This window comes from Dama dama, chromosome 21, assembly GCF_033118175.1.
Source record: "Dama dama isolate Ldn47 chromosome 21, ASM3311817v1, whole genome shotgun sequence".
Taxonomy (NCBI): Eukaryota; Metazoa; Chordata; class Mammalia; order Artiodactyla; family Cervidae; genus Dama; species Dama dama.
The window spans coordinates 67,088,821-67,160,909 of NC_083701.1; the positions used below are offsets into that span (position 1 = coordinate 67,088,821).

At 40.8% G+C, this 72,089-nt stretch overlaps 2 protein-coding genes, 1 non-coding gene and 1 pseudogene across 7 annotated transcripts; 2 read left to right on the forward strand and 2 right to left on the reverse strand.

Moving 5' to 3' along the window:
- Nucleotides 1–20,462: 20,462 nt before the first annotated feature.
- NDUFAF6 (NADH:ubiquinone oxidoreductase complex assembly factor 6) lies at nt 20,463–59,640 on the reverse strand. Of its 5 annotated transcripts, XM_061123735.1 has the most exons (10): nt 59,430–59,640; nt 50,386–50,485; nt 40,384–40,506; nt 34,318–34,374; nt 31,124–31,226; nt 29,257–29,390; nt 28,567–28,668; nt 25,170–25,226; nt 24,980–25,042; nt 20,463–20,596 (listed from the first exon to the last, which is right to left on the reverse strand). In XM_061123735.1, the coding sequence occupies exons 1-9, from the start codon at nt 59,624–59,626 to the stop codon at nt 25,028–25,030; spliced, it is 888 nt and encodes a 295-aa protein (XP_060979718.1). In that variant the 5' UTR covers nt 59,627–59,640; the 3' UTR covers nt 20,463–20,596; nt 24,980–25,027. The 5 variants fall into 5 exon arrangements, with proteins under 5 accessions (XP_060979718.1, XP_060979717.1, XP_060979721.1 ...); XM_061123734.1 differs by lacking the exon at nt 24,980–25,042; XM_061123738.1 differs by lacking the exon at nt 24,980–25,042 and having other exon boundaries at nt 59,405–59,579.
- On the reverse strand, nt 27,827–27,961 carry LOC133042912 (small nucleolar RNA SNORA14). The gene has a single exon (XR_009689615.1). It is a non-coding gene; the product is annotated as a small nucleolar RNA SNORA14 (small nucleolar RNA).
- Nucleotides 38,116–40,130, forward strand: LOC133042363 (protein FAM151A-like; annotated as a pseudogene).
- On the forward strand, nt 50,755–53,748 carry LOC133042875 (DNA endonuclease RBBP8-like). Its single transcript, XM_061123892.1, is given in 3 exon segments — nt 50,755–52,516; nt 52,519–52,639; nt 52,641–53,748. Coding segments are annotated over 3 exon segments (2,094 nt in total). The 3' UTR covers nt 52,852–53,748.
- Nucleotides 59,641–72,089: the final 12,449 nt, after the last annotated feature.

Consider the following 72,089-nt stretch of genomic DNA (forward strand, 5'->3'; position numbering starts at 1 on the left):
TGACCCACTTGAACAGGATCTTCATGACCTTAGATTCTGTTGATTGTCCAAGTCCAGGTGTTGTTGACCTACCAACAATGGATGAAAGATGTGTTTGCTTAGCAATTGAGAAATAATATTTTCCACATTAGACTCTGTTTGAGGTGTGAGGTCTTTTTTGCTATGTGCCTGATAATCATCATTCCAAACTTCTTTGCATGGAACTATCTTGAGATTGGGAGGGCAGGAAATTAGAGTTTGTAAAGTCCAGATCATGCTATCCTCTCTTAGGCTGCGACTTAATACAAGTCTTAATGGCCTCTCTAATGGTTGGTGGCAGGGAGAAATGTCTGGAAGGAGAACAGGAATGGTAGGAAATGGGCAAGGAAGTCACATAAAGGGGGAAACCACAACTGGCATTGGACGAAAGCTACGGGAGTGGAGAGAAGAGACGAGTCTGGGAAACACTGTGAGAGAAGAACGTATAGAGCTTGGTGACTAAGCGGATTTACAGAGAGAAGAGGAAGGGAGGGAGTCAGAGACAGCCAGATGCCTTTCATCCGTGATCGAGGCAAAGGAAATGCTCAACCGGTAACAGAAAAGGAGAAGTTGGGGGTGAGAGCCTGGTGCTGGACAGTTTCAGACATACTGAGATCAGACAAGACAGGAAACCGCCTCCCTTCTAGTTAATATTCAGGAGGGGAAGTGCAGAGAGGTGGAAACCCCAGGCCCAGTGAGGGGTCAGGGGGCGCCGAGGGGGCACTCACCGACAGAAAGGCTCACCAGGTGCTCTTCACATTCCTGTCTGTGGCCCTCAAAGTGCGGAGACGAAGCGGCTGGGATAGACCCACTTTTTCTTTCCTCTTTTGTTTAACTTCTTATTACAGAACATTTTGAAAATAAACAAAAGTAGAAATAACATGACGAATTCCAGTGTTCCTGTCACCTAGCCTCAACACTGATCAGATTGTGGTTAACCTTGTTTCATCTCAACCCTCACCCATTTCTCCCTGTGTTATTTTGAAGCAAGTTCCAGACCTCATAGCTTTCCCAATAAATATTTCAGAAGATAAGGACTTTCAAATTTCAAATGGACTCAAAAAAAAAAAAAAAAAAAAGCACAATACCATTATCATGCCTTAAAAATTAACAATAATTTTTTAAAATCAAATACCAAGTCAGGTTCAAATTTTCATTTTTTATAAAACAATTTCTTTGAATTAGGATTCACCTTAGACCACAGATTGGGATCGATGATAGACTCTTTTAAGTCTCTTTCACTCTGTGGATTCTCTCCGTCCACCCCCTCTCTGATCTCCACTCCATACTCCTCTTTCTATTTATCTTTGAAGAAGCAAATCTGTTTGCCCAGAGAATTTCCCACACTCTGGGTCTTGCTGGTTGCATTCCCCTGGTATCGGCATGTTCGTCCTCCTGTATATGTTCTGCAACCTTGAAGCCCTGATGAGATTTAGACCCAGCTTCATTTTTGAATGTTATGCAAAAAGATGTCCAGTGAAGGGTGTTGTAGGGAGTCAGGGCAGCAGATGCAATCAGCGGGGAAACAGTGTGAACTGAGAGGGGTCTGAGGCCCCTGAGGCCCCTTAGGAAGAGCGACATTTGAGGGGCAGGTAGAAAAAGACACCTGGGAACCAGGGACAGAGGTGTGGGCCAGGCCAAGGCTGAAGCTCAGACCAGGTGGTGGGGCACACAGGTGTCTTCAGTCCAGCGGTGGCAGAGTTGCTTACCCTGAATTACCTGCAGTAGAAAGCAAAGGTTCTTCTGCAGGGGTATTCAGGTGGCCCTGGGGAGAAAACAGGCGCAAACACTGCCAGATGTGTGCGCGTTGCAAGAACCAAGCTGAGAACCAAATAAGCACAGCTCCCGGCAGCTTTGCTCTAGTGTTCCCTTGGTGGAAGGGGCAGCCGGGCTTGATGCCTGAGACCCCGCCACATGATGGGGCCAGACGGGGTCCTCCCGGGCCTGTGTGCCCACCTCTTGCAATAGTCCCTGCAGCTGCATTTGCAATTACACCCTCACCACCTGCCCGCCCAGTGCCCTCCTTCCTACACAAGGGGTGTTCTTTTCTGGCTGTTGCCAAGCTCCTCCTTCAGGTGTTGGAGAGATCCAGGGATGCCTGCTTTCCCTCACTGCTCAGGGGCCCTTGTGTTGTTCAATCGCTCAGTCACGTCCGACTCTTTGTGACCTCATGGACTGTAGCCCGCCAGGCTGCTCTGTCCATGGAATTCTCCAGGCCAGAACACTGGAGTGGGTTGCCATTCCCTTCTCCAGGGATCTTCTGAACCAGGGACTGAACCCAAGTCTCCTGCACTGAAGGCAGATTCTTTATCGACTGAGCTACCAGGGAAGCCCCTGGCTCCGAGTAAATGGCCAGGACTGGGGAGGCGGAGAGGCAGGAGAGGCAATGTAGCATCTTATTGAACATGGAGACAGGAGTGATGCTGGTGCTGATACACAAGCAAAGACTAACTTCTGGGCACAGGAGTGTTAAAAACTACTGAGGTGGAGACAGGCAATTTTTGTTTTTCCTCTCCCCGTAAGGTAAAGCCAGTCTATGTAGAGTGAAAGAAGTCTTCAAAGAAAACGGATGCCTGCCGCAGGAAACCTCCTCTGCCTTGCACTGAACCCCTGCCAACACAGCTCATGTCCTCACCAAAAGCCCCCTAAGAGGATCTCAGCCTCAAACGAGGCCCAGGGCGGAGGGCGGGCCCTGTGGACACGGCTGGTCCAGAGGTGCCCGGTGTTGCTGGAGCTGAGCCCTGGGTCAGGAATGACTTCAGCCCCAGGCTCTCAAGACTCCCGCAGGCCCCTCGGCCCCCGCCTCTGAAAGGAGGGACACGTCTTCCCATCCAAAGGCATCTCTGAAGGAATTCTGCCAGAAACCACTTAACCAGCCAACGGAGCCACCAAGCAAGGTATCTCCAGGACATGAACCCTTCTCCCCATGCCCACTGAACAGAATGCAAGTTCCCTGAAGCCCTCACAGAGAAGCTTCAAAGGTCACAGGGTCAGGCCTGGTAAGTGGCCAATGTCTTAAATACCCCTGCAGGCCCGCAGCCCCCAGGACAGACCTGGGCCGTATGCACGCTTGCAAAGCGGACTGGTTAATGGGCCTCTGCGCTGTAGAAGTCAGCCTTCGGCTCTCAGATAACCCACCATATGGTACTAACAGATGCAATGCTCGTTGGTTTGACTGGGCAAGGAGGGTAGGTTTAACTTCTGGGTGATTTGGATTTTCACCAGTATTGTTTCCCTGTTAATAAAGACATTGCTTTTTACGGCTTGTTGCTTTTCTAAAAATTATTTTCTCCCTCTGACTTGGGACAAATAGTAAAGGGAAGGTGATTAGAGGGGAAAGAATATGGGAAGGAATCATGGGAGATATGCTTTAAAACCACAAACCTGAGGAAAAGGAGACATGAGGGTTTTTCTGTTTTAATTGCAGTTAAATTGCACAGCACAGTGCTGTAGAAGTGAATTGTGATGCCAGACATTCTCTGCCCAGCTCCTGGCTGTTGATACATTTTAATTCTTGTATGTGTCATTAACAGTTGTAGTGTATATTAATTATCTGCCATCTGCCCTCTTTTAAATATAGCTCTGAATTAAGGGATTTTATGCGCTTTTTGTTTATATAACAAAATTTTGGGTTTTTTGTTCATACTTCAAAGTGGAAAGAAACCAAGTATTCATTTTTAGAAGCTCATTCTCTAAAGTTGAAAGAGATTTTTTTTTAATGTATGTCTTCTCTTAAGGTTGTTTGATAATCTGAATTCATTAAAGCATTCAAAATGTAGAAGTCCAAGTTTCATACCTTAATGGCAGTAAGAGTCCAACAGCTAAAATCCAGTGACCTGGTTTTCTCTTAAAGAGACAGAACTATGTGTATAAATAGATTAAAATAGCAAATACTCATTAATGTAGCCCTTATTAAATACCAGGCACTGTTCTAACTACTTTCATAGTTATTAACTTATTTCATCAATATAAAAATTCTAGACTAGGCACTATCATTATCCCATTTTATGGATGAAAAAATTGAGGTGCTGAGAGGTTAGATAAACTTGCTAAGAGATAAACCTTAGGAAGCAGAGGAACCAGCACATAAAACCAAGTTGCCTGGTCCCAGAGCCACATTCTTGTCCGATTGCTATGATTTTCAAAACTAAAAAAGATCTTCCCCTTAGGACACAGCAGTCCTTCAGGGGAACTGCTTTGAACTCGTGAGTTGAGTCCTGGTCTGGACATGAGGTTCATAAGTTGAGGGGCTCCTGGAGGCAAGAATAATGAAGGTGCAGAGAGGCTGAGTAACTTGTTCCAGACTGTGTGGCTGGTATGTGGCTGGACAGGTTTCAGAGTCATTGTGTAACATCAAGAATACATTAAATTGCCTTGAGATGTTTGCAAATGAAGTCTCCTTAGAAAAAAATTAATCATCAGCAATATTTTTAAATCAACAGACTTTTAAGGTCACCAACTATGGGAATTTCCTTGGTGGCCCAGTGGCTAAGACTCCATGCTCCCAACGCAGGGGGCCAGGGTTCAAACCCTGGTCAGAGAACTAGATCCCACATGCTACAACTAAGAGTTCACACGCCGCAACTGAAGATTCAGCATGAGGCAACAAAGACCCAACACAGCTAAATAAATGAATAAAAATATTTAAAAATCACCAATTATGTGAAAGCACAACTTTAAAGTAGACCTCATGCATAAAAATAAGGTGGAAGCATTAGCTTCATGGAAAAACAAAATTCTTATTTTTAATAATTTCAGAATTAATAGATAATTGAGATTATGTACATGAAAGGTTAGAAGTTTGATTAATACTGTTGAAATGTTATAAGGCTCCAAAACCAACTGATTTTGTTGTTGTTGTTTGCTGTGTCTTCTACTGGAATAAGGACATTGTTCATCTTGTTCCCTGCTATAGGACAACGCCTGGTACACAGCAGGTGCTCATTAAATGAACACTGACTGAATGAATGAGTGTATTTACCAGACTTACTGAATAAGCTGAGAACAAGACTATGGACAATGACAGGAAAGGAAGAATCTTGAGGAAGTGCACCAGTCAGAGGATGGGAGTGAAAAGAGAAGTCAAAAAATAATCAGTGGGATGGAGGCAAATCAAGAAAGTGAAGGATCCTGAAAGTCAAGAGTAGGGAGAAATCTGGGAAGTGGTGAGTAGCATTAGGAGACACTGCAAATAAATGGGAAAGCTCTATTGCATTTGGTTTTGGGGGGAGGGGGCGCTGAAAAAAATGCAGCTGCGTAAGAGAAACTGGAGTGGAACCCCATTTGCACAGGAATCAAGGAGTGATTAGGACACTAGGCAGGAAGCCCGGCATTGAACAGAAGAGTTGACAGCATCGGGCAATTGCTAGTAGAATGCAAGGACATTGTTAACTCAGTAGAAAAGCGTTCTGTTGCCACTCTGTTATTGTCTCAAGTGGGGGCTCCCTCTCACCCATCCTTTGTCCTGAAGGAACAAAAGGGGCCTTGAATTTCATGAGTGCCCCAGTGATGCGTCTGAGAGCTCAGGAATCAGACAGTCCAAATTCAGATCGTGCAGAGAGATATTCCACTGTCTAACTTCTGAGTATAATAAATTTATTAAATTTCTCACCAGCATTATATTTAATTACACTGATTTTTTAACTGCACTCTTTACTTGACCCAACTGTGTTGGGTGTTTGAAGAAGAAATTACTTGGGAAGTTACCAGTTGAAGAAGAAATTACTTAAGTGCTTAAGTTTTCTCACTGAAACAGAGATTCAGTCACTGAATATTTTTAAGTTCCTACCATGTGCCAGAAACAGTTCTAGTGGGGGAGTCAACACACCAGCAATAAACAAATCTCTGTACAATTTCAAAAACATGAAGCCAACTATTTTATAAAATATTTCATTTCATATTTTATATCTTGACTTCTGTTACCAGGAAGATGGAGTAGATGTAATTTTCCCTTTTGCCCCCATTCAGTTCAGTTCAGTCGCTCAGTCATGTCGACTCTTTGCGACCCCATGGACTGCAGCACACCAGGCTTCCCTTCCTTCACCAACTCCTGGAGCTTACTCAAACTTATGTCCATTAAGTCAGTGATGTCATCCAACCACCTCATCCTCTCTTGTCCCCTTCTCTTCCAGCTTTCAATCATTCCCAGCATCAGGGTCTTTCCTAATGAGTCAGTTCTTTGCATCAGGTGGCCAAAGTATTGGAGTTTCAGCTTCAGCATCAGTCCTTCCAATGAATATTCAGGACTGATTTCCTTTAGGATGGACTGGTTGGATCTCCTTGCAGTCCAAGAGACTCTCAAGAGTCTTCTCCAATACCACAGTTCAAAAGCATCAGTTCTTCAGTGCTCAGCTTTCTTTAAGTTGTATTTAATGTTGCCCCCATTAAATACAACTTAAAACCCCAGAAGTGGTCAAACAGGAGACGGCAAGAGTGAACATCAACATTTTAGAACATCGACATTTAAATCAGCAAACTAAAATGGACCAGAATGGGCAAATTTAATTCAAATGACCATTATATTTACTACTGTGGGTGAGAATCCCTTAGAAGAAATGGAGTAGCCCTTATAGTCAACAAAAGAGTCCAAAATGCAGTACTTGGATACAATCTCAAACATGACAGAATGATCTCAGTTCATTTCCAAGGCAAACCATTCAACATGAAAGTAACACAAGTCTATATCCCAACAACTAATGCCGAAGAAGATGGAAGTTGAATGGTTCTATGAAGACCTACAAGACCTTCTAGAACTTTCACCAAAAAAAGATGTCCTTTTCATCATAGGGGACTGGAATGCAAACGTAGGAAGTTAAGAGATACCTATAGTAACAGGAAAGTTTGGCCTTGGAGTACAAAATGAAGCAGGGCAAAGGCCAACAGAGTTTTGCCAACAGAACACACTGGTCATACCAAACACTCTCTTCTACACATGGACATCACCAGATGATCAATACTGGAATCAGATTGCTCTTTATTGCAAAATTCAGGCTTAAATTGAAGAAAGTAGGGAAAACCACTAGGTCATTCAGATATGACCTAAATCAAATCCTTTATGATTGTATAGTGGAAGTGACAAATAGATTCAAGGGATTAGATCTAATAGAGTGCCTGAAGAACTACGGATGGATGTTTGAAACACTGTATAGGAGGTGATGACCAAAACCATCCCCAAGAAAAAGAAATGCAAGAAGGCAAAATGGTTCTCTGAGGAGGCCTTACAAGTAGCTGAGAAAAGAAGAGTGCAAAAGGCAAGGGAAAAAAGGAAAGATATACCCATCTGAATGCAGAGTTCCAAAGAACAGATAAGAAATTCCAAAGAATAGCAAGAAGAGATAAAGTCTTCTTAAGTGAACAATGCAAAGAAATAGAGGAAAACAATAGAATGGGAAAGACTAGAGATCTCAAGAAACTTAGAGATGCCAAGGAACATTTCATGCAAAGATGGGCACAATAAAGGACAGAAACAGCATGGACCTAACAGAAGCAGAAGAGATTAAGAAGAGGTGGCAAAACTACACACAACTGTACGAAAAAGGTCTTGCTGACCCAAATAACCACGATGGTGTGGTCACATTTTGAGCCAGACATGCTGGAGTATGAAGTCAAGCGGAACTTAGGAAGCATTATTACAAACGAAGCTAGTGGAGGTGATGGAATTCCAGTTGAGCTAAAAGATGATGCTGTGAAAGTGCCACATTCAATATGCCAGCAAATTTGGAAAACTTGGCAATGGCCACGAGACTGGAAAAGGTCTGCTTTCATTCCAATCCCAAGGAAGGGCAATGCCAAAGAATGTTCAAACTACTGCACAACTGCATTCATTTCACATGCTAGCAAGGTAATGCTTAAAATCCTTCAAACTAGGCTTCAACAGTATGTGCACTGAGAACTTCCTGATGTACAAGCTGGATTCAGAAAAGGTAGAGGAACCAGAGATCAAGGTTCAAAAAGCAAGGGAATTCCAGAAAAACATCTGCTTTATTGACTACGCCAAAGCCTTTGACTGTGTGGATCACAACAAACTGTGGAAAATTCTTCAAGAGATGGGACTAACAGGCCATCTGACCTGCCTCCTGAGAAATCTGTATGCAGGTCAAGAAGCAACCGTTAGAACCGGACGTGGAACAACGAATTGGTTCAAAATTGGGAAAGGAGTATGTCAAGGCTGTATATTGTCTCCCTAATTATTTAACTTATATGCAGAGTACATCATGCGAAATGCTGGGCTGGATGAAGCACAAGCTGGAATCGAGGTTGCTGGAAGAAATATCAAGAAAATCAGATATGCAGATGACACCACCCTTATGGCAGAAAGTGAAAGGAACTAGAGAGCCTCTTGATGAAGGTGAAAGAGGAGAGTGAAAGAGCTGGCTTAAAACTAAACATTCAAAAAACTTAGATCATGGCATCTGGTCCCATCACTTCATGGCAAATAGATGAGGAAAAAATGGAAACAGTGACAGACTTTATTTGTTGTTGTTGTTGTTGTTCTATTCCTTTTTTTTCTTTTAGTTTTTTTTTTTTTTTTTTCTTTCGTTTTCAGACTTTATTTTCTTGGGCTCTTTCTATGGTTTTTCCAGTAGTCATGTACAGATGTGAGAGCTGGACCATAAAGAAGGCTGAGCGATGAAGAATTGATGCTTTCAAATTGTGGTGCTGGAGAAGATTCTTGAGGGTCCCTTGGACAGCAAGGAGACCCAACCAGTCCATCCTAAAGGAAATCAGTCCTTCATATTCATCTGAAAGACTGATACTGAAGCTGAAGCTCCAATACTTTGGCCACCTGATGTGAAGAGCCGACTCATTAGAAATGACTCTGATGCTGAGAAAGATTGAGGGCGTGATGAGAAGGGGGCAACAGAGGATGAGATGGTTGGATGGCATCATCGACTCAATGGACATGAATTTGAGCAAACTCTGGAAGGTAGGGGAGGACAGGGAGGCCTGGTGTGCTGCAGTCCATGGGGTCACAAAGAGTCAGACACGACTAAGCAACTGAACAACAACAAAAACCCTAGACATTATATATAAGACATGAGAGGAAATCTAAAAGATGGAGAGAAAAATGCAGACAGACTAGGGACTTTGGGATCTGAGGCACAATCTGGTGATGAGTTGCCTGTGTTTTCTTTCAGCTTCATGGTTCCCAGACCTGGAGCTGAAGAAGCTGGCATCCTAGAAATGTCAAAAGGAGCAAACAAACAAACAAAAAGTCCCCAACACAAGTTAAAATAACAGGAAAGGGGAAGTCTAACAAGAGTAAGAACTTTTAACCAACTTACTCCAGCCAAAAACCACAGATAAAAATGGTGACTCCATTCCCACCCACACCATCAAAGGGAGATTGGAAGCCTAGACTTTCTGCTAGTGGGGTATCAAAGGACCCCAACTGTATCCCCACCCCCACCCCCACTGAGATGGTATCAGAGATGTCTGCAGGGAGCCAGACTTTCATCCCCACCAGACAGTAATGGGCCCTGCCCCTGTGGTGTCAGTAGACCACTTGGGGCATCTAAACTCCATCTACAACAGTAATAAGGCACCCCTCTCCATCCCAGCTGGGGTGGCGTCAAAGGAGTCAGAGTGGAGTCAGGATTTTCACCACTGCCCAGAGATAACGAGGCTGATCATTTACTTTCTTATGGTCAGCAGTGGCCCCATGGGGAACAATAACAAGGAATTCCTACCCCTCTCAGCCAGGGTAATAGGTATTGATGGCTGGATCATGGGATGCAAACCTCCCACCCCTGCCAAGCAGTTCCTAGCAGCCCCTTTCCTCTCCAGTGTCAGCAGAGGTCAAGTGGTGAACTGGACTTCTACCCCTACCTGGAAGGAACAAGGCAGTGCCCTTCCCTTCCTCTGCCAGGAATTAGAAGAACCAGTTATAACAGAAAGTTTAAGTAAGATCCAGAGTCTCATAATGCAATACCCAAAATGTCCAGGTTTCAACTGAAAATTACACATCACACCAAGAATCAGGAAAATCTAAACTTGAAAGAAAAAAGAACATCAACGGATGCCAACTCTAAAATGACTATTACAATTAACTGAGAAAGATTCTAAAGCAGCCACCTCAACGCTTCAACAAGCAATTATGAACATGCTTGAAACAGGAAAAAATAGAAAGCCTGAACAAATAAATGGGAACTCTCAGAAAGAGATGATATAAAAAAGAAAAAAGTGGAAATTTAAGAACTGAAAAATATAAAGTTGAAGATTAAGTGGATGGGCTCAACAGTGGAATGGAGGGGTCAAAGCGGGGGGTGGGGGGAATCTGTGAACTGGAAAATAAAGCAATAGTAATTGCCCAATTTGCACAATACAGAGAAAACAGAATGGGGTGGGGTGGGGGAATGAACAGAGCCTCAGTGATTTATGGACTCACGGCAAAAATCTAACTTTATATTGTCTGAATCCCAGTAGAAGAGGAGAAAGAGAGCAGGCTGAAAAATTATTTGAATAAATAATGGCTGAAAACTTTCCAAATTTGGCAAAAAAACATAAGCCTATAGATTAAGTAAATCATGACAAGTAAGTAAATCACAAACAGGATAAGCCTAAAGAAACCCCATACCAAGTTAAACTTTACAAAACTAAACACAGTATTCTTCTTATATTTACTTAAGTGTAATTTTATGCTGTTGAATATAATAAAAAATTTGAACAACAACAAACCAACCCTAAAAACAAAGGATCTTGAAAGTTGAGAGAAGCAACACCTTATATAAAGAAGAAAAACAGCTTGAATAATAGCAGATTTCTCATCACAAATCACAGACGCAAGAAGGGGGTGGCAAAACATTTGTGAAGCGCTGAAATAACTGTCAACCTATAATTCTATATCCAGTGAAACTACCCTTCAAGAATGAAAGAAAATCAAGACATCAGCTAAAGAAAAACTAAGAAAGTTCAGTTTATCATCATCAGAATTATCTTAAGAAAATGGCTAAAGGAAGTTCTCTAAACAGAAAGGAAACGGAAAAGGAAGGAATCTAGGAATATGAAAAAGGAAGAAAGCACTTAAAGAGTAAAAACTGTGAGTAAATACACTTCCTTCCCCTAAGTTTCTAAATTATTTGATGATTGAAACATAGATTATCACACTGCATGATATAGTTATAAATATGAGTAGAGGAAATTTAAGACAATTATAACCAGGGGAAGGCAAAGAGCTGTAAAGGTAGGCAAGGTTTCTACACCTGACTTGAACTGATAAAACACTGACACCATCCGACTGTAATAAATTGTACATATGTAAAGTAATACCTGGAGCAATTACTAAGAAAACTACAAAGACACACACTCAGAAACACTCCAGCCATAGAAGAATCTACACAATAATATAAATTAAAACTGTATAGATAAATAAAAATAGAATTCAAAAAAAATGTTCAAGTGATCCATAAAAAGGCAAGAAAAATAAAACAGAAGCATAAGGACTAGAGCAGAAAACAATAAAATGGTAGGTTTAAGTTCCAACATCAATAATTACATCAAACATAAGTGACCTAAATACACCAACTGAGAAAATAAATAAATACACATCCCAACTGAAAGACAGAGATTGGCAAAATGGGCTAGGAAATACGACCCAACTGAATGCTCCCTATAAGAAACTCACTTAAATATGACTTTATAGGTAGGTTGCAAATAAAAGGATGGAAGAAGACGTATCATCCAAACATTCATTAACCAAAAGAAAGTAAAGTAATTGTAAAGAAAATGGCAACCCACTCCAGTATTCTTGTCTGGAGAATCCCATGGACAGAGGAGCCTGGCGGGCTACAGTCCAAGGGATGCCAAAGAGTCGGACACAGCTGAAGCAACTGAGCATGCACAAAGAAATGGATATTACTTATTATTTCTTTAGAGCAAAGAAACTTACCAGAGATTCAGAGGGACATGACATAACAACAAACTCACTTAAGCAAAAGGGAATAATTTCCTAGAAGACTCATAAAACCAAACTGTTAGCTGGACAAGGGGTTAGTGGAAATCAAAGACATGGAACCATGAATTAGATGTCTTCCATTCTCTTTATTTCTACTTCTCAATAGGAATTTCACTTCTCAGATTTCCATGAGACTGAAAACATGGCCACCAGTGGTTATTGAGACTCATGCCTCTTGCCATCTGTGTGTCCCCAGCTCCAGCTCAAATAATTTCAGGAATGAGAGTGATGCTGGTTCATAAAACAGCAGGTGGTAGATCTGCTAGTCACACGGTTCTATCACAAACACCTCTTCAAATCCTCATCCTCCTGATGAATGCCTACTTTCCATTACAGGTTCCATTTAAGCATAATTTCTGTAAGAATTCTTTTCTAGTATGTTCTCACAACAGAGTTTAACACTGTTCTTTGGACCCTCTTCACATATCCTCTATATACCTGTATCATGGATCTGATGATGCTTAATTTTGCTTATTTGTTTACATCTCTCTGCATGCATAAGTTGCTTCTGTCATGTCCAACTCTGCGACCCCATGGACTGTAGCCTGCCAGGCTCCTCTGTCCATGGGACCCTTCAGGCAAGAACACTGGAGTAGGCTGCCATGCTCTTCTCCAGGAGATCTTCCCCATCCAGGGATCAAACTCATGTCTCTTAACTCTCCTGCATTGGCCGGCAAGTTCTTTACTACTAGCACCACCTGGGAAGCAGCTCTCTTTCTACTAGACCCTAGTTTCATAGACATCTTTACTTCCCCATCTCCTAGCAGGGTAGTCAGGTTGCTAAGGATTCTAAAACTCATTGGCAACTCATTCCAGGAGTAGACATTGAGCAGTTGTAATCAACGTGCTCACTAATGTGCTTAAAGGAGTGACCACGGTAGCAGAAGAAATTGCCAATGTTTGCCAGGAAGAATGAAGAGGTCTGCCCCAGGACAGGGTCACACTCACCATTTCATTGTATTCTCAACTCCCTAGGGCGGCTTCCTTGGTTTGGGACAGAGGAAACTCCAAACAGGAAGTGGCATGTCAACCTACATAGTGATGTAAATCACTACTGAATAACTGAGGAGTTATATCCCAGTAATGCCACTGAGAGACAATTCCCATCTGGGGAGTTGGTATTAAATTTAAAAATGTAAAAACCAAGACACACACAAAGCGAAAAGGGCCCTTCCAAGTTCTCTGTCGAACAAAGAGGGGAAAAGATGAAGAGCTAAGGGGCTTTTTAATAGTGGGAGAAAACGTACCAGTGACAAGATGCCCTCTGTCCCAGATGACAGGTCCAAACACCGCCGTGCTCCGGGCAGCTGCAGACCCAAGCTCAGGCCTCTCCGAGAGGCCTACGAAACGCTCCATGGAGAGAACAGGAGAGTGGCCTGTCAGCCAAGTGGTCATCCCTCAGAGCACGCCTGCCAATTTCCTTCCCTCCTGTTTCTCATCCTGCTCAATGTCTTTTCTGGGAACCGTTCTCTGAGCCAGGACCAGGACATCTGCGCTGGATATTGTTCGCAGTAGTAAATCTTCTCTGGTGAGAGCAAAATATGTATCTCTGACCTCCAGTTTCTCACCAGAACCCAGCTGGATTGGCCTAGCAGAGCCCATACACCCTGAGGCACACACTGGTTTAATTTTTCCTCTGACACTCAGGTGACACAACGTAATTACATCTATTGCTCATCCATCGTCTCACTCACCAGCACAGACATGAAAAAGTTAGGGAGAAAAGCTAACTCCCCAGAGCAAGTTTACAAGGCGATCTGTGTGCGGCACCAGTGCATACAGGACACGAAACGTCACTAGAATGAACTCAAAAATACGTTTCATGAACTCAGGTGCCACAAACAACTCCTCACATAACCAGTAGACATGAACTAGTCCCACATCCACAGAAGTAGGGAAAATAGTCCTTACCAGCACCAGCTCCATCCACACTAAATGAATTTTGAAAATTTATTTAAATGAATATTAGTTTGGATGGGCTAAATTACTAGTCTGCTTCATATTCCTTGGTTGAGTACAGTGCCCATTTCTCTTGTTTATTATGTTTCATATCTGAGCTAACCAATCATAAAACAAAATGGAAATCTTTTAGAGTCAAGATGATTTAGAACTGTGTTTCGAGTTTTTGCTCAGAGACATGCTAACGAGCAGTGTGGTTCACTGGCTTCTGGTTTATTCTCCTCCTCTCTTCTCTTACCTTTCCACTATTTGAGGAGGGGAAAAGCAAAGGGAGAAAAAGGAAACCAAGGTGGTTGAAAGAGAAAGCTGATGGGGTGGACTAAAATTTGACTGATAATTTACTAATTAGAAATAGTAATTTAAATAGTAATTTAAAAAAAGAAAAATTATGAAAAGTGACCAAGTGTGACCACTCACTTCTCAGTCTTTTATTTTTAATGAAAAGGAGTTATGAGAACATGTCTTCAAAAAGTGACCTCCTCTAACATTTAAAATGACACTTCAGATTCAAACACAGATAGAAATTGAGCATATGCTCAAGACGGCTGATGGCATCAGTTCACTTGGATCTGTTCCTCACATCCTGCTTCCAAGTCATTCCATGTGGACCTAAATGCGAGGCTTCCCAGGTGGCTCAGTGTAAAGAATCCTCCCACCAATGCAGGAGAGGCAGGAGACATGAGACATGGGTTTGATCCCTGGGTCAGGATGATCCCCTGGAGTAGGATATGGCAACCCACTCCAGTATTCTTGTCTAGAATATTCCATGGACAGAGGAGCCTTGCAGGCTACAGTCCATGGGGTGGCAAAGAGTCAGACATGACTGACCAACTGAGCACACACTTGGACCTAAGTGTAAGAAATCAAAACACAAAAAATACTAAAAAAAGTCATGGGAGAAAAATATTTTATAATCAAATAGGCAAAAACTATAAAAAATTAAAGAATTATCAAATGGTTTTTACATATATGCAAAGATGTTCAAACTCATCCGTAATTAAACAAAGGCAAATGAAGCTGTTCCAAGAAGTACGTACATAAAATCCAGTGTTCTGTTCTACCCAGGAAAACCTTATAAATATTGGAAAAGGTTATTATGCTGGCTTTTCACAGAACATTACATGGAATGGTGGCTTAAACTTTGATTTTTAAAGGAAAGTTTGACTTCAGAGGCCTTAGATACATTTGGACTACAATTGCAAAATAAGAGAGAGAACATATTACCATTGAATTAAAATGTTCTACTGAATAAAAAGAATATTGCTATTTCAAACTGTATTTCTCAGCTAAAATGCAGACTAAAATACACTATACACAACACACCAATGTTGTATGTCATATATATGCCAAGGAAAAAACTGGAAGGACATAAACACTATCTTAACGGTTTATCTTTTACCTGGTATAATTAGAATTGATTTATTTTATTTTTGGCTGTGCTGGATCTTCATTGCCGCTTGAGCTTTCTCTAGTTGCAGGGTGCGGGCTTCTCATTGTGGTAGCTTTTCTTGTTTCAAAGCACTGACTCTAGAGCGCACAGGCTTCAACATTTCTGGCATATGGGCTCAGTAGTTGTGGTATGCCAGTTTCGTTCCTCTGCAGAATGTGGGATCTTCCCAGATCAGGGATCGTACCCTTTTCTCCTGCATCAGCAGGTGGACTTTTTACCACTGAGTCACCAAGGAAGCCCTCAATTTGATTTTAAAAATGTTTTTCCTTTATGCTTTTGCATTATTTTCCTCCCCAAGATTTCTGTAATGAACCCATGTAGGTTACTTGCGTAAAAAGAAAATGCATTAATTTAGAAAATGATCACTCAGTAAAGAGAATATTACACACTCCTCCAAACCAAGATTCAAGCAAATCTAACAACTACATTGAACAGCTTACAAGAAAGGAGTAGAGCAGGTGTCTGTATGTTAAATGAGAACTTTCTCAGCTTATTAGTCCACTTACAAGATTAACGCAGGATAGAAACCACTGCAACAAGCAACAAATGTAAAATATATGAAATAGCTTCTCAAATCATTAATGTTGAGCTCCAAAAGAATCTTTGTAGCACCCGTAAAAGAGATCTTGTGGTTTTAAAAAGCTCTTGAACTTGTTCTCTGAGAAATTCAATCTGTAGGCCTGTGTTTAAACACACTGGATATTATTATATAACTAAGCAGCTGTGAAGATTAATCGTGATTAAAAAGGGAAAACACACAGAACACCAAGGCAGGACTGTTCAACGAGAGAAGGGTGACTCAAAGGAAAACAGTATCTATACTGGGTAATAAAAAGTCAACCCACAGACTTATCAAGTAAGAAAAAAGATAATCTATTTCAAATCTGACTCAAAAGGTATGCTTGTTAAATATGATTATACTAGAATGCAAATAATACTCATAAGCATATATACAAAATACATGTATTATGGACCATTTGGAATGGCCCAGTATTTCCAAATTTCATGCCATTTTTCAAACCCTTAATGTGTCCATAATTTATCTTTCCAATTTTACCCCACAGTCCAGACGCTTGAATGCCATATACACTGTCCACTCACCACCTTCTGCCATGAACTCCCAGTTCATCCCTTACTTATAAGCCCCAATCCATTATACTGTGGCATGTTCATCCAGACCATAAAGATTTATGGAGCAGCAACAGGATCTATGATAGGTTCTGGGGATACAGAGATGAACAGAACATGGTCTTGCACTCAAGAACTTTGGATGAGCAAGGGACAGACTGGTAAACAATAGTTAAAATGCAGTCTGCTTGCAGAGAGAACTCATGGCTACGCTTAGTGGACCCAGCCTCCAGTTATTTGTAATCACTTGTTATTAACCCATCATTCGCAAATTCTCCTAAACCACGGTTTGCAAACTCAAGTCTTACAGAGCAAGCAGGTAACATGAATTTATCAGGCTGGGAGTGAGATAATAGCTCACGCTGATAACTGTCTGATCTAAAGGTATTAAATTTCTTTTTTAAATGCCATGCCTGAAAATCAAAGTGTGCCGGTCTTCTATATACTAAGGTTAACAACATCATTTAGTGTTTACTCCGTGTAGGCCCCTCTTCTAGGCCTTTTACATGTTGAAGCCGATACTGTGATTCTTCCCATTTTACAAGTGGAACAATCGAGGCACTGGAGGGTTCTCATAACTTGCTGAGGTTACACGGTTGTTAGGGTGGTGAGACTGGAGTTTGAACCCAGTCAGGCTCCTTCAGAGCAGTACTTCACAGCTTTCAAAATTCCTTTATTCAGTGTATACTATATAATGAGTTACATATTTAACAATGCCCCAAGTATCACTCCTTTTTGTTGTTGAACAAACTCTTAATCGGTATATACAGACTTGATGCAAAAAAAAAAATCTGTCCATCTGCGCACTGTTTCATAAATTTCATCACATTCCTTGCTTACAATCATTTTTCTCATTTGAAGGTTCTAGAAAGAACTTTGCAGTTTTACCCCAAGACATACATGTTCAGTATAGAAGAAAGCAGGGAGAGTGAAGCGTTGAGATATTCACGGTATTCTCACAACCACGCCCCCTCCTTCCCGCTCCTTCCAGTCTGCTCCAACACCCTTCCCAGTTCTGGACGCATGTGGTTCGCCATCAGCCCCCCAACCAGCAGGATGACATTTGGTCTTCCGTAACTGTCAGCACGATGTTGACACCTCTGTGGATCTTTCCGGACAAGGCAATCCATCAGGCCAGTGCCCTCAGAAAAGTCCTATTAATACCAGCTAAAACAAACCCAAGGACACCGAGGCATCTGGTGCAACAGGCAAGATATAAACTCCCAAGTCAGTGATCTTAATTCAAAACGTTTCACTGGTTTAGGAGATGTAGTCAGTTTTTAGTCACGAACTTTCCTAAGAACTCTGAACATTATATTCTTTTCACTTAAGTAAGCTGAAGCCAAAAACTCAAGATTCTTGCTAGAGGCTGTATCAGTTCTGCCTCCTGGCCTTTGTTCCTACTGCTTCCTCAGTGGGGACCTCCCCACACCACCTGCACCCCCTTCCCAAAGCCTGCCTCCTACCCCAGCTTCCTGACATTCCTCACGTGTCCCCTCCTCTGGGAAACCTTTGACCTCCAAAGTGGTTATGTGTCCCTCCTGTCTACACCCAGTGACCAGCACGTAGTATCAATTTCAATTGCCTGTTTACTTCTCTAATCTGTAGTTAGAATATATGTAGATATACTTTTTAGCCCAATCTGTACCTAAAATTTATGCAGTAATACTTATTTCTAAAAAAAAGAAAGAAAAAAAAAAAAAAGTCGTGCCCTTGAGCTTTAAACTTGGCTGTTTATTTTACAATCTCAAGAATGGCAAAAAATATATGGGCTGTGAGCTTTGGCATCGAACTAATGTGGGTTTGGCATCCAACTCTAGTTCTAATGGCCGTGTGACCTTGAACTGAGGCAGTTTTATCCTTCGGAAAATAAAGACCTACTTCACTGTCAAGAGTAAAGCAAAGGGGCGCAGAGCACATCACCTGTGCAAGTCTGCGCTAAGTGTTAACTGCTGCTTTATTTCTCAGGAGACATTTAACTTTCATCAAAAGGAGAAATTTAACCAAAAGGACAGAAAAAATAATGCTAGCTGATTGGGGAACTACTCAAATGTATTTTATGATAAGCAACGTTACCTACATTGAGATTAATACTTAACATTTGTTATCTGTTGCTCTCCACCTATTCAGTATCAAAATGTGTCTTACATGGTTTGAAGCTGTATCTGACTCTTTTAAATGCTCTAATAAAAAACAGATCTGAAAAATAAAAAGCACTGTTGGCACCATCTAACGGAGTATCTTTAATGCCAGGAAATTAATAGTACAGTAAACATCAATGAATAATAACCTATCTCAGTCTCTAGGAGACTGGAAACTTCATCCAAATCTCTAAGCATCAAATTTAAAAGGACTTAGAAAGCATTTTGAAATTATTTGCTTAACAGTAAATTGGCTTCTGAGCCAGTGAAAAATCCAGTAATCCAGTTGAGTGTTTAAACCCTTCTTTTTAACCCTTCTTAGACAGGAAATAAGATGCTTAGTTGCCAACTGCTGCCAAGTTTAACCTGATAAGATCCAAAGACAATGCTTACTAATAAAGACCATCTTTAACGAACTTTTCAACTCTGGACCATTCAGAATTCCAACAGGAAATGTGTCCCGTTTCTGTGGGTTTTGCTTCTTTCACCATCAGTATAAACCAAAAGTACACTAACATAAACAACTGCACTGTATGCTCATTCATTTATACATTTATTAACCTCCACTTGCTCTAAATCAGAAGCCATACTAAGAACTGGGGGATCCCAAGAAGAATAAAACAACGCATTTCTGCTCTTAAGCAGCTCTCAGTGTTGAGTTTTATTTGCGAAACATGTAATATTTTAAGCCATCATTAATTCACAACTGAAGCAGGCACTTATTCATAGCTGAAACCAAAGACTTGAGATGGGACAGAGAAATGGTACAACAGAGGAGGGAGTGGGCAGGAGACAAGACCACTAAAAAGACAGGAAAAGAAAACTAGGGTGTAATTCTGGTGCTGAGAGCTAGAGACTCATTCAGAATCCAGATCTGCCAACTACGAGACGCAAACAATTGTTTTTTGCAATGAGTATGTATTTTATAATTAAAACTTTTTAATTACCAAAAATGTTTCTTCTTTCATAGTTTTGAAGATCAGGCAAGAACACTGGTCAAAGTACATGGCACAGAGCTTTTTACCGGGAAGCTCAACTAGTATACTTGTCTTTAAAAATGGAGTATCCCCTTAATGAATTTTTGACACAATTTTGTTAATTTAATTTACATTAACACACATTTTGTTAAGAAGAATTTTGTTCATGATGATAATGCTCGATGACAGAGAGTGAAGCAGAAAGGTAAACAAAAGAGTAAAAGCCTCCAAGTCAGCCAAGACCTAAAATCACATTAGGACTGGAGCTCTTGACAGCTTGCCGCCTTACCCTGAAGAAGTTATTTTATCATCATGGACAGATTTTCACAGGGTGGGAAAGAATAACTGTTAGAGATATAAAGGACCTCAAAATAGCGACTGACACTCCTCAAATACTGCTGTTCACTTCACTCTTCGTGATCCTTAAATAAATGCATTTCCCAGCTGTACTAGATGCCTGGGGTCTGGCTGCTCAGCATACAGACCCAGTCCTACTTCAGCCCGTTCCCGGTTCCTCTGCAATGGTGAGAGAGGGAGGTGAGGAGCCATCTCCCTGCCCTCTGGCGGCAGAAGCATGGCCTGCAGCCTCAGCACAGCTGGAACTGGGCTCCCCACTGGGGCTCCGCTCCCCGGGATGGTCTCCGCTGCTGGCGACAAGGGCCGGGCCTGGGGCAGAATCCTGGCCCCCTGGCCCCACAGCAACTTCTCATCCATTCTGTGACCTACACGCTCACCCGATAAATTCATTTTCTCCTTAAGTAGTTCCTGTTGTGTGTCAACAAGAACCCTAAACTAAGGACACTTTTGTAAAACTAATAAATATCAGTGCCATGAAATTATTTTAGTATCTTTTTCTCCATGACTGAATATACAAAAATAATGGAAGCAAAGTATTCTTCCGCTGTAAAGATGGGTGGAATAGATCAAAATCCACTTGTTGAATTTTCTTTAAATAGTCCTCCAGAGCAACCTGGAAAAAGAGAATAATGGTCACCAGATCATACAGATTAAGTCTTTTAAAGAAACAAAAATAAAACCAGCAGGTATTAAGGCTACTTTAGTCTTCCTGAGATGGTCTTCTGCATGCTAAGACTGTAAACGAGAATTTTTAAGAGAGAGAAAATAAAGACATCTTCTAAGAAGTTTGGAAGTTATGAAGCTAGTAAAACTGTATCACAGAGCTAGGACTAGAAATATCAAGCCAATTCTGATCATAATTTATAGTGTTCTGGTCAAAATGTAAAAAAAAGGAATGATTTACTACTAGATTCTGTAGAATACAAAAGGGGTGTTTCAATTAAGGAAAAGGAACACACACACCCCACCCCCCACAGAAATGCACTGTGCCATGAGTGGGAGCCCAAGTTGTTTAAAACAGTATTTTGTGAAAAAGTTCAGAGTCTCCATGTTCTTGTTAGAAGAAAATCTGCAACCAGGGAGAACAACCACAGGTCCCTTAAAGGTCATGCCATGCTCCCCCATCACACACAACTTGGCAAAGTTTTCCCTGGGGTTGGGGGGGGGGGGGGCACAGGTTGGAAAACACTGTCGACGGGCAGTGCTCTTCATGGTTTTCAATGTTACTAATCTGTAAATTTTCATCGTGTTGCAGCAACTTCCTTATTACACAGAGAAGCTCCGAGTTTGGCACTGCACAGTGCGAGCAGTCCCACCGCCCTCTCACCCATGTGCACGGCGCCCCCTGGAGTTCTGCGCACGACCTGGGTGTCCCACACAGCCGGTCTACAAGGACTGCGCTTTCTCCCGGGATTTTCTTCCATACACCATCAACGAGCGAGTTTACATATAAATTCAGTCTCTACTTCTGAAACTCTCAACTTATATACACGCATCAGATATGTGCATGAATGCATGCAGCTGGAAAAAACCTGGAAACAGTCCAGAAGTTCTTTGACAGAAACAATAAAATGTTCACATGATGAAATATTAAGCTGCAGTGAAATTAAAATGTATTTAGATGGAATAATATGGATAAATCGTAGCAACATTATGTGTGCGTGTGTGTGTAACCTAGAAGAAATAAACAGAAAATGACCGTTTTTTTTTTTTTTTTTTTTTAAATGATCCATTTTTACAAAGCTCAAAAACAAAACTAAGCAACATACTGGTTAGGAATATAGAAAATGGGAAAAGCATTTTTAGGATAATAAATACCAAGCTCAGGACAGCTACCTGGAGGAGGAAGGCAGAAGTAAGGGGATGAGATGGGGAAACACATGAGCGCAATGAAACAGCAACATTCTAGTTCGTGGATGAAGCAGTGAGTTCATGCGTATTCACTATGTTATGCTTCACAATACACGCATACATATATGGATATATTCATCTGTAGATATCAAATAAAAAACACTTTAAAAGAGAATAAAAGAAAAACCTTTGAAGGTATTTTAGTGGACTCTCACATGTTCTCTTTGTTTTTTGGGGGAAAAAAGCTCATATTATTCATAATGTTCTGTAACTTTTTTGGCTGTGAGAGATCGTTACTGTGGCATGCAGGCTTCTCTAGTTCTGGTGACGGGCTTAGCTGCCCTGTGGCATGTTGAATCTTCCTAGACTAGGGATCAAAAGTGCACGACCCCTGAATTGAAAGGACCCTCAACCACTGGACTCTACTGTAACCTGCTTTTTTGAATCACTCAATATATTGTGATTAACTTTTCATCTCTAAGAATTTTATTATGTACATTTTAATAGTTTTATAATATCCAATTATAGGAATAGTTACTGAAATTAAGATGCAAGCACATAATAAAGAATTATACAGCCATTAAATATTAATAAATATTTTAAATGATGTGGTTAAATGCTTGACAAATAGGACACTACCATATAAAGTGTGATTTTAAAGACACACAGAAATTCATTAAAAAAAAAAAAAACCAGAGTGAATAGCTTTTGTCTCTGCGTCCAGGAACTGTGCTATTTATGGTATGGTAATTATTTTCTTTTAACATTCTTTTTATATTGTCCAAATCTCTATTATGAGGACATATTGCTTTTATAATCAGGAGAAGATTTCATTGAAATACAGATGAAACAGACCTCAAAATTCAGAGCTCAAAAAAAAAAAAAGAAAAAAAAAAAAAATTCAGAGCTCAACTGAGCCTGGGAGGCTGCCGTCTATGGGGTTGCACAGAGTCGGACACGACTGAAGCGACATAGCAGCAGCAAGTATTCACAAATCAGGATTTGGTTCAAAGTCTGAGTGAGTGAGTGAGTGAGTGAGTGACTCAGTCGTGTCTGACTCTTTGTGACCCCATGGACTACAGCCCACCAGGCACCTCCGTCCATGGGATTCTCCAGGCAAGAATACTGGAGTGGGCTGCCATTTCCTTCTCCAAGCAAAGTCTGGCTAATGGCAAATAAATTGTTCAATGTAACAAATTCATTGTGAAGTTTTCAAAGATCTTATAATTTCTTAATATAGCTTCTGAAAACCATGGGCTTCTCTGGTAGCTCAGCTGGTAAAGAATCCGCCTGCAATGCAGGACACCCTAGTTCGATTCCTGGGTTGGAAAGATGTGCTGGAGAAGGGATAGGCTTACCCACTCCAGTATTCTTGGGCTTCCCTTGTGGCTCAGATGGTAAAGAATCTGCCTGCAAAGCGGGAGACCTGGGTTTGATCCCTGGGTTGGGAAGATCCCCTGGAGAAGGGAAAGGCTACCCACTCCAGTATTCTAGTCTGGAGAATTCCATACAGTCCATGGGGTCACAAAGGGTTAGATACGACTAAGTGACTTTCACTAGCACTTCACTTTTCTGAAAACCTCATCTATAGAGAACAACATATGCTACCCCGGACGAGTCATTTTCAAACAGCAGAACCTTTTCTTCGAAGAAAGTAATGAACAGATGCCCCACACACGGGGTGAGACGTGCCCTGGCTGGAATGAGGAGCAGGACAGCAGCAGCTCCCCAGAACTGTCATGCAGTCCCGCCACTTTCTCCTCGCACAGTTTGGAAACTGAGAACTGGGCTCCAACCCCAGGAGTCTCTGATCCATTAGGTCTGCGGAAGACCCCCAAATCTGCATTTCCAACAGGACCCCAGGCGGATACTGCCGGCCCAGGGACCATGCCACCAGCCCAAGAGACTGGTTCTTGGCCTAGATGCACTTCACGATTTCTGGGGGAACTTGTAAGTGGTATCAATGCCTAGATCCCACCTCTTAGATACTATGATTTAGTTGGTTTAGAGATAAGTCCAACATTGTTTTGTTTTAAAAGTTCCCCCAAGTGATCCTGACAGACAACCAGAGTTGAGAACAACTTTTTTTTCCACAAATGTGAACAAAACAGTCTTTAATCTTCTTGGGGCTTATAAATCAAAACAGGTGATGGTACATCACCAAATGATCAAATAAATAACAATTAAAAATGGTGATTTAGAACGTGTTGACATAGAAAGAGAGGCTTGACATCTCATTTATACCAAAAACACATATATAATTATATGAATATAAAAAGTCCAAAAAGATAAACAGACATTATCTCTGGAAAGGATGGAATTGAGAAAATATTCCAATTTCTTCTTTTGCCTCTTGTTATGTGAACATCTAAAATATTAATGTATTAGTTTCATAATAAGTAAACTCAGTAAAGAAACGAAATGATTTCAAACACTCAGATCTGAGACTTAGGACAAAAGATGTGAAGGGACAGAAGTGAATCTTTGAACATATTTTAGGGAGAAAGGTAGAAGGTATGTTTGGTACTGTAGAAAATGCTTGAGTTTTCCATTTTCAAATATCACAAATCTTTGAACCTTGGTCTACAAAATGAAGTAAACCACACTGAAGACTAATGTATGAGATGATCTAGCTCAGAACCTGTTTCCCATGATAGGTACCGCTGATTGGAAGTTATTCTCATTTTTTAATGTATTTTACAACAATGGTTCCTGAACCTGGCTACACATCAGAATCACCCGGGTAATTAAAAAAATAAAAATCATCACAAATCCTCTTAGGAATGCACCCCCCACAACACCAAGAGTCTGAGTCTTAGTAAGAAGACCCCAGGAATCAGTATTTTTGAAGAGGCTTTCCAAGATGATTCTGATGCAGCCAGCTCAGCACTGAACTTTCAGGAACCACTGCTACAATACAGTCACTATTGAGAAAAAAAATTAGTTAAGTACACCATTAAGTCACACTTATATGGCTAGAAGCGGCCTAACACACCTATGAGGCAGTTTCTCCTGTGATTCCCATTTTACCTATGGGTAAACTGAGGAATGTAATGATTAAGGAACTTGTTCCACAATAAGTGACAAAGCAGATTCAAACCAATGCAGCCCGGCTGCAGTCAGCGCTTATGACAATTCCACTCACCTGCTTCTGGGGACACTGGCACGACCTTCAGCAAGAGCAGAATGTTAACTAACAAAACCCACCCTAAGGGACAAAAACAAAAACAAATACTACAAACTAAAGAACTGCACTGGAAACCTTATTTTTTTAAAAAAAAGACTATACATATCTGCTTTATTAACTAAACAACTTTCTCTGTTAATCTACTCACAGTCTGAAGAAAAGCAGGAAATGCTCTCACAGGAACACTTCTGTGGAAGGACCTAGCCTAAAAGAGGAAGACAAAAGAAACTGGTTTGAAAGACAAGTATTTCTGGAAATTAACTCTCTCCCTCTGAAAGTGGACACAAAGCAACACCAGGAGTTTCAAACAGCAGAGCTAGGGCCTTTCTTGAAAACAAGAAAACAGTCATCTCTTGCTGGTTGACATTAACTTGCCAAACCTAAAGATATCAGGAAAAGGCAGTATATTAAGAATTCTATTTATTTGACTCTGCCAGGTCTTAGTTGTGGCATGCAGCACCTTCAGTTGCAGCACGTGGGATCCAGTTCCCTGACCAGGGACTGAACCCAGGCCCCTTGCATTGGGAACATGGAGTTTTAGTCACTGGAAGTCACCAGGGAAGTCCCAAGAATTCTATTCTTTCTGACATTTGGTTTTGGCATTTCTAGCCGCCACAACTTTGACCACTGCTGCCCCCCCCCCACACACAGAGCACCCCTGGATACAGAAGGCCACCTGTAAATTATGTGTGGATTTTTAACAGCGTGGAAGGTTGGCTCCCTAAGCCCTGAGGTTGTGCAAGGGTCGACTGTATTTGCACACCAGTCCCAGCACCTCCCCAGCCTGGACGTCAGCCTCTCTCGTCAAGATGAATATAAGACCCTCCCAGCCATGGTTCCTGCATCTGTGTTCCCCAACCTTTAATTCATGCCACACAATTAGCCAAATTAATGTCATAAAGTCATTGTTTAACTCAACTCCCTGATAGATCATGTCTCAATTACTCATCTTAGAATTCAAGGCCTTCACATCTTGAATCCAATCTCACCTATCCAACCCAGCTTCCTACTGCCCTGGACTAGAGCCTCAACCCACTTGGAGTAATGCCCACCCTCCACCTTCCCCAAGCCCACCTCTGTCTACAGGCCTTTGTTTACATCGACAGAAACTAAACTCCCTGACACACTTCTCAACGCACTGTACTCCAGTTTTACTCCATCTACTAAAATTGCTCTCTTCAAGATCATTCACAATTTACTGAGCAGCATACCCCTCTTTTCTCTTCATTCTCTCGGAGGAGTGCAGGACTTCAGTATTTCCCATTCTTGGAATCTGCTCCTCCCTCACGTTTCCAAGACACTGACTCCGAGTTCTCCTTCTTGCTAATAAGTGGCCCTTTCTCTGATTACCTGAGAACTAGAGGTGGGTTCAAGGTTCGGCCTTCGGTCTTCTTGTCTAAATATACACTCTCTTTGGACAAGAGCACATCCGCACCTGGAGTTTTAACCCTAAGCCTTCCATCTGGATGACTCCCCAGGCTGTATCTCCAGTTCTGACCTCCTTTTAAAGTCATCTCCTACAATCTGCATTCTGGCCCCCCTCCCTGAATGTCCCCGAATCCCCTTAAATTCAGCGATGCCCAGAGGCTACTGACGAGCAGCCAGCACACCACTGCTCTTCTACTGCTGGCTCCGACTGGCACGAGCACAGCCTATACTCTAACTTCATGAAACCTGCGACTGTCCTGCTCCCTGACCCTGTCACAATCTCACCAGTTACCAAGTCTAGCTGCTTCTTCCTCTTACGTGTCGCTTCAGTCGTGTCCGACTCTTTGCGACTCCATGGATTGTAGCCCGTCAGGCTCCTCTGTCCACAGGAGTTTTCAGGCAAAACCACCACCGGCGTGGGTTGCCCTGCCCTCCTCTAGGGGATTTCCTGAGCCAGGGATCAAATCCGCATCTCCTGCATCACAGATGAATTCTGTACTGCTGAGCCACCGGGGAAACTCGTTATATGTATGTATGTATGTATGTATGTATGTATATTCACACACATACATGTAAAACATCTACCCTCCCTAAATCAGACACTCTTTATTTTTTAATGACTTATTATGGCTGAATTAGTTGCTAAGTATTAAAGTAATCAGTAAGTATTAAACCTAGACAGCATATTAAAAAGCAGAGACATTATTTTGCCAACAAAGATCCATATAATCAAAGCTGTGGTTTTTCCAGTAGTCATGTATGGATGTGAGAACTGGACGAAGCCAAAGAATTAATGCTTTTGAACTGTAGTGTTGGAGAAGGCTCTTGAGAGTCCCTTGGACTGCAAGGAGATCAAATGAGTCAATCCTAAAGGAAATCAACCCTGAATACTCATTGGAAGGACTGATGCTGAAGCTGAAACTCCAATACTTTGGCTATCTGATGCAAAGAACTGACTCACTGGAAAAGACCCTGATGCTGGGAAAGACTGAAGAGGAGAGAAGCGGATGGCAGAGGATGAGATGGTTGGATGGCATCACAGACTCAATGGACATGAGTTTGAGCAATCTCCAGGAGATAATGAAGCTTGGTGTGCTGCAGTCCACGGGGTTGCAGAGTCAGACATGACTGAACAACTGAACAACCACAAAGTAATAAATCTGAGAACCACTTCTTTGTACTTTCTGGGCTTTAATAACTTAAGTGGAAATTTTAATTTCAGAAACTATTTTGACTGAGCAACCTAGGTAAGTTACAAAAATACTTGCTGCAACAAATTTGCCCTTATATTGTATTCTGCAAATAAGTATACCTGCAAGATTCAAAGACCACCATGGTTTCAGTGACACGATTTCCCTCTTACAAATCTCTCTTTGGCGATGTTGCAGGTATGAAATAAGACTGAGCCACAGGACAGCCGCAGCCCTTTGGACTCCCCTGCAATTCCTATAGCATTCACTCATATCCTGGAAGCAATCAGGTTGAAGCTACCAAGAGGGTTTAAGAATGCAATAAATCAGATACTCTTTCAAATGTGGCAAAAGGAAATGATTTACTAGAGATGATTATTAGAGTATGCAGGATGGAAGCCAAATTACAGCCCGGTGAACAAGGTCACAGTGGTGAGGGCCTTGAGGTAAAAATAAACATAGAACACATCTTCAAAAAGGGTTAACTGGGAGGGAAAAGTAAGAAAGAGAAGGGCCTCACGGGCCGCCCAATGAAAGCAATAGCAACAAACTAGAAGATAAACAGGGCACGGTGTCGGAGAGGCCAGCTGAAAACACCAGCTGGGAACTGCTGAGGATGGAGTCCTGGGAGGGCGGAAGAGGAGAGGCATCAGCCTTGACCAGCCAGGAAGACACACTCTCCCCGGAGAGAAAGAGTAACAGTGAGCGGATGGGTCCCAGAGGAGCCTCACTGAGGAAGCTGAGGAGGAGAAAGGGGGATTTTTAAAAAGCAGAAAAAGTTTACAGTAGGCCCTGAGATACATCTGCTGGGATTTCAGTGAGCAATGGATATGCACTGTTAAACTTAAAAACGCTACAACCACGCCTTAGGAGTAGCCACAGCTAGAAATGATGGTTTCTTCAATGATTCCGCCAGAGACTACTTACGTGCTTTAGGTGCAGGTGTGCCTGGCTGGCAACATCATATACCACATCTCTCACGTTTCTATCTTGACGCCTCTGTAGAAAATCCTCTTGTGAAACACCATGCTACATGGGAAAATGCACATTATGTTTGGAATCAAAAAGCACACTTAAAACTAACTGAGCTCAAGACAGCAGGGGTTAGAACAATGTGCACAATAAAATGCCTCTTTTGGTTTTTAAAATATAACTATATGTACGTGTCACACACAAACACACTGTCTCTCCTAGGAGAATATGCAACAAGATGCTAAGTAAACAGCTGTACCTAGAACAAAATAAACTAACAGATTAAGAAATTCAAAAGAACAGAATAATGAACCTCATCCAGAAAACAAAGGTTCTCATAAACAGTATTCTTTCCTAAGGATTACTTCCTCCTTTAAAAGAACAGGCTAAGGTGAACACTAGGACTAATTATGTAATTGCTGGGAAGGGAGTGAAGCTACACCAAGTGAGGTTCTCTGGACCGTCTTACACACAGCTCCACCAGGACCTAGAATGCCTGACTGATAAAACTCTGACTTGATAACTCTAGAGCAAAAATGCAATAAGCATGCGTTTCAAAGAAGTTAGAGACTAAAGAACCAAGAAGAGAATGTCCCTCCCCATATTCTTAAGGTAAATAATTAGGAGTACAAGTAACAGCCTTACCAGCATACAAATATCCATGGGAAGGAACACCCTTCTTCTGCTACCATGATAGGGCGTGGCTCTCAAGCAAGTGACGATGCCTTGTGCTTTTCCGATGTGACTGGCAGCATGGTCCGCATGAAGATCCTTTACGCCTATGATTTCAGAAATCTAGCAATTAGGCTGCTCTTTTCTCCTCAAATGCATAACAAGTCAATACAAGCAGCATAGGAAAATCACCTTAACACCTAAAAGGTGTTTATCCTGTGTTTCATATCTGAAAAACAGGATTTATGTGAGCAAAACTGGGCACAATGACAAGCTGATCATTTACCAGTAACAGGTTTCTGAACATCAACTTTTAAATAGAAGTTTCCTCAAACGACAGCATACCAAGAGCACATTTGGAATTTTAATCAGCTCTTGTGGAAAACACTGCAAGTCTTGCACTTCTTCTCCTCAGTGCAATTTCCATATGACCTCAATTTAAGTATATGCTTAACAAACTTTCTGCTCTTTGCTCCCTCCTTTCACTGCGTTGGCAAACATGTCACTGAATGGAGAGGCAAAACAGGCCTGGGAAATTGGGTAATGACTTGTATTATTCTTTTAGGCTGACATAAAGACATATTGCTTTCTTCAAATGGATGGTACTGTCCTTGCCCCAAATAATTCCATTACAATCCTCATGACAATACGTGCTCACCAATTTAGAATAGAGTCAAAAGAGCAAAAATATCTAAACTCCATAGTTCTGGTTTTTTTTTTTTTTTTTAAAAGAAAAATCTCATAAAAACTTACAGAGTTTTATTTCTTCAACCTTTGTCTTAAACATGGGAAAGTATTACTGACAGAGAAGAAAGGAGTCATGTCACAGGTCTTCCAAAGAGTAAGGGTTGCATAAAATAGTAAAATCATCTGCAATTACCAGATTATTAATTATAGCATGAGGCAGCTAAAGTACTTTTATGAGAATCTGGGTATTTTCATTAGTCTGCATTCCATTCCAAAGAAAGGTATATATTATATTCCCTTTCTACCTCGAAAGAAAAAGAAAAGCTAGTCCGTTATAGTTGGTGCAAAGAAAAATTTTAACATTAAACTGGTTAGACTGTCAAATTAAGAAAGAGTGAAGTATAAAAGGTGTTATGTTGATGGAGGAAAAAAAAAAAAAAAGGTGTTATGTTAACAGCATGGAGGTTCCTTAAAAAGCTAATAACAGAGTTACCATATGATCCAGCAAGTTTACGCCTGGGCATATATCCAGAAAAGACGAAAACTCTCATTTGAAAAGATACATGCACCCCAATATTCATAGCAACACTATTTACAATAGCCAAGACACAGAAACAACCTAAATGTCCATCAGCAGATGAACAGATAAAGAAGGTGTGGTACATACATACAACGGAATACGACTCAGCCATAGAAGGAGAACGAAATACTGCCATCTGCAGCAACATGGATGGGCCAGAGATCATCATACGGAGTAAAGTAAATCAGACAAAGACAAATACTATATAATTCCACTTACATGTGGAATCTAAAAAATAAAACTAATGAACTTATTTACAAACAGAAACAGACTTACAGACTTAGAGAACAAACTTAAGGTTACCAAAGGGGAAAGGAGTGGGAGGGATAAATGAGGAGCAGGGGACTGCAGACGCTCATCATTATATACAGAATAAACACGGATGTAGCACAGGGAACCATATTCAATATCTGTAATAACTACAATGAAAAAGAATCTGAAATATATATATAACTGAATCACTTTCCTGTATACCTGAAATTAACATAATGATGTACATCAAACAACTATATTTCAATTAAAAAAAGTATTTTAAGAAAGAAAACTATAAAATAGAAAAAAAAAAATACTTACCCAATATTTCTAGTGTTAGATAAAGAAGAGAACTCTGTGTATTTTCAGCATAATTTTCTAGTTCCTGGATATTACGATATGCTTTGTCATCCAAATTTTTTTCCTGTAAACAAAATGCTTTATTTGTTTGATGAATGGTTAATAACTTATTATAAAAATGCACAATTTTTCCCCTAAAGAAATGAGTATTAAATAATTAAAACTATTAGTTTGAACTGTTTATTACACAATAAAATAAGATAAAAATCAAATTAAAATATTAAAGTCCTACATGTTCACTACTTACAAATCACCCCTCAAAATAATACCTCAGGAATAATCTCAATGCACAAATCACCATGGACGTGGGGTTGGCTTAATTTTCACTTGCTTCTAAAGTCTAAGGTCTTTTTATACAGTTCATGGGGTTCTCACAGCAAGTCACTGTGGTGGTTTGCCATTTCCTCCTCCAGCTGACTCACTGGAAAAGCCCCTGATGCTGGGAAAGACTGAGGACAGAAGAAGAGGGCATCAGGGGGTGAGATGGCTGGATGGCATCACTGATGCAATGGACATGAACTTGGGCAAACTCTGGGAGATGACGAGGGACAGGGAGGCCTGGTGTGCTGCAGTCCATGGGGTGGCAAAGAGTCGGACACGACTGGATGACTAAACAACAACAAAGTCTAAGGTGGGGGCTTCCCTGGTGGCTCAGTGGTAAAGAACCTGCCTGCCAATGCAAAAGTCACAGGTTTGATCCCTGGGTTGGGAAGATTCCTTGAAGAAGGAAATGGCAACTCACTCTAGTATTCTTGCCTGGGAAAGGCCATGGACAAAGGAGCCTCTCGGTCTACCATGGAGTCGCAAGAGATTCGGATATGACTTAGCCACCAAACAATAACAAAGTCTAAGATATCATGGAGAAAATTACTTAACTGAGCTCCTATCTAATTAAGCATTTCAGACATTATTGCACCTCCATCCCCCCACAGAAGAAACCATATTCCGTAAAGTAATGATTGATTACCAGAATACACTATATTCAAGAAACAGAAAAACGTAAATCTTAGAACAAGCACATCTAGCAACTTTTATAATACATTTAAAAAGACTCCATGGCCAAAGTAATATTATTCCTCCACCCCTTCCTCCTGTTTTAAAACTAGGAGAAACTGGCACCAGTTTCCCAGGGGGGGGAAATATCCTCCAGACCTTTCACATTAAAAAAAAAAAAAAAACCTGAAACAATTCACACACCATAAAATCTTCTGAAGTATACAATTTCACAGTTGTAGTAAATTCCAAAGTTGTGCAATATTACCAATATCTAATTCCAGAATGTTCTCATCACCTCAGAGAGAATCCTGTATGTATGAAGCTGTCACTTCCCATTTTCCCCTCTCCTGATCGCCACAAACCACTAATCCACTTTCTGTCTCCATGGATTTGTATATTGCAAACATTTTATAAAAGGGCAGTGATACGATATGTGGCATTTTGTATCTGGCTTCTTTCAATTAGCGTATTTTCAAGGTTCGCCCATGTTGGCACATCTATTAGTATCTCATCCCTTTTAAGTGAAGAAAACATAGATAATATTCCATCGTATGTTTATTCACTCATTCATAGACTCTGAGTCATTCCCACTTTTGGACTATTATGAATAATGCTGCTATGAACATTTGTGTACAAGTTTTGCAAGGATACATGTTTTCATTTCTCTTATCAACCTAGGAGTGAAATTGCCAGGTCTATGATAACTCTATGTTTAACTTTCTGAAGAATCTGCCAAACAGTTTTTCCAAACAGCTGCACCATTTCACATTTCCATCAGCACTGTCCAAAGGGTCCCAGTATCTCCATATCCTCACCAACACCTAACTATTGTTCATTCTTTTTATTAGCGCCATCGCAATGGGTATGAAGCAGTATCTCACTGTGATGTGTTAATTTCTGTTTATTTATGTATGTTTGTGCTGGCTTTTCTCTAGTTGCGGGGAGTGGGGGCTGCTCTCCAGTTGCAGTGTGTGGGCTTCTCCCTGCGGTGGCTTCTCTTGCTGTGGACCACCGGCTCTAGGGCGCATGGGCTTCAGCAGTGACAACACGTGGGCTTGGTAGCCGCAGCCTGTGAGCTCGAGTCATTATCTCATTTTGGCTTATATTATTACTACTGTAGCCTATGGTTATTAACAGATTGTATCCAAATAAACTAAATAAACTTACGTTTTCATGACAACAGTGTATGACAAATATTAGGTCAAGGACACTCAGCCAACAATGTGTCAGAAAGAACACACAGATCAGTCCCAGTCATCAAGCAATCTGCAAGCCTGGTTGGAACTAGAACTTAGTTCTAAGTGTAAGATTCTATTTGCTAGAACCATCAGACTTTCTTTATTCATTCTATTTGGACAGCGCTTCAAGCACTGGATGTATATAATGATATATGTACAACTATTCTCATTTTGATGATATTAAGGAATTATCCATACTTTTTAAGGTCTGATTATCACATTATAGTTATATTGTATACAAGTTTTTTCTTTTCAATTTTTATTTTATATTGGAGTTGATTTACAATGTTGTGTTAGTTTCAGGCACACAGCAAAGTGATTCAGTCATACACATACTTACATCTATTCTTCAGATTCTTTTCCCATTCAGGTTATTACAGAACACAGAGTTTCCTGTGCTATACAATAGGTTCTTGTTGATTATCTGTTTTATACAAGTTTTTATCTTTTCAAGTTACATGTATATTTACAGATCAAATGACAACATGTCTTGGGTTTACTTTAAAATAATCTAATAGGGTTTAGTGAGGGAAGTTGGTAGAAAATAAATGAAATAACATTGGACATGGGTTTATAACTATTAAAGCTGGGTGACAGATACGTGAAAGTATATTACACTATTCTCTCTACTTTTATATAAGTCTGAAAATTTTCTATTATTTAAAAAACACCAAAATAGTAGAGTATGATATGCACATGCATGCCTCCGCCTGGATGCCCGTTTGCCTGTCTGTCTCCAGGTACTGGGATAGGAGCCTGAGGTAGGTGGCATGCAGTGATGGAGAACAGATGAAATGGCACAGTTCTCTAAAAGTCTCCTTCCTCCAAAATAATATACATATTAAAAACATTTCTTCCCTGAAAAATTAGCCTAAGGGTTAAAAGAGGAAAAAAAACAAGACATGAGCAATTGCAACTTACTCTCTCATCAATGATTTTCATAAGCCATCTTTTAGTCAGATTATGTCTTCTGACAGCCTAAAAAAACAAGTTTTAAGTTTTTAGAAAGTACCACAAATGACTTCTGTAGACTTGAATAACATAAACAAACCAAATACAAAACCAGGCCAGGGAACATTTGTAATAACTCTTCACCAGACAGCTATGTTAAAAACCTAGGGAAAAAGAAAATGTCTCTAGAAAACATTTTAAAACATTTCCAAGTAAAGATAATATATCCAAAACCTTTTCACTAATCTTTTCCTTATACTATTAGTAATTAGTGAATCCACTTTCAAAACAAACAAAAAAACAAGAATTAAGCAGAGCAAGCTTCTCTACGTGATATGCCTCAACTTCTATGCTTATTACAAACTTTTCCCCCATAAAATGAAGACCCTATTTAATGAAAATAACCACTTTATAAAAAAGAAAAGGGTAACAAAGCTCCAAAGAAAACAATCTGCAGGGTACAATGTTATCTTTTAAGTAAAGACACTCCATTAACAAAGAGCACACTTAGTGTTCAGATTTTGGTCTCTAATACCATTTCCATCAAAGGAAACAGACTCTAAAAAAGGGGATTCCAGAGCTGGAACAAGGGAGATTCAAGAGGATCCTAAACCATTTTATTGTGCCAGAAAATAGAAAGTGCAAAAAAAAAAAAAGATAGGAAGCATGTTAGGACACAGGAGCCAGTTTGAAGGGACTCTCGTTGTCCAATTATGGGACTATTTGAATACCAAATAATTAAGTACAGTAATGAGGTATAATCTGCCTGCCAATGTAGGAGACATGAGACGTGGGTTCATTCCCAGGGTTGGGAAGAGCCCCTGGAAGAGGAAATGGCAAACCAATCCAGTATTCTTGCCTGGGAAATTCTACAGACAGAGGAACTTGGTGGGCCACAGTCCATAGGGTCTCAAAGAGTTGGACACAACTAAGCGAATGAGCATGCATGCAAGCAATGAGTTATAAAGTACTGAAAAAGAAAAAAAGAAATTCAGGAGTTTATAACAATAATTAATAAACAAATAAATAACATAGGAGCGTGAGAGCACTTGCTTACAGTAGCGTGCCAAGTGGTAAATGTGAACAGAGCATTAGAGTTGGGACATTATCACTCTGTAATCGTAACAGTAAAGACTGGATAAGAACCATCAGTGCATGTTACGTTTCACAGGAAACTGATGAGGAGCAGGATATTTGCATTGTCTTAAAGTTGATTAGTTGCAAGGGAAATTCTAATTATACAGTAGATTACACATTGGGAAAACCGGGCAACATCTTGAATGTTAAGGAAAATGAACAATGCCAAGAAAGGACAGATGGACAGAATGTGTCTCCAGATGTGACGCTCCGAGAATACATCACCGAGGCAGTATTCTAGCCAAGAGCGCACAACCTGAACCATCTAAGCAGGAGAAAACATTAGACAAATGCAAAATGAGCAATGTTCTACTACAAAAAAAAAAAGATGTTATACACTTCAAAAATGTCAATGTCATAGAAGGCAAAGAAAAGCTATGGAAATGTTCCAGCTTAAAGTAAGCTAAAGAAATATGACAAAAAATACCTGACTGGATCCTACACTGGAGGGGAAAAATACATTAATTTACATTATTAGGTCAACTGACAAAATTGGAATATGAATGGAAAATCAGATGAAAGTTATTTCAAAGTTAAATTTACTAAAGTCAATAACTATTCTGGTTAAATAAGACAATGTCTCTATTCTTAGGAAATACTAAAGTATTGAGGGATAAAGAGACATAATGTAAGCAACTTATACTCAAATAATTTAAAAAAATTATGTGTGAAAATATACAGAGATCATGCCAGCACACACACATGTGAGTGAGCACATACAAATAATTAACAAATAGGATAAAATGTTAACAACAGGTAAATCTGGGTAAACGACCTAGAAGTGTTCTTACAATATTTTTAATTTTGTAACCTTCCTGAAATTTTGAAGCTATTTCCAAATAAGTTTTTAAACACTGCTTTTTTGCCAAGTCAACACCAGGTATAATACATTTTCACAAGAAATATTAGTAGTGAAACATAAAGTCTCCGGGATATCCTACACTTCAACTGAGACTCTAAGATGTCACTGATATTAATGTAAAGGCTGGCAGGCCCACCAATACACATCCATGTGGCAAAGGATGAAGTGTGTAGAACGGAGCCCACTTTGCCTGACAGGCACGCAGCAGAAGCTAGGAGGGCGGCAAAGAGTTGCTTTGTAAGTGTTCTCAGCATTGCTACAATTACCCAGCAGCACTCCCACGGGCCTCTCTCCCCAGTTCCAAGAGCCAGCCTGGGATACCTCAGTCACCTCAGTCTTGCTCTCCTTTTGCTCCGTACATGTCTGAGTAGGGCAGGGATGTTTGATCTTTGTAACCACACCATCAAGCACCATTCCTGGCATATGAAAGTACTCAGTAGATACTAAACCACTGAAAAGTCAGACTCCTATTTACTCAAGACTGACGCTGTAACAGCTGCAGTCCCTTGACCACAAAACAGAGTTCTGTCTGATTCTGAAGGAAATCGGATATCAAGATAAAAAAACACATACTTATAAGAAGCTAAAAACCTGTTGAATAAAGGTATCAAAACTTTGGAAATAGAAGCCAGATGGAATAAAAATCGTGGCTATAATTATTAGAAATTATAAGAATTCATCTCTTCTGTGCTCTAAAAGCAGCAATGAAACAGTGCGGCAGGAATGGACCTTCTGTTCCCCGATTTAACCTTCTACAGAACCCGAAGTTCTTTAAGCAATCAATGGAAAGTCTGACGGACAGTGGCGCAATAAGCGTGTGCTCCAGCAGAACGCGGAGAAGCAAAAAACACACCATCAGGACAACCGCTCTGAACACTACCTGCTTCCTTCAAATGCTCACGTTCATCTGCAATACCTGTCATATCAGAGAGCTGGCCAACATTAATCACCAAAATGTAAGCAGCTTTTAAAACTGGACAAATTGGCATACATGTAAAACATTCTGTAATTCAGATATGTCTTCTGGCATTTAAGTGAAGCCAAGACAAGATAAATTTATGTTAAATAAATCTCTGATCTTTCAACTTATTTCCTGACAAAGGCCAGAATTTTCGATACAAGTCTTAGCATATACTTCTAACGCAAGTCAGGTTTGCATATAAAATAAGCAGTTTCTGGACTTTGGAGAAACTTTCCTCTAAACTGAGTCAGCCAGGATGAGGTTCTTGAAGTGGGATGAATAAAGGGAAACAACTAATCGGATACTCAAGAGCTTCCCATCCACTTTTCCTTCCCAGTCCCTGGTGGAGGGGCCTGGCTCTCCAACTACTGAGGCTCTGTGAAGTCAATCTGGGGCCCAGAAACAGGGCCTGCCTCTGCTGGGGCACAGACCTGAGAAGGGGTGTACCAGTCAGGCCTGTCAGAGGCTCCTGGGACAGACGCTGTCTTCTGGCACTCACAATACGACAATGCGGACACAGATCAACGACCAAAGGAGCCTAAACCCCGTCCTCTGCTCCTAGTTCAACATATTTCTAAACTGCGTTAAGGCTAGTTGTGAATGAGGAATCCATACAGCTTTAACGTAAACTAACTACTAAATACATCTTAGTGTACAAATAACAACCTCGCCCATAGGCTTCCATTCTCAGATACCTAAACTTCATCAACAAAGAGGCAATTCTATGAAACCAGACAAGGCAGCTTTAGGAATGATAAGAGCACAAAAGATCAATGCATCATCATTTTCTACAGTCCAGAGTATGAACTAAAGCACTGGAATAAGGAGCTACTTGGCAGAGAGAATAGAAAATTTACCTGTCATTGTTTCAAAATTTGTAGGGTTTAAATTCTGCAACCAAACATGTGGAAAATAATTTATAACAGACCAAATTCCTCTTTCTTCTTTTAATAAACACAGTAAAGATGTGTGCAGGAGGAGGAAGACTCAGGAGACTCTGCCCTTTGAGGGGTATTTCCCCTCAGAGGGTCATCATAGCAAACAAGATGGGGTGCTGGAAGTGGGCCATTGTCAGTGGTGTCAGTGTGGCTCTGGTGTTCACCATCGCGATAATCGTGGGCTTCTCGCTGCAGAAACGCACCATCCTGCCAGGCTGTAAACAGAATGGGACCTGCCGCTCTGATGCAGACATGCTGGACTACCTGCTGAGCTTGGGTCAGATCAGCCAAAGGGACGGCCTGCTCGTCACCTGGTACCACGCTGCCAACAGCAAGGAGCAAATGAAGGCTGCCCTCAGCAGTGACATCATGGTCCTGGAGGTAGACATCACAATAGAAGGGCTCGGCACAGTCAACGAGACTGGAGTCCCCATCATGGCACACCCCCCAGCCATCTACAGCGACAACACCCTGGAGCAGTGGCTGGATGCTGTGCTGGCCTCTTCCCAGAAGGGCATCAAACTAGACTTCAAGAGCATCAAGGCTGTGGGCCCCTCCCTGGACCTGCTTCGGCGGCTGACAGAGGTGGGGAAAGTTCAAAGGCCTGTGTGGATCAATGCCGACATCCTGAGGGGTCCCAACGTGGTCAGATCAACAGAGGTCAATGCCACACAGTTCCTGGCCTTGGTCCAGGAGAAGTATCCCAAGACAACCCTGTCTCCAGGCTGGACTACCCTATATCTGCCCTTGTTCCCAAATGGGACATATACCCAGACCATGATGGAGAAGATGCAGGAGCTGGTGGGAGCACTGCCCCAGAAGGTGACCTTCCCCGTGCGGGCTGTCATGGTCAGGGCTGCCTAGCCCCAATTCAGCTGGCTGCTTGGCCAATCTGACAGGTATAGCCTGACAATGTGGCAGTCCACCTTGGACCCCTTGACGGTGGACGACCTCCTCTACATCCGGGACAACACCGCCACCCACTAAGTCTACTATGACCTCTTTGAACCTCTCCTGTCGCAGAGTTCAAGCAGCTCGCCATGAATACTTCATGGAAGCAAAGCTACTACACTGGGGGCAGCCTGATCCCTGCTCTCCAGCACGCTGGGGACGAGGGTCTGAGCGTGGAGTGGCTGGTTCCTGACATCCAGGGCAATGGAAGCACAGCAACAGTGCGGCTCCCAGACCAAGAAGGCATGATCCTGCTGGACGTGGGCCTCCAGAAGCCTGCAGCTGGAGACCCCGTGCCCATCGTCCGCACCCCAGATGGCCGTGCCCTGATGCTGGAGTCCTGCCTACAGCAGCTGGCCATGCACCCCGGACGCTGGGGGGTCCACGTGCACATAGCAGAGCCCGCCACCCTCCGGCCGTCCCTGGCCACACTAGCCATCCTCTCCACCCTTGGCCGCCTGTCTAGGCCCGTGTGGGTCGGGGCCACAGTCTCCCACGGGAGTTTCATGGTCCCTGGCTATGTGACTGGCAGGGAGTTGCTTACAGCTGTGGCCAAGGTGTTCCCCCATGTGACAGTGGCCCCAGGCTGGCCCGAGGAAGTGCTGGGCAGTGGCTACAGGGAACAGCTGCTCACAGATATGCTGGAGCTGTGCCAGGGCCTCTGGCAACCCGTGTCCTTCCAGCTGCAGGCTGGACCTCTGGGCCAGAGCCCCGCTGGAGTCGTGGCCCGGCTGCTGGCAGCCTCCCCCGGGGCCACAGTCACGGTGGAACACAGCCCTGGCCGGGGCCACGATGCATCTGTGCGGGCAGTGCTGCTGGCAGCCAGGGCCGTGGAGAAGACCCGAGTCTACTACAGGCTACCCCAGAGCTACCGCCAAGAATTGCAGGCAGATATTGGCAGACACTGAGCACCCAGGGGTGCTGGCCCGGTGGACCCCAGCTTCCCTCGGGGGAGGCAGGAAGGAATAAATGCCTCTGCTTCCTCAAAAAAAAAAAAAAAAAAAGATGTGTGCAAATTATTTGTTAATGATTTTAAGTTCTGTCAAAACTAACATATATCTGAACGTTACATGAGCCCAAGAATATTTTCAGGACAGATTCCCCATTGGCACTATCCAACTTGTATGTAACAAAAAGTATGCTTAAATAACATTCATACAAATGAAAAGTAGCTGTTTTTGTTTTACCTTCCATAGTTCAATGGCCACAGGCTGATGTGGTGGATTGTCACCATATATATCATCCACAGTTTTCTTCCAAAACTGCATTCGCATCAGTCCAATTGTTTTCTCAGAGACAGAGTCCTTAATCTATAAACAGGGTTTAAAAACATTAACAACTGCACTACTCAGAGTCTCAGAAATCATTAATTATAACTGCAAAATCATATAATTCAGTCTTCTCTGCATTTAATTTTTCCTTGAAGTTATATATCAGTTAAATTTTCACCATTATGAGTTACCTAAGTAAAAGCTACAGATTACTTGGTGATTATTCAAAAATATTCTCAAGGTCTACATTCAAAAATATGAGCAATTCTTCTAAAAAAGTTATAAGGAAAAACAGAGGAGGGGGGACATTTTGTTTAAAAGAAATTTAAGAAAGATCGACCAGTCACATATAGACCTATTTGAATCCGGATTTAAAGAGAGACACAACTAGGAAAATCTGAACACCAGATGTTTAATGATATTAAGGAATTATTTTTAAATTTTTAATGTATAATAATAGTAGTGTTATTTTTTTAAGTGGATTCTTTTAGAGATGCAAATTGAAATATCTGCAGATGGAAAAATTCATCTGAAACATAACTTCAAAATAACCTGGAGGTGGGGATGATGTGGCTGAGGAGTAAAGATGAAAAACAAGATTGGCCATGAGTAAGTAACAGCTGCAGGTGGGTGATGGGGTACATGAGGGTTCATTATATTTCTCTCTCTGTATATGGATATACTTCATTCTAGACATGATTGAAATTTTCCAATGAAGTTTTAAAAAATAAGTGGAAGCGAAGAAAAACAATCCTCACTTGGTTAGTGATAGCACAAATATTTTTTAAGTCTGAAGATAAACCTAGGAAATAGAACCAGCAGCTTTTTAGAGGAAGCAGAGAAGGAAATATTATTTATCAAACGTCTACAAGTTCCAGGCCCTGTGCAAGTACTGTACCAGATGTTACCTGGTCACAATCATCAGAACAAACTCACAGGGTCCTTACCAACACATTCATTCTACAAGTACAGAAATTGCAGCTCAAAAAGGTAGAAGCTTATCTCAGGTACATGGAGAAGACTGTGGCGAGGGTAGGGGCTGACTCCAAAGGGACACATCCAGGAATCTTTCAGGTTGATGGAATTGTTCTGTATCACAACTCTGATGGTACATACATGACTTTAAGCAGTTTTCAAAACCTATAGGTCTATACACCACAAAAAGCAAATTTTACTGTGGTACATTTAAAAAAACTCATTTGTTTATTCACTAAGTAACTTTTTAAAAGAAGACTGTTAGATTCTTTCCCTAACTTACTACTGATTAAGAATGGCCTTGTTAAGTTCTGGCAAGAATCATCAATGCATGCTAAATCTAGGAGGAAAATTTTTTATTTCTAACTGAGCTATAATTGACACTTAACAGTTTCATAGTTTTAAGTATACAATATGATTTGATATGAGAGTGGTGGGCTACAGTCCATGGGGTCGCAAAGAGTCGGACATGACTGAGTGACTAAACCTACCTACCTACCTATATATTGTGAAAGATCACCATAGGTGTCATTAATATCTACTATCACCACACAAAATTAGAAATCTGTGTATGTCGAGAGCTTTTAAGATCTGCTCTATTAGCAACTTTCACATGCGCAGTAACAGCACTAGCTGTGCATTTCATGCCCACGCCTTATTTACCTACAATGGCAAGTTTCCACCTTTTAACCACCATCACTCATTTCACCCACCTCCTACCCCTGCCTCTGGAGACCACCAATCTGTTCTCTTTACCTATGAGCTTGGGAATTGTTTGTTTTGCTTTTGCTTTAGATTCCACATGTAAGTGAGATCATATGGTATGTGTCTTTGTCAAACTCATTTCACTTAGCATGAAGCCCTCAAGGTCTGCCTGTGTTGTCACAAATGCCAAGATTTCCTTCTTCTTTACGGTAAGTAATAACTCATTGGGGAGATATACCTCATCTTTTTTAAAAAATATATTTACTCATTTATATTTTCGGCTGCAGCGGGTCTTCGCTGCTTCCCCCGGGCGTGCCCGAGTTGCGTGAGCCGGGCTGACTCCGGTGCGGTGCACAGGCTTCTCACTGCGGTGGCTTCCGTGGCGGAGCACAGGCTCCGGGGCGCACGGGTTTCAGTGGACGCAGCAAGTGGCCTCGGGTGGCCGTGGGCAGGCTCTAGGGCGCTCAGGCTTCAGGAGCTGCAGCTCGTGGGCTCAACAGCCGTGGCGCACAGGCTTCAGTTGCCTGTGGCATGTAGAATCTGCCTGGGCCAGGGGAACCTGTGTCCCCTGCACTGGCAGCAGATTCTTATCCACTGTACACCAGGGAGGTCCCGAGAAACCACACCTTTATCCAGTCATCCACAAATGGACACAGGTGGCTTCCATGTCTTGGCTATTGTAAATAATGCTGGGATGAACAAGGAGGTGCAACTCTTTTTCCAAGTTAGTGTTTTCATTTCCTTTGGCTAAATACCCAGAAATGACTAGATTTTGTGGTAGTTCTAATCTTTTGAGGAAACTCATACCATTTTCCACAGCGTCTGCAGCAACTTACCTTCCCACCAACAGTGCACGAGGGTTCCCTTTCCTCCACATCCTCAACATTTGTTATTTCCTGTCTTTTTGATGACAGCTATTCTAATAGGTGTGAGGTGATACCTCACTGTGGTTCTGATTTGCACTTCTCTCAAAGTGATGCTGAGCACATTTTCATGTACCTATTTGCCGTATATGAGGTAAATTTTGATGAGGACCACAGTCTTAAAATGTCTCCTCACATTCAACAGGAAAAAAATATTAACATCTTGACCAGCGACCAAAATTGGTATCACCAGTAAGAGGCATACAAATGTGTCATGCTCATTGTGATTCCCTGAGAAGGACATACACCATTAAGACAGTTAAGTATGACTAGAAATGTTTAATTGTGACAAAAAATAAACTCCAAATGAGAAATATTCAAAATTTTAAGAGGAACAATATGGTTTTTTAAATGTCAATGTTTAATAGAAGACAAAGAAAAGCTATGGAAATGCTCCAGATAAAAGGAGGCAAAAGAGATACGAAAGCTATATGTAATATGTGATCTTAGTTTGGATCCTGTACAAAAGGGTTTAAAGATGCCATAAAAAACATCATTCAGTCATTTGACAGAACTGGAAACCAGAAGGTAGATTAAATAAAACTAGTGTATCTGTCTCAAATTTACTCAAACTGGTAACTGTTATGAAAGAGAATATTCTTGTGCTAATGAAATACAGCTCAAGTTTATGAGTAAAGGGCCATGGTTTAGTAAGTTACAGTAAAATGATTCATAAAAAGAAAAACAGTGCACGAATGTGTGTGCATATATATGTACATATATGTGCATATATATGTATATGCACGAATGTGTGTGCATATACAGAGAGAGAGAAAAAGAGAGGGAGAGACGAAGGAAGAGAGAGAAGGGGACAACTTGATAAATCAAAAGGGGCCCAATATTAACAAAAGGGCGCATTGGTATTCCTTGTACTATTCTTACTCTTGTGCACGTGAAAGTATTTCCAAATAAAAAAAAATTTTTTAATGGTCTTAGTGCTGGGTGGGTCTCTTTCAGTGTTCAGATCCCATGGCATATGATCTATTCTAAATACAGCATCAAGAGTAATCCTTTAAAGATGTGGGCACATATATACAATGGAATGTTACTCAGCCATAAAAAAGAACGAAATAATGACATATGCAGCAACATGGATAAACCTAGAGATTATCAGATTAAGTGAAGTAAGTCAGAAAAACAAAGAAAATACCATGTGATACCACTTATTTGTGGAATCTAAAATACGACACAAATAAACTTATCTACAAAACTGAAACAGACGCACATAGAGAAGAGACCTGTGGTTGCCAAGGGGGAAGGATGGATTGGGAATTTGGGACTAGCAGATGCAAACTATCATACATAGGATGGACAGACAACAAGGTCCTCTAGTACAGCACAGGGAACCATACTCAACACCCTATGAAAAACATAATGGAAAAGAAAAAATAAGTTAAAAAACTTTTTTAAAAGACTAATCAGTGTCCTCCTGCAGTTCCAGCCGGCCCCCACCAGCAAAGAGGAGAAAATCTCAGTCCAGAGGCGGCCGCCAGCCTCCGCTGACTTCAGTGGATGGTTGAATTAGACTGCCATTGTTACAGGGTTGGAATTCTTTCCTCTGTGAGGATGGCTTCCCAACCATGGATGTGAAATTTAATACATGTTTTACAGTCTCTGGGGGAAAAAAAAAAAAAAGACTAATCATTTCAGGAGGACACTGAGCTCACTTCTCCCCCAATGAACACATCAAATATACATCTACATCACTGAAAACAACCTGGAAACTGGTTAAAAAAAAAAAACAAAACAGGCTCTTCTGCAACCAAGGCTATAAAGAAAAATGCACATGGAGTTGGGCAGGGAGGGAGGAAAATCGAGGAGGCTGGGACCTGCGTCCTTAGCAGGGGACACAGAAGACGAGAGGAATATCATACACAGGTTCAGGGATCCACCCTGGGAAGACAATTACTCTTAGTTGGTGTGAAAACCAGTGGGACTTACTGGAGGGCTGTAAGAAACCAAGACTCTGCACAAGCTTATTTACTCCCAGGATTTGCATCAAGGCTGCAGGCAGAAAAGTGCCTGAGCTCTGACCAGCTGCCTGCTCCAGCCCCTTATTCAGCACTGCCCTCCACTAAGGCAAAGGCTATCACTGAGAGAAAAGGAAGCCAGCCTGGACCTGAGCCAGCACGCACGCCATGCTGCAGGCTGAAAACTGCCTGGCTTCTGTTTGGCTTCCAGGACTGTTCCAGCATGCACCCCAGCCCACCCAGCTGCCTGTTCCAGGCCCTCCGGCTCTCCACTAGGAGAGCAGTAAACACACTTAGAGGGAGGGGAGCCAGCTCAGACCAATCCTTAGAGCTTGTGTCTAGGACACGGAGCTCTGATCACACCCAGACAAGGGGATGACCGCCAAAGGAGAAGCCCAGGAAAAGCCCCAGCTCACACCTGGCTTGGCTAAGCCCCTTCATCTTTAGCCCTACCTCCCACCACGGTGGTAGCTGCCAGCACACCCCAAGAGAAGATGTGACCTACGCTCACTTCAGATCCAGCTCTCCCACCAAAATAATTGGGCACACACAGACTGCGTAGGGACAGCCCCACAAAAGGATACCCCTTCAAGATTGGGACAGGTAACCATTTCACCTAATTTCATACAGACAAAGTTATACAAAATTAAAAGACAAAGGAATATGTTTCAAGTGAAAGAATAAGGGGAAAAAACTGAGAAAAAACCCTGGTGATACAGAGATAAATAATTTACCCCATACAGTTTCATAGTAACAGTAAAAAGAATGCTAACTAAGTTTGCAAAGAGTCCATGAACACACTAAGAATTTAAATAAGGAACCAGAAACTATTAAAAAGAACCAGTCATAGCTGAAGAATACCATTAATGAAAAGTGCACTAGAAGGCATGAATAGCAGACTAGCTGATAGATAAGAACACATAAGTGACCTGGGGGGAAAAAATGGAAATTACCCATCAGAATAGCAAAAAGAAAAACTAATTTTTAAAAATGAGCATAATTTAAGGGACCTCTGAGACAACATCAAGTGTATTAGAATTCAGCTTATAAGGATCCCGGGAGAAGAGGGTGAGAAAACAGTAGAAAATGTATTTGATAAAATTATGGATGAAAACTTCTTGAAGTTGAAGAAGGAAACAGATTTCTACAGGAAGCACAAAGAGTCCCAAACAAGATGAACCCAATGAGACCCACACCAAAACACATCATAATTAAAATGGCAAAAGTTAAAGAGAAATTACAGGCAGCAAGAGAAAAACAGAGTCAAGCACAAGGGAATTCCTGTAAGGCTATCTATCAGCTGATATTTTCTGCAGAAACTATGAAAGCCAGAAGGGAGTGGCATGATATATTTAAACAGCTGAAAGGAAAAAACCTACAACCTAGGATACTCTACCCAGAAATGTTATCTTTCAAAACTGAAGGAGATAAAGAACTTCTCAGACAAGCAAAAACTAAGTTTACCAGTACTAAAGCAACCTTACAAGAAGTATTAAAGGGTCTTTTTCAAGTGGAAAATAAGATTGTAAGAAGCAAGAATTCAGAAAGGGAAAAAAAAAATCCCACTAGTAAAGACAAATCTTACAGTAAAGGCTGTGGATCAATCATTTTAAATGAGCTAATACGAAGATTAAAAAAAAATTTGTAAAAGCAACCATAACTACAATAAACAGTAAAGAGACAGCCATGAAGATGAAAAGTGTGACAATAAAAACATAAATATATGAGGGATGGAGGTAAAAAATGTAGATCTTTTAGAATATGTTTGAACTTAAAAGACTATCAGTTTAAGTCAAGTAGATACAATCACTGGTCAACATACACAACCCCATGGTAACCACAAATCAAAAACCTACAACAGATACACAAAAACCTACAATAGATACACAAAAACCAGTAAGAAAGCAACCCAAGCACAGTACAAAAGAAGATCATACGACCACAATGGAAGAAATAAATGAAGAAGAAATGAAAAGAGAAAAACTGCAAAAACAACTGGCAAACAAGTAATACAATGGAAGTAAGTCCAGTAAGTACACACCTATCAATAATTACATTTGCACTACCTACTGAATGGGAGAAAATATTTGCAAATAATAATCCTTTGAGGGGTTAATATCCAAAATTCAAAAGCAGTTCATACAACTCGATATCAAAGAACAAACAAAAGACCTAAATAGACACTTTACCAAAGAAGAGATACAGACAGCCAAGAGGTCCATGAAAAGGTGCTGAACCATCCCTAAGCACCAGGTAGATATCACCTCACATCTGTCAGAATAGTTATCATCAAAAAGACCACAAATTAAGAAATACTGGCAAGAATGTGGAGACAAGACAGTCGCAGTGCACTGATGGTGCGACCACTGAGCCGGGTGTCACCAGCTGTCATACAAAATCCACTTTTTATCTCAGGTCACAATCAAATCGAGAAATGGTCTGTTGTACAGAATAAGAGGAAACTTCAAAAAGACAATTTTTGGATTTGAAGTCAGCTCATGTGGCACCCACTTATTAAACTTTTTCACCTTTCCAATTTGCTTCAAATGCCAAACAACCACAGAACAGTTGATGTTGAATTCTTCAGCAATTTCTCCTATAGTTTTAAGAGGATCAGCTTTGGTGATCCTCTCAGTTGGCAGCCGTCAACTTCTGTTGGCTGAAGAAGTTGACACCGTGCTCCTCATCTGCAAGGTTCCTGTCTCCTCTGCAAGGTTCTTGAACCACCACTACACTGTATGTTATCAGTTCGGGGCAAATGCATTGCTGATGCTGAGAATTGTCTCTGCTGCTTTACAACCCACTTTGAACTTGAATAAGGAAACTGCTCGAATTTGCTTTTTGTCTAACATCATTTCCCTAGTCTGAAATAAATATAAAATAAATAGCAAGTAATAATTAGCAAAAAAAAGTGATAAATGTGCATTAAAATGATGTATAACATAACCACACTTAAGAATGTATTCCAGTATCAAAGAACAAAGTTCAACAATGCAAAACTGCAATTACTTTTGCACCAATATAATAAATCCAAATAAATCAAAACCACTCATTTGAAAAGATATATGCACCCCCGTGTTCATAGCAGCATCATTTACAATAGTCAAGATGTGGAAGCAACCTAAGTGACGATCAACAGATAAATGGACAGAGAAGATACGGTTTACATACACACACACACACACACACACACACACACACGCACACACACGATGAAGTATTACTCAGCCATAAAAAAAGAATAAAATTTTGCCATTTGCAACAAGAAAGGCCCATAGGATATGATGCTTAGTGAAATAATTAGAGAAAGGCAAATACTGTATGTTATCACTTACATGTAGAATCTAAAAGTTAACACAAATGAATAAACATAACAGCAAGAAAAGAAGAGAATCAGACTCTATATACAGAGAACAAAGTACTGGCTACTAGTGGGGAGAGGGATGAGGGGAGGGGCAAGATAGCAATAGGGGAGTAAGAACTACAAACTAGGATGTATAAAATAAGTAAGATACAAGGATATACTATACAGCACAGGGAAGATAACCAATACTCTATAATAATGTTAAATGGAATATGACCTATAAAAATATCAAATCACTATGTTGAACACTTGAAACTAATATAATATTATAAACCAACTGTATTTTACTAAAAAAAAAATTTAAAGGGTAATCCTTTTAAACATGACCAAGAGATGGTCTCTTTGCTCAGAATCCTCCAACGGTTTTCCATCTCACTCAGAGTAAATGCCAAAGTGATTGCAGTGGTCTCCAAGACCTTACCTTTCTGGCCCAGATGCCTCTAACCTAATCTCCCACACCATCCCTCCCTCTCTGCTGTGTCACACTGGCCTTCTTTTCTTTGATTATGTCAGGCACACATCTCAGGACCTTTGTATTTGCTGCTCCTTTTGTCTGAAATACTATGTAGCCACGTATTTTTCACTTCTTTGCTGCCTTCAAATCTTTGCTCAAATGCCACATTCTCAGTGAGGTATTTTCTTACAGAAACCCCTGGTACACCAAACCTTCCCTAACCTCCTTAACTCTTCTATACAGAATTTATTTGCTCCTTGAGTGCAAGGACTTTGCATGTTTTACTCAGTGCTATATAACCCAGTACTTAAAATAGTGCCTAGCATATTTTGGACAATACCTATTGAATGAAGAATGAATGAACAAGATGTGTGTGCAAAAACAAACAGTAAAACAGACAGCTGCTGGGAGACAGAAGTCTTGTGAAGGGGCCACGGGGTCAAGGGGCAACCAGGGCCACGCTGCCTGGAGTGGCAGGCAGGAGCGAAAATGCCAGCATAATTGAATTCAATGAAATTTTTTAAAAAAGGCAGCAAGACACTCTTATAAGATGACAGAGAATTAGGGAAAATATGGAGGATTTATCTATTAAAAAAGGAATTTTTTATTATTTTAAAGTTACAATGGAAGACCGCAATGGAGATTATTTATTTTTAAACTGTGGTGACTGACTTAAGATGGTGAAGTGTAGTTTACACCTGAAAAAGGATAAAGTGAAAAAATACAGAACCATGACTTCTAGAAATACACCGAGGACAAACAGCCGGACTCAATTACTCTGCAGATTCATCAAGTCTAAGCTTCGTCATGCCTCAGTGCTACACTCACATCCTTTTATTCGTTCCTAGCTCACCTCCTTTCACATTCACCAGAGAAGCTGCTTCAAAACTTGCCACACTCTTCAAGAACCCCAACACTCCCACGCTCCCTCACTCTCAATAACTGATCTCTCCATTTAATTTACTGAGAAAATTAAGGCCATTCTATCTCAACTCCCTCAATGACCCTCTCCATTTCAATTTATCTTATACCTCAGCACACATTCTTCCCATTATAACAAAAGGAAGACACTCTACTTCCTTCGTTATTCTTTAGACAAGAGTTAGTATGATGTAAGATTTGGGTTTGCTATAATTACTTCAATTTCCTTTAAAGTTAAAAACTTTAAAGTTAAAACTCATTTCAAAAAGTGCTCTGAAGAACTGCTATATACATGAAAATTATGCAAATATTGTAGAGAATAAGCAGTAATACTCCGATTAATCTATTCAATTAATCGACAATGTTAATTGCATAGTTTAAAATATCCTTAGAAAAGGAAATTCCAGACTGGTCTTTCCAGAAACATTAAGTTCATTAGCTACCTTTATTTTTGGAATTGAATTGTTAAGCAGGAGAAAGAAATCCCCGGCAGAGACCTTAAGCATGTCTAACATATAAGTTACAACTATGGTTCTTTATCATTCAGCATTAAAGGTGTTATATCACAATTTTTGCAAATAATTTATAAGGTATTTTAATACCAGCCTGAGCCAGTTCCACATTGAAGGCTCTCAGTGCAAAAGCAGAGCTTCTGGATTCGGCAGGGAGTAACAGCGAACATAAATAGCCTTCATAATCTCGTTTCCTGTAACAAATAAGCAGAAAAAGGTAATTACTTTTCACTGAGTTGCACACAAAAAATACTGACCAAAATGAACAGGAAACAAGGCTTCAATTCAAAAGGGGCCTTAAGTTTCCTATATTTTATATCTGTTTCTCTGCAATTACAAAAAAAAAATGTATCTGCCTCCAATTCCAGAGCAATTACAATAATCAATCTCTATTAATTTATTTTGACATATATATAATTTTAACTATTTCAGAATCACTTTGGTTTTAGTAATAAGAGTTCAAATGAGCTACAGATATAGAAATCCAGAAAACAGTTCCAGTAAGTCCTGGTATGAATACACAGACATATTTACATATAAGGAAGACATAAAGACAGAGAACACCGCGGGCGCCGTGGGGGAGGGTTTGCCCATGTGTGTGCACACACACGACTCGTGGCTGCCTACAGCGCCTGTTGAGAAAGCTACAGTAGTTGCTGAAACACTTGGACTTTGTGTTCAAGAAGAATCTGAATCTCAAGGCCCTCGGAGCCCTGTTGGTGATGAACTCTACCGCTGTCTGGGAGGGGATCACAAAAAACAAGGTTTTGAGGAATGTAGAAGAAATAGTGAAGATAATTTAAGGTTTTCAGATTCAAAGACTCCTCTTCAAAAAGAATTGACTAATTGGGTATCATCTCCTGTATTTGGAGCTACCTCTAACATGAAAAGTAGTTTAGGTTTGAATACAAGTTTGTCCCCTTCTCTTTTAGAGACTGGGAAAAAAACCCATCTGAAAACAGTGCCCCTCAGCAACACTTGTGCTTCTGGACTAGAGAAACCTAGGTCAAAATCTGAAGACAACGCCCTTATCACACATCATCTTCTTGGGACTGAAGTAAACAAGATCCCTAATCAGTCATCTTCTAATAAGCAGATGCTTATAAATAAAAATACAAGTGAACCCCTAACTGAGCAAGATAGTATTGATCACATTAAAGATACTGATAAAGATAAACATGTGGTACCCCTGAAGTCACTGGGAGGCAGAACCAAAAGGAAGAAAATTGAGGAAGAAAGTGAAGATGAAGTAATCTGTCCCCAAGCCTCCTTTGATAAAGAAAATGCTCTTCCTTTTCCACTGGATAGTCATTCTTCCATGAATGGAGACTATGTGATGGATAAACCTCTGGATCTGTCTGATCGATTTTCAGCTATCCAACGTCAAGAGAAGAGCCAAGGAAGTGAGAACTCTAAAATCAGATTTAGGCAAGTGACTCTCTATGAGGCTCTGAAGCCCGTTCCAAGGGACTCTTCCTCAAGCTGCAAGGCCTTGAGCAGGAGCTGTGAGCTAACCAAAGACTCCCCAGAAGAGCCCTGTTTACAGGAGTCCCTTTTCCAGTCCTTGAGTAAATCTCCAGATAATAAAACACTGTTACAAATAAAGGAAGAAAACCCAGTATTTAAAATCCCTCTTCGTCCATGTGAAAGTTTGGAGACAGAGAATCTTTTTAATGACACAAAGGGTGCTGGTTCTCATGAGCCTATAAAGATAAAAACCAGATCCATCCATGGAGCATGTGAAGTTGCATCAGTTCTTCAGTTAAATCCATGTAGAATTGCTACAACAAAACCTCTAGAAAACAACCAAGATGTATCCTTTGAAAATATCCAGTGGAGTATAGATCCAGGAGCAGACCTTTCTCAGTATAAAACAGATGTTACTGTAGATGATACAAAGGATGGCAGTCAGTCAAGATTAGCAGGAGAGACAGTGGACATGGACTGTATGTTGGTTAGTGAAACCATGCTGTTAAAACTGAAGAAGCAAGAGCAGAAGGGAGAAGAGAGTCCAAATGGAGAAAGAAAGATGAATGATAGCTTGGAAGACATGTTTGATCGGACGACACATGAAGAATATAAGTCCTGTTTGGCAGAGAGCTTCCCCCAGGTAGCAAATGAAGAGAAGGAATTGTCAACTACTACAAAAAAAACAAACACTCCTGGTGATAAACAAGATAAAGTCAAACAGAAAGCATTTGTGGAGCCATATTTTAAAGGTGATGATAGACTGAATTACAAAATTTTCCTCATATTGAGGTTGTTCGGAAGAAAGAAGAGAGAAGAAAATTACTTGGACACACATGTAAGGAATGTGAAATTTATTATGCAGATTTTCCAGCAGAAGAAAGAAAAGAAGTTGGCTTCCTGCTCAAGACACCGATTTCGCTACATTCCACCCAACACACCAGAGAATTTCTGGGAAGTTGGTTTTCCTTCTACTCAGACTTGTATGGAAAGAGGTTACATTAAAGAAGACCTTGATCCTTGTCCTCGTCCAAAAAGACGGCAGCCTTACAATGCAATGTTTTCTCCAAAAGGCAAAGAGCAGAAGACATAAATGTTGAAGCAAAAACAGAAGAGAGGACAATTTTCTTTTTAGTTATTTATAGTTAAAGTTGGTGTTAAACGTTGATTTTTTTTGATCTTCTGTAAACTGGTTTATAAATCATTTTTCTATTGAAAGTGTTTTTAAATGGCATTTACTCATCACACAGACAACTATTTAAAAATGTGGATAAGTTTATGTTGTATTTTCTTGTTTTTGCACCTTGTAAATAACGAGGCGCTTTTATTTTGCACTATAAATTAAGAGTTGTATATTACTTTATTTGGTAATACCTAATTACAATTTTGAAAATACAATAGCTAAAAAAAAAAAAAAAGAAAGCCTACAAACAATGACGTTTGCCCTTCCACCCCATAACTGACACCTGGACCTCGATCTCTCCACTGAAAGAAACTCAGGCTCCCTGAAGCAATGACTGACTCCAGGACTGGTGCACAGAGAATACAAGATAAGCCTGAAACATCTTCTCAATAGAAAGTAAGCAAACATTCAGAAAATGGAGGGACCTGTCAGAGGCCAAAGAAACGGGCTTGATCAAGTTCTCCTTGGCCAAGTGGGGCACAATTTGAGCATCAAAAAAACAATGAGAGTAAAGATTGCAACAGGACCCCATGAGCCCAGACCAACATATGTGAATGAGTAAACAAACACAGAGAAGGAAAAACTTGACAACCAGTACCTGTCAACTGATCTAGAAGACATGACTGGATTTTTTAAAATCACCATTTGATAGCTCTTAATAGTAAAGTAATGCTCAAAATTCTCTAAGCCAGGCTTCAGCAATATGTGAACCATGAACTTACAGATGTTCAAGATGGTTTTAGAAAAGGCAGAGGTTTAGAAAGATGGTAACGATAACCCTATATGCAAAACAGAAAAAGAGACACAGAAATACAGAACAGACTTTTGAACTCTGTGGGAGAATGTGAGGGTGGGATATTTCAAAAGAACAGCATGTATACTATCTATGGTGAAACAGATCACCAGCCCAGGTGGGATGCATGAGATAAGTGCTCCGGCCTGGTGCACTGGGAAGACCCAGAGGAATCGAGTGGAGAGGGAGGTGGGAGCGGGGATCGGGATGGGGAATACGTGTAAATCCATGGCTGATTCATATCAATGTATGACAAAACCCACTGAAATGTTGTGAAGTGATTGGCCTCCAACTGAAAAAAAAAAAAAAAAAAAACAAACGGTTCGCTGTAGATGTGATATGAATGTATTCAGAGAAGATAAAAGTTTTGAAGGAGGAAAAAAAAAAAAAAAGAAAAGGCAGAGGAACCAGAGATCAAATTGCCAACATCCGCTGGGTCATGGAAAAAGCAAGAGAGTTCCAGGAAAACATATATTTCTGCTTTATTGACTGTGCCAAAACTTTGACTGTGTGGATCACAATAAACTGTGGAAAATTCTGAAAGAGATGGGCATACCAGACCACCTGACCTGCTTCTTGAGAAACCTATATGCAGCTCAGGAAGCAACAGTTAGAACTGGACATGGAACAACAGACTGGTTCCAAATAGGAAAAGGAGTACGTCAAGACTGTATACTGTCACCCTGCTTATTTAACTTATATACAGAGTACATCATGAGAAACGCTGGGCTGGAAGATGCACAAGCTGGGATCAAGATTGCTGGGAGAAATATCAATAACCTCAGGTATGCAGATGACACCACTCTTATGGCAGAAAGCGAAGAACTACTAAAGAGTCTCTTGATGAAAGTGAAAGAGGAGACTGAAAAAGTTGGCTTAAAGCTCAACATTCAGAAAACTAAGATCACGGAATCTGGTTCCATCATTTTATGAGAAATAGATGGGGAAACAGTGGAAACAGTGTCAGACTTTATTTTTCTGGGCTCCAAAATCACTGCAGATGGTGAGTGCAGCCATTAAATTAAAAGATGCTTACTCCTTGGAAGGCAAGTTATGACCAACCTAGACAGCATATTAAAAAGCAGAGACATTACTTTGCCAACAAAGGTCTGTCTAGTCAAGGCTATGGTTCTTCCAGTGGTCATGTATGGATGTGAGAGTTGGACTATAAAGAAAGCTGAGCGCCGAAGAAGTGATGCTTTTGAACTGTGTTGTTGGAGAAGACTCTTGAGAGTCCCTTGGACTGCGAGGAGATCCAACCAGTCCATCCTAAAGGAGATCAGTCCTGGGTGTTCACTGGAAGGACTGATTCTGAAGCTGAAACTCCAATACTTTCGCCACCTCATGCGAAGAGCTGACTCATTGGAAAAGACCCTGATGCTGGGAGGGATTGAGGGCAGGAGGAGAAGGGGACGACAGAGGATGAGATGGCCGAATGGCATCACTGACTCGATGGACATGAGTTTGAGTAAACTCTGGGAGTTTGTGATAGACAGGGAGGCCTGGCGTGCTGCGATTCATGGGGTCGCAAAGAGTCGGACACGACTGAGTGACTGAACTGAACTGAATATCAAGGTAACCACTGATTCAGGCAAGTATCAGTGTCTGAAAATGTTAAACAAGTGAAAGTTTGACAGGAAAAGGATATTTACATAGTATTAAAGTATCTCCTCACCAAATAAATATTATTTACTAACTTTTTATTAATTAAATTTAAAAGACAGAAACCTTGAAAGACACCCTCTCAACCAAGGAACAGAAAGTTCACCCCACAGTAATAGGATAAACCAACATACTGTGCTTCCTGATAGGATACTGAGAAAACCACAGTGTGAGTTCTGTAATATTCTTGCAAAAATTGTATAAACCCAAATTGAGAGAACCTGGCTGATTCTCTTATAAAAAAAATCAAGTTCATGAAAGATGAGAAGCTGTTCCAGATTAGAGAAGACTAAAGACATTTGACAACTAAATGTAGCACATAATCCTGAATGCATGAAAGACGTAACAGAATAACTAGCAAAAGTTGAACAGAGTCTGGATTAGATGGCAATATTCGATCAATTTTAATATCTTGATTTTTATGGCTGTACTATGATAATATGGGGGAGAATCCTTGTGTACTAAGAAATACACACCAGTAAATAATAAGGGAGGTAACGGGTCATCTACATCTTATTCTCAAGCAGTTCAGAACGTCCACAAGGAGGAAATCGCCATGATGAGTGTACTGGGGCTCTGTGTGCTATTTCTGTAATTTTTATGTGAATTTGAAATTACTTTAAACTGTAAAGTTAAAAAAATATAGACCTTACTATATTCATTCTAGGACGATGTAGGTATAAAGTACTTACTAGACTGCCTACTGACAAAGCTACTTTCATTGTAATACGCTGGAACCTTACTGTAACAGTATTTCCTATAAAAGCAATACTCAATATTAAATGGGTCCAACGTCATTCCACAGAGTTTATTCCACACAGCATGTGTGGCTAGCAGAGAACTTAAACTTCACAATCCCTGCCCAACTTCCACATAGACTAAAGAGAGAGGTCATGAACAGCAGAACCTAGCTATCACAAGACAGCTCTACTAAAAAATCTCACCAGTTGCAGTTTCAGCTATAATATGGAGGGTTTGGGCAAAAGAGCTTTATAGCTTACACTTTTAATATATAAAGATGAAAATATTTTGAAATTTTATTATAAAAATTCTGTACACGTCAAAAGTTTTTAAAACACCTTAAAGTTAATATGGAACAGTGAGAAAAACTGAATAGGAATCAAAAATACAATCTTAATTTCCATCATTCAACTGGTCATTGACAGAAATTATATCAGTCATGTCTACTTCCTAACTTATAAAATGAGGCTCGATAACCTACCTGTTTTATATCTCCTAAAAAATAACCAATATGTGAAGTATTTTCAAGCTACTTACAGGAAAATGAAAAATAAAACAATGACATAACAGAACTGTAACAGTCTTTGGGAAATAAAGATAGTCTACACAGCTAAGAATTTGCCCTGTTAATAACTTTTTAAAAAGTATTTTGGTTGGAAATTTTTCTAAACAATATTACCCACTTCTTCACATTAAACAGAATATACTACTGACCCATTTCTGCACCGATCAGGATCATTGTTATAAACACAGATTACCAGTATACAAGGATATCCTGTAAGTGGCTAACCAAGGTCCAGTTACCTCAGAACTGTAACGATAGTGAGAAATCCTATACTGTGATAGCTTTATACACCAACAGGGTCAATAACTTTTCATTTATTCGTTCAAACATTCATTCAGTGCCTACGACGTGACAAGCACTGTGCCAGACACTGAAGATGGTATAGACTTCAGTCTAGCAGGGAGAGACAGACACGTGAGAAATAAGCATAACTAGTGCTAAGACTGCTACGCTAATTCCAATGACCTGTGCCGCCGAAGCACAAAGTTAGAAGTGGTTCCTCAGTGAGGCTGGAGCACTTCCAGATCACCAGTAGCACCTCATCTTCTTATTAGAGCATTAATCCCCAGCGACTTCACTTTTACTTTTCACTTTTATGCATTGGAGAAGGAAATGGCAACTCACTCGTGTTCTTGCCTGGAGAATCCCAGGGGTAGGGTCGCACAGAGTCGGACATGACTGAAGTGACTTAGCAGTAGCAATAGCAGAGGATTCCCAGGTGGCGCTAGTGGTAAAGAACACGGCTACCAATGAAGACAAAAGACGCAGGTTCTATCCCTGAGTCAGGAAGATCCCCTGGAGGAGGGCATGGCAACCGACACCAGTATTCTTGCCTGGAGAATTCCACCATCAGAGGAGCCTGGCAGGCTACAGTCCAAAGGGTCACAAAAGAGTTGGACACAACTGAACTGACTTGCCACACTCGTAAGGCCCAAGGAACTGTTTCTCAAAACCAGATCCCAAGAAACCTACATATAATAAATTGGGTTTGAGATTTTCCCAAGAACCTTGATTCCTAGAAGAACCCCTGCAGGCTAACCTGAAGTTATACGGTATCTTTTCTGAAATTTGGAAGCTTTGCATAAGACACATGTCCAAAACAATCCTGCACACACAATTTCAGAGTCAAAATTTTGCAAAGATTAATGGACAATTAGAAGCTAAAAGTTCTCATCTTCTGTTCAAGCTTCATTTTGTTTTAAACTTCTAATCCTCTGTTCAAGTGTCATTATGTGCCTGAATTTTTATACACATCATGTAATTTAACCCTCACAACCACCTTATAAAGTGGAAGTAGAAATCTACAAATGAGGAAATAGGTGAATCTTAAAGTAATTAACTTTCCCAAGTGACACAACTAGCATTAATAAACTCAGATAAGGTCTGCCTGCTTTTCAATAATTCACTAGTCAACAGCCTCCATTCCACTTAATTACCAACATGGACAGATTAAGTGTCTCCCCATTTGTAAATATGTATTTGAGAAAAGCTGTTATGTGATATCCACAGACTATTACTAAAAGAATATATAAGAAATCTGTAAGAGTGATTCAACCCTGGATAGGAAAGTTAGAGGACACTACTGGTGTCAAAGAAAAACTGCACTGAACAAGTGAATATGGATGGTAACCATACATCTTGATAATCTAAACTGTTTATCAAAAAGTGGTCATTTTAAACTATATAAAAATGAATATAACTTTTTTGGCTTTTACAGTTTTTAATGCCCTGATTTCCACTAATGCTACCTTGTTTCTCCAAAAGTAATCAACAAGTAAACAAGGCGGGATAGGTACACTATTTTTAAAAGCAATTAAAAACAAAACACTGAAATGCATGGGAATTCTGTCATTATACTACATTTTGCTACAATGGAATTTTTTAAAATTGGACTTACTAGCCCAATCAAATCCAGGGTGGTTAACTACTCTAGCACTTCTCAGAAGCCCTTGAGATCAGATATTTTGAGATTTTCTGCCACTCTTTATTAATCAAAGGCAGCAGAGTCGGGGAGGGGGGACGGTGCATTTTAAACCATTCATCCCTGAAGTCAGACCTGGAATCCAAGACAGGCCCCTGCCGAGATCTATCAGGTAACCTGATTTGTCCAATTCACTCCTCTGTGCTAGGCCCTTCACGCGTTACCTGAACAAAATCGTCATTAAGCTTCTGACTTTATGAGGCTTAGATTCCACTGAACTCGGGTAAATTCCCTGAATTCTCTCTAAATCTTTGTTTCCATATCTGCTAGATAAGATAATACAGTTTATACTGTACTCACTGTGCCCCTGCTTTGTACCAGACACTGTTCTAAATGCTTTAATTCATAAAACTTAGAGTGTACAACTGTCCGTTATACTTGTAGCGAAGATTGATTACTTGTAAACTAATACTTTGCATAATACCTGACTGACACACAGGAAGAACTCAAAGTTAGCCACTGCTTACTTAAAATTAATTACTAGTCATCTTTCACATTTTAAAGAAGCTATTCATGTAAAAACTTTAAAGATAAGGTCAAGCAATATGACAAACGAAGGAATTTTACCACAATTTTGGGACCGATGTGAAAGCTCCTGTGGCTTCACTCCCACCCCACACCCGGGGCTGACCCCAGGGCACATGCGTTGTAACGCCAAGGGTCAGGACGGCCCCGAGGCCCGCCGCGCCCACGAGGGTCCCTTCCGGCCTTGCTCCCTGACCTCGGGATAGGCCGGGCTCTCTCACCGCAGCAGCTCCAAGCAGTAGCGGTCAGTACCCGAGGCGCCAGGTCCACTAGCCGCGGCCACGCTCCGCCCGGACGCCACGGGCTCCGAAAGCCGCCATGCGCGCGCCCACAGGCCCCGGAGTGGTCGGCGGCAACACAGGCCGGGGACGCCTAGCCGCAGAGGTCCCCACGCCGAGCCCAACGTGGAGGCCGCCATGACACAGACGCCGCGTGCCCTTCGACCCCGCGCTCTCGGCGCGCGGCTACGCTCAGCCACGCCCCCGGCAGGTCTAGTCGCGCAGTGCGCGAGGGCAGGAAGGCGACCTCCGGCCGCCCCTCGGAGAGAAGCCAGGTGTCGCTGTGGTCCGCCGCCGCGCTCCTCAGGAAAAGCCCCGCCTGAGTTCCAGGGATTCCGCCCAGGCTCTCCCCTTCCCTTCCAGGCCCTCCTGAAGGTGTGTTTATCGAGATAGGAGAATGGAGAATAATTTGACAGTTTACTAGCTTGATTTATAACTTTTAAACAATTATTCACATGGCATGTGAGCCTCCTTAGGCCCTCTTAACCTCAGGCCGGTCAGATATTACGGTTGGGTCTAGTTGCCAGAACCCAAGACCTGGTCCAGGCTGCTTACATCTGGATCCAAATAACACTTCCTGCCTCCAGGTTTGACCAGAAGTTTCCTGCTGCCACCACACTCTTCAGTTCAGTTCAGTCGCTCAGTCGTGTCCGACTCTTTGCAACCCGGTGGACTGTAGCACGCCAGGCCTCCCTGCCCATCACCATCTCCCCATAGCTTGTTCAGACTCATGTCCATCGAGTCGGTGATGCCATCCAACCATCTCATCCTCTGTCGTCCCCTTCTCCTCCTGCCCTAATTCTTTCCCAGCATCAGGGTCTTTTCTAATGAGTCCTCTCTTCACATCAGGTGGCCAGAGTATTGCAGCTTCAGCATCATTCCTTCCAGTGAATATTCAGGACTGATCTCTTGTTGGATGGACTGGTTGGATCTCCTTGCAGTCCAAGGGACTCTCAGGAGTCTTCTCCAACACCACAGTTCAAAAGCATCAATTCTTTAGCGCTCAGCTTTCTTTATGATCACGTCCACACATGACTACTATGTAAAACCATAGCTTTGACTAGAGGGACCTTTGTCGGCAAAGTAATGTCTCTGCTTTTTAATGTGCTATCTAGGTATGTCATAGCTTTTCTTCCAAGGAGCCACACTAGATCTTTCTAAAATGTACTTCTGATCATGATCCTTCTCTAACTGACAAATTTTACTGCCTGTTGGCTAAAGCTCCTCCTTTCAGTTTTACCTTAAAGCTTTACCTTTCAGCCTCAACCCAAGTGTTTGTGACTCCAACTTAATGTTTCTCCTTAAACGAAGGGAGAGTTCTGGTTTTCTGGACCTAAGAATTCCAGCCAATTCACCCTGCCTTGGTTTTACTCCCCGACACAGCCTCTCTTCAGCCTAAACAGGGTCTCAGTTCCTCCTGCATAATGTTCTCTTTTCTCTTCGGGCTTCTGTCCTTTAGCACTAAGTTTAAACCTGCTCAATAAAAAAATAAAATAAAATCCCTTATTTCCACTTGCAATTCTGGTCTCCTGCCTAGCTGGACTTTTCCATCTCAACTCTTAGTCTTTTTGTCTGGACAATGTGCCCCTTCTCACAATCAGGGGAGAAATACTTTGGAATCATCTTTACCTATTCTTTCTTGTATATCTAATGTAATCTAACTGGTCAGGTCCTATCAATTCTTCTTTCGTCATATATTCACATCCATGACAGCAAAAGTACCTGGAATCAGATCCTGGCTCTACTTCCTATTATCTCTGTGACCTTGAGTGACCTTTTCTTGTGCTTCGAATTCCTCCACTGTGAAATGGTAAGAGTAATAGAAGCCAAAGTTTTTGTGAGAATTAAATGAGTTAATATGTTTAAGGCGTCCAGGGCATTGCCTGACCCATAAATAGCACTCAAAACAAGTCATCTGTGTAGGGACAACATTAAAAAAGACTGTTTAAAAGGAACAAAAAGATTCCTGGGTGTTTTAATGGAAAGTTAGACACTGTCCAGGTTGTCTGATTTTATGGGTTCTTTGTGCCTTTCACTGTCTTTGAACTGTTTTATAATTCTGTAAGTGGCAAAATATTGATAATGCAAATAATTCTTGTCCATGACTTATGCAGATTATATCCGTAGGAGAGTCTGTCAATTACTATTCTGTGATTATTGTCCAATTTTACCTGTTTCTTATCTATTAAATAGATTTACTTAAGCTTCCTGACTGCCTATATATGTCTAGTAGTTTGAATACTTCATTGAATTGGTTGTAAGATCTTACTGGTTCCCCCACAAATTAATGAAGTTAATTTTTTAATTTTTAATTTTTGGCTATGCTGGGTCACCGTTGCTGCGTGCAGTCTTTCTCTAGTTGCAGGGAGTTGGGACTATTGTCTAGTTGATACGTCTGGGCTTCTCATTGTGGTGGCTTGTCTTGTCGCAGAGTGTGGGCCCTGTGGTGTGCTGGGCTTCAGTAGTTGTGGCATGTGGGCTTAGTTGCCCCGAGGCATGGGGAATCTTCCCCAACCAGGATTCAAACCAGTGTTCCCTGCATTGGCAGACAGATTCTTAACCACTGGACAACCAGAGAAGTCCTGAAATTTTAACATGTGTTGATTTTATATCTGTATGAGAATCAAGACTATACAATTTTGTTAAAAATTATTTTTTTAACAGTTGTCATTTGTTATCATTAACTTCTCTTTTGTTTTTTTTGCAGGACCCAGTTTCACATCTTTCTGATGGACCCATTTCTTTTCATGTCTCCAGGCGGATCAATCTATATCAAAAAACATAGCCATTTCTCATAAATGTTATGAGCCTGTACATTTTTTTTTTTGAGCCTATAGATGTTGAAACCTGAAAGTACAATTTCAATTAACAGGATAGAGGAAAATTAAGAAGTTTTAAAATTATTCTGTGGATAACACATTGTCACTAACATTTTTTTGAACATCTATTACTAATACTGAAGTTAGTTTTTTTAGAATTATGAGTACATGAAAATATTTCCATAGTGTAATTTCTTGATATTAAAATCAATATATTTGAAATATGCATGCATTTTTCTTCATTTAGGGTTATATCAAGGCAGAAGCTCAGTGCTTAACCCAAAAATTAACATCAAAAAATAAATGACCACAGAAGCACAATTTGTTAACTTGGCCTTTAAAAGTGACAGTTGCTTACTTTGTCATCTTTGAGTTTATGACTCTCTCCCTGGTGGTTATAACTGATCCATCTGTGTAGCTGTGAATGAAATATAGTAGTGTTTATTTCCAAGCTTCAGCTCAATAAAGATTGTCCTGTGGTTATTGCTACATTGTAAAGAGCTGTGCATCATTGTTCCGGAATATTACATCACTTCTTATTTTTTACATGACCTCTGTTAAGAAGTGAGTTTCGCTTTTTATAATGAGTCAGGCTGACCTATTTACTTTTATTTTTTTAATTAAGTCTTTTTTTATTTATTTATGGTTGTGCTAGGGTCTCCATTGCTGCCCTAGGGCTTTCTCTAGTTGTGGCGAGTGGAGATCCTCACTACAGTGGCTTCTCTTGTTGCAAAGCATGAGCTCTAGAGCGTGGGCTCCAGTAGTTGAGGTGCATGGGCTTAGCTGCTCCGCAACATGTGGAATCTTCCCAGACCAGAGATGAACCTGTGGTGCAGGGGTGCATTAGCAGACAGATTCCTATCCACTGTACCTCCAGGCAAGTCCACATATTGGCTTTTATGTGACACCTTGAGGATATAGTAAATGGTCTGCACCAGACCACAGTTGGTTAAGTCTCCCCAGACGACAGTACGGCACCCATCACCTCCAGCTTCTCCATGGCTCTCAGGGATCAACTAACTTCTCCTCAGTCCACTTTGTTTTGTTACATGTTTTTGATTATATGTATTTTTTCTTTTTAAAAAAAATCTCATTAAAGGAGATTTGGAAAATATAGGCAAATGTAGGGAAAAAAATCATGCTAAAACCTATGATTCAAATAGTTACTATCCACATTTTGTATTTTCTTCCGACCTCTTTCTTTATGCATAGGCTTTTTACTTGTTTCTACTGCCTGTGCAGTGTTATTGGATTAGTCTAACATGCTGATGTGCATTTTCTTAGGCTATTATTTCATTCATTTTGAAACTTTTATTGAGAATCTACTCTGTGTCTACACTGTACTAGTTGCTAGGATTCCAGAATGAATAAATGTGCTCCATGTCCTCCAAGAACTTATTCTTAGTGGTAAAATCATTTAAACAAACAAAAATCATCACAACTAAATATGCAATTAGAAAATGTGGTAACTGTTGCTTTAATAAGAATATAGATTCTGCTGCTCAGATGAAGATACAAAATAACACTGCTGTAAACAAAGTAGACATTTATTCTCCTTTCAAGTACCAGTTCAGGTATAAGCAATATAGGGTTGCATGGAGATTCCAGGATCCCAGACACCTAGGCTTTTTCAGTCTGGTTGTTCCATCATCCGAAGGGTACAGTTATCTCCATGTCCAAGATGACCTCTTGCTAGTCCACATGCCAGTCAGCAGTAAGAGTCAAAGGGGAAGGGGCACACACCCTTCTCTTTCAGGAGTTCCTTAATAATTTTTGTGCCATGGCATGTAACAATAGATGTGCTTCCTCAATGTTAAATAATATTTAGCAGTGAGTCTGATTTCAAGTGTCATAGTCATGATGAACATAAACAATATAAAAAACTATTTGTAATTTCATTTGGTGACAAGATCAAGGTTACTCCCAATACTTTTGCACTTCGTTGCCTATGTTCATAATTGAAACCATTGATAAATTTTAGTTAGCAGTTAGTAAAACTAAAGATGTAGGTTTTTGGGGTTTTGTCCTACTCAAAGTTATAGACCACTATGAATTCTATCCACAGCTTCCTTGGGTTAAGAGCCCTCTGCTTTAAGGGTACAGCCTAGCATTTGTACATATCCCATCTACTCATATCCCATTGGTTAGAACATAATTTTCTACAACAAAAGCTGGAAATAGTCTTTATTCCTGCAGACATGTGCCCAGTTAGAAATCAGGGGTCCCATTATTATTGAAAATGAAGAAAATGAGTATTCCGAACCCCTAATTAAGAAGAACCATATACTATGAAAGAATTTAACTAGGAGCCTAACCTAGATTATGTGGTCAAGGAAAGTATCTCTGAGAAAGTGACAGTTAAACTGAGATCTGAAATATAGTTAATGATAATAACAATACCTATTACTTATTGAGTGCTTACCATATACTAGACATTCTTCTAGATATTTGTGCAATCTCACAACAGCCATATTCAGTTTAGGGTGACCATTCAGGTTTTGGGGAATGGCAGTCCACTCCAGTATCTTTGCCTGGAGAATTCTGTGGACAGAGGAACCTGGTGGGCTACAGTTCATCGGGTTGCAAAAAGTTGAACACAACTGAGCTTGCACACACTTGATTCAGGATTTAGCTCTGAGAGTCCTGCATCCCAGGAAACCCCTTGGTTTGGGGCATACTAGATGGTTGTCACTCTACTGGTACTCTTGTTATCATCCCCATTTTACAGAAAAGGAAACTAAGGCAAGAAAAGTTTGAACCATTTGCTAGAAATGGGCAGAGGCAGGATTTACACTTAGAAAGGTTACTCTAGAACTCACCTGCTTAACTACTCTATTGGTTTGCTCGGGCTGCCTAACAATATACCTCAGACAGGGTGGGCTTAAACAACAGAAATTTATTTTCTCAACTTGACGGAGGCTAGATATCCTAATCAAGGTACTAGCAGAGCTGATTTCTTCTGAGGGCTTTCTCCTTGGCTTCTGGATGGCCGCCTCCTTCCTGTGTCTTCACATGGTCTTCCCTCTGGGTGTGTCTGTGTCCTAATCTCATCTTTTGTAAGCGCACCAGTTATATTAGGGCTCACCCTGATGATCTCATTTTACCTGGAATCACCTTGTTCAAGACCCTCTCTCTAAAAGCTGGATTCTGAAGTACTGGAGGTTTGGACTTCAACATATGAAGGTGAAGGTGGGAGGTCATAACTGAGCTGTAACAACTGCTATATTCTACCGCCAGGCAAAGAAGGAGGGGTGGGGTAGCATTCCATAAGGTGTAACTTCATGTCCAGGAGTCCTGAATCAGTAAAGCACACTCGAAGAACAGAGTGAATGCCTGTGTAGCTGGCACTTACTGAGTGTGCAGGAGGGTGGACCATTTGAGACTGGAGAGGTGAGCAGGAGCCAAATGATGTGATGTTTTGTAAGCTAGGTTGAGAGTGGAGGATTTTATCTTAAGTGAACTGGGAAGCCATTTAAAGAATGACATAATGGAGCCATTTAAGGAAGGACAGGGAGTTGACATAATGGGACTTAGATTTTAAAAGACAACTCTGATGACTGTTTGGCGAATAGATTTGAAACAGTGGGATGGGTTAGGAGTTCATGGCTGCAAACTGGGCCAGAGCTGTTGGCGACTTAGACAGGTGTAGTAGTGGAAGTGGAGAAAAGTGGTGGATGTCAGACATGAGGTGAAGATGGCACCATGGAACGAAGAAGGGGGCAGGAGAAAGAACTGTCTGCTTCCTCCACCAGACAAAAGCCTCTTTGTACAGGTGTCAAAGGAGCCAGGTACCGTCCTCAGTCTGCACAGGTACATCACCAGAGACTGGCCTAGGACCACGCATGTTTACCTCCTCTGGAAAAGGACACTTGTGGAAAAGTCCACTATGGCGTTTCTGAGAATTAAAAAAAAAAAAAAAAGCCTCCCTAATTAAAGGACGCTGGGTCAAAGCAGAAACAAGGCTTCTGCGGATATGTCTGGTGGTGAAAGTAAAGTCTAATGCTGTAAAGAACAATATTACATAAGAACCTGGAATGTTAGGTCTGTGAATCACGGTAAATTGGAAGTGGTCAAACAGGAGATGGCAAGAGTGAACATCAACATTTTAGGAATCAGCAAACTAAAATGGACAGGAATGGGAGAATTTAATTTAGATGACCATTGTAGCTACTACTGTGGGCAAGAATCCCTTAGAAGAAATGGAGTAGCCATCATAGTCAACAAAAGAGTCCGAAATGCAGTACTTGGGTACAGTCTCAAAAATGACAGAATGATCTCAGTTTGTTTCCAAAGCAAACCATTCATCATCACAGTTACCCAAGTGTATGCCCCAACCACTAATGTCAAAGAAGCTGAAGTTGACTGGTTCTATGGAGACCTACAAGATCTTCTAGAACTAACACCAAAAAAAAGATATCCCTTTCATTAGGGGACTGAAATCCAAAAGCGGGAAGTTAAGAGATATCTGGAGTAACAGACAAGTTTGGCCTTGGAGTACAGAATGAAGCAGGGCAAAGGCTAACAGAGTTTTGCCAAGAGAACACACTGGTCATGGCAAACACCTTCTTCCAACAACACAAGAGAAGACTCTACACGTGGACATCACCAGATGGTCAATATTGAAATCAGATTGATTATATTCTTTGCAACTGAAGATGGCAGAGCTCTATAAAGTTAGCAAAAACAAGACCAGGAGTTGACTGTGGCTCAGATCATGAGCTCCTTGTTGCCAAATTCAGGCATAAATTGAAGAAAGTAGGGAAAACCACTAAACCATTCAGGTATGACCTAAATCAAATTCCTTATGATTGTATGGTGGAGATGACAAATAGATTCAAGGGATTAAATCTGGTAGCCAGAGTGCCTGAAGAACTATGCATGGAGGTTTGAAATACTGTACAGGAGGTGGTGATCAAAACCATCCTGAAGAAAAGGAATTGCAGGAAGGCAAAATAGTTGTCTGAGGAGGCTGTACAAATAGCTGAGAAAAGACAAGCAAAAGCAGAAGATACACCTAACTGAATGCAGAGGTTCAGAGAATAGTAAGGGGAGATAAGAAAGCCTTAAGTGAAGAATGCAAAGAAAGAGGAAACAACAGAATGGGAAAGACCAGAGATCTCTTTGATAAAATTGGAGCTATCAAAGGAATATTTCATGCAAAGATGGGCACAATAAAGGACAGAGACTGTATGGACAGAGCGGAAGCAGAGGAGATTAAGAGAATACACAAAAGAATTATTCAAAAAAGGCCTTAATGACCCAGATAACCATGATGGTGTTGTCACTCACCTAGAGCCAGACATCTTGGAGTGTGAAGTCAAGTGGGCCTTAGGAAGCATTACTATGAACAAGGCTAGTGGAGGTGATGGAATTCCAGTTGAGCTATTTCAAATCCTAAAAGATGATGTTGTTAAAGTGCTGCACTCAATATGCCAGCAAATTTGGAAATTTTGGCAATGGCCACAGAACCGGAAAAGGTCAGCTTTCATTCCAAACCCAAAGAAAGACAATTCCAAAGAATGTTCAAACTACCATACAATTACTCTCATTTCACATGCTAGCAAGGTAATGCTCAAAATCCTTCAAGCTAGGCTTCAACAGTACATGGACTACATGAACCGAGAACTTCCAGATGTTCAAGCTGGATTTTAAAAAGGCAGAGGAACTAGAGATCAAATTGTCAACATCCATTGGATCATAGAAAAAGCAAGAGAGTTCCAGGAAAACATCTACTTCTGCTTCATTGACTATTCTAAAGCCTTTGACTCTATAGATCACAACAAACTGTGGAAAATTCTTCAAGAGATGGGAAAACCAGACCACTTTACCAGCCTCCTGAGAAACCTGTATGCAGATCAAGAAGCAACTGTTAGAACTGGATGTGGAACAATGGAATGGTTCCAAATTGGGAAAGGAGTGCGTCAAGGCTGTATATTGTCACTCTGCTTATTTAACTTATATGCAGAGTACATCATGCGAAATGCTGGGCTGGATGAAGCAGAAGCTGAAATCAAGATTGCCAGGAGAAATATCAACAACCTCAGATATGCAGATTACATCCCTTAATGACATAAGGTGAAGAGGAACTAAACAGCCTCTTGATGAAGGTGAAAGGAGAGTGGAAAAGCTGTCTTGAAACTCAACATTCAAATAACTAAGGTCATGGCATATGGTCCCATCACTTCATGGCAAATAGATGGGAAAAAAGTGGAAACAATGACAGATTTTATTTTCTTGGGGTCCAAAATCACTGCAGACAGTGACTGCAGCCATGGAATTAAAAGACAGATGCTCCTTTGAAGAAAAGCTATGACAAATCTAGAGAGTGTATAAAAAGCAGAAATACTACTTTGCCAACAAAGGTCCATTTAGTCAAGGCTATGGTTTTTCCAGTAGTCATGTATGGATGTGAGAGCTGGACCGTAAAGAAGGTTGAGCACCAAAGAATTGATGCTTTTGAACTGTAGTGTTGAAGAAGACTCTTGAGAGTCTCTTGGACTGCAAGGAGATCCAACCAATCAATCCTAAAGGAGATCAGTCCTGAATATTCATTGGAGGGACTGATGTTGAAGCTGAAACTCCAATGCTTTGACCACCTGATGTGAAGAGCTGATTCATTGTAAAAAACCCTGATGCTGGGAAATATGGAAGGCAGGAGAAGAAGGGAATGACAGAGGATGAGATGGTTGGATGGCATCGCCAACTCGATGGACATGAGTTTGATCATACTCTGGGAGATCCTTAAGGACAGGGAGGCCTGGTGTGCTACAGTCCATAGGATCACAGAGAGTCAGACACGACTTAGCAACTGGACAACAATGATAAAAGGAGACATAAGGTGCAATGTACTACTTATGAAACATTCTTGCCAAAGAGATTTAACATGAATCTCTTTAAACTTCTAAATCCAATTTTGAAGTTTATAAGAAATGCAGAGATAAGAGGATCAATATAAATGACATCATGAGGAAGCACATCAGAATAATTCAAAAGAAAAACTCAGTGAAAAAACACATTGGGAGGACTCTGACAGCACGAACAGTGTAGGGGAGGCTTGCACTGACACGAAGCTCGAGTATGTCCAGTGCTTCAGTCACTGGGTTTGCCCAACTTCTTCAAGCACTACCATCAGTGTATTCAGAAAACAATAAAGGAGAAGGAGATTCCTATTGAAGGACTGGAGTTCAAGGGCCATGGCAAAGAAAAGCCTGAAAGCTCTTCTTGACCTTGACAGTCACCTTGAGAGTGGACTCCTCAAATCAGGAAATTGAGGTCTCTGGATCGTGTCAATTAAAACTGAAGATATCATTGATTTGGTGAATTTAGGAGGGAGGAGTTTCCTTTCCTCCTTGCTATTTTTTCTCTCATTTGTACAAGATGATGAACCGTCACTTTGCTTTGAGATTTCTGGCTTTGGCATCTCAGCAGGAACTCTGTGTTCTAAATAATGGGATTATTTGGGATTATGGTTGCAATACTTGGTCTGGGATCAGTTTTAAATGTATCTTGTGTGAAAACATGCATAAGCTTGTCAGGATGACTAAGGCTGCCTGACATTGAGTCATTCTTTGAAGGACATTTTGTCCACTCTGCTGGGGTTATCTGTTCATGGAAGCAACTAGTTAAGATCTCTTTTCTCTGAGGGAGCTAATATTCCAGAAAGGGTCCCCAGCACAACAGTTCCAGTCAATGCATGGGAGCACAGTTTTATTTTTATATAGTCATTTTACTGTGATTGCTGGTGGACTGGGTTAGCCAAGAGGAAGATGGCTTTCAACAGTTCCCTGCCTTAACAAGTGGTGTCAGATTTCCTATTAAGACATGAAAGTTTCATGAATGCTGCAGTGAACACCATTTCAGAACGCATGGTGTAGTTCAGGAATTAAAATCCTTGGAGTGGCTCTGGAGGAAAATCCTAAATCCTAAATTACAAAGATTTACTGCTGCCAGCTTTCAACTTAAGTCAATGAATTACATCCACCTGTTTATGAGTATGATTAAATGGGGGGTGGGGAGAGAAAAGAGGTCACTTTACTTGCCTTATTTACTCACCCTGCCCTGTAATACCTGTAGTCATGAAAATGGAATAAATGGTAACATTTAGTTTCTGTCATTAAAAAAAAGAAAAACAAATTGGGAGAATGTCCTAAATTTAAAAGGACCAAAGAAACAAAGCCAAGTGCCATATATGCAACTCGATTGGATTCTGGCTTGAATTACATAAGCTACAAAATACATTTTAGGGATAACTGAGGAAATTTGAAATTGGGACTGAACATTCAGTGATGTTAAAGGATTAGTGTTAATTTTTCTTCAGTGTGAGACTGTAGTTCTACAGAAGACATCTTTATTCTTAGGAAATACACGCTGAATTATGTAGGGGTGGAGTTGTGATATTTGCACCTGATTTTCAAATGACACAGGAAACAAAACATAAACATGTAGACATATATCAGTCACAGAGTGGAAGAGAGAGGTTAAGCAATTATGGCATGTGGCAAAATGTTTTGTCACTGTTGTTTATTCACTAAGTCATGTCCAACTCTTTTGCGACCCCATGGACTGTAGCCCACCAGGCTCCTACATCCATGGGATTTCCCAGGTAAGAATACTGGAGTGGGTTGCCATTTCTTTCTCCAAGGAATCTTCCCGACCCAGGGATCCAACCTGCATCTCCTGCATCGGCAGACAGATTCTTTACCACTGAGCTACCTGGAAAGCCTGTGGCAAAGTGCTATCAATAGTTAAATCTGGGTTTCACCACTCTCAACTTTTCAACAGGTTTACGGTTTTTCAATATAACACCTCTTCTTCCTTTGGATGGGTGGATGGGACACCTGTTACTGAAGCAACCACCTTTCAGCCATGAGGGAGACTTGTCTGAGGATCAAGCTGAAATGCTGACACAGGTCCCTGCTGACATTAGGAAGTAGATGCATTTTCAGCCACTGGAGCTGCCCTTCTTCAGAAGTGTTCATTATGTGAAATAATCCATATTCTTTACTATTTAAACCATTTTGAATTGAGTCACTATCTCTAGTAAAAACAAACAGAAAAGAATCAAAATAGAGTATTCAAGGAGGCAGCAGGGAAGCCAGGAGACAGTGGTGTTACCAATATAAATTATTAATTCACATACAAGTTTTCCCTCTGCATTTTAAAATACTATAAGATGAATTTTCTCATATCATTATGATTTACTTATAAACATTTTTATTTAATATGTTTGAATAGGTAATCTATTCCTGTGGTAGGTTAAATATGACCACAGATTCTTTGCAGCTATTCTCATCAAAAGATAGAGTCTGTTTCCCACCTCTTGAATCTGAGCTGTCTTTGATATTTGCTTTGACCAGCGGAAGGTAACAGAAGTGACATTGTGCAAGTTCCAGAGCCTGCACTTCAGAAACCTTGCAGTTTCTGCTTTCCCCTCTTGAACAGTTCTCTGAGTCTGCCATTAAGGAAAGTGATTTAACCTATTAGAGGATATGAAGTTACATGGAAGAAAACCGGACAGGAGAAGCCAAGACCACTGCCAGACATGTGAAAGAAGTCAGTTTGGACCTTTGTACCCACTGGATCTCCCATCTGAATTCCACCATGTGACTGAGGCCAAGTAAACAAATTAAAGAACAACCCAGCCAACCCACAGAGCCAGGAGAAATAATAAATCATTGTTGTTAAATCATCCAGTTTGGGGATGGTTTGTTATACAGCAGTTGATTACTAATGCAATTTCCAAGGTGCAAAAAAAATTTGAAGTACAAAAATACACAAGTGAGGA

Coding starts and splice junctions, on each gene's coding strand:
- NDUFAF6 (XM_061123734.1), bottom strand. CDS start 59,626: ATGGCGGCCTCCACGTTGGGCTCGGCGTGGGGACCTCTGCGGCTAGGC. Junction 40,507..50,385: donor TCAATGTGGAACTGGCTCAG/GCTGGTATTAAA, acceptor CCCTGTTTATAG/ATTAAGGACTCTGTCTCTGA. Junction 29,391..31,123: donor TCTAACACTAGAAATATTGG/GTAAGTATTTTT, acceptor CTGAAATCATAG/GCGTAAAGGATCTTCATGCG.